Source organism: Syngnathus floridae, unplaced genomic scaffold (genome assembly GCF_059516105.1).
Source record: "Syngnathus floridae isolate MCC-2025c unplaced genomic scaffold, RoL_Sflo_1.0 HiC_scaffold_46, whole genome shotgun sequence".
Lineage (NCBI taxonomy): Eukaryota > Metazoa > Chordata > Actinopteri > Syngnathiformes > Syngnathidae > Syngnathus > Syngnathus floridae.
The window spans coordinates 167,290-238,016 of NW_028284075.1; the positions used below are offsets into that span (position 1 = coordinate 167,290).

Here is a 70,727-nt window from a genome sequence, read left to right on the forward strand (position 1 = left end):
ATATCCACGGCACATGACTGCGACGTAATACCCGCTTATCTGAAACGGCAGTTAAAAGTAGAGTTACATCAAGTTTTCTTGGAACCTAAACGAATGAAAGAAAACTATCATTTGGCCACAACCAACATTCACAGATACAACACAACGTGCGGGGTTGGGGTTAAAGATTGAGTGAAGGGCCCTCGTTTTAAACTACTGTTTTGAAAAGGAGTGGGAACAAGTAAGACGTATTTAATTTATTTAATGGGAAGTAGTAAGACTTATTAAATTTATTTAATCTACTTTTCTTCCCAGGCAAAATTTGATGTGCTGCAATTCCAAATTTCCAAAGTGAATGAAGGAATGAAGTCCTTTAAATTATGATTTTGTATAAATACTAGGCATTAACACAAAATCGACGGCACAAAATGGGCAGACTTTACTTGTTTGAAAAGGACTGGTTACAAGACAGACTTTTTTAATTTATTTAATGGGAAGAAGACTTATTTAGTTTAATTGATCTATTTTTGTTCCCTGCCAAAATTCGATTTGCTGCAATTCCAAATTTCCAAAGTGAATGAAGGAAAGAAGTCGTTTAAATTATGATTTTGTTTAAATACTAGGCATAGACACAAAATCTACAGCACAAAATGGGCAGACTTTACTTGTTTGAAGAGGACTGGTTACAAGACAGACTTTTCTGATTTATTTAATGGGAAGAGGACTTATTTAGTTTATTTAATCTATTTTTGTTCCCTGGCAAAATTGGATTTGCTGAAATTGTATTTTGCCAAATCTCGATTTGAGACCTGATAGGAAGTATTAAACGCTTAGTTAAATCAATACAAGTTGGTAATAAGAGCGAGTAATGTTGGTTGAACCGATGAATGAAGGTTGAAAGCAATTTAAATTATGACTTTGTATAAATACTAGATATTAACAGAACATCTACTGCGCAAAATGGGCAGAGTTTACTTGTTTGAGAAGGAGTGGCTTATTCAAAACTAAGATTTATGTAATCTGTTTGTTCCCAGGCAAAATTGGATGTGATGCAATTCCAAATTTCACCACATAATGGTGCCCAATTTTGACTTCATAGGACATATTAAACACTTAGCTTGTTATTATGTTCAAGGTAATCAGATTTGTTTATCATTCTAATGGCCTCTTCAAAACTATTCTGGATTACTACTTTGGATCTATTCTACATTACTTGGCAACAACATACTCTGTAACAGATTAGGCAGTATAATCACATATGTTAACTTGAGAGTGCCCACACTCAATCTACTTATCGTGATGTGTTAAATCAATTACTGTTAGACATTATTTGTCTGATAATCTACCAAATCTTTGAATTGAAGAATTTGTGATTTAATTAATAGCTTGTTCAGGGTAATCAGACTTGTATATAATTCTAATGGCCTTCTTTTGAAAACTATTCTGAATTACAACTTTGGATCTTATATTACTTTGCAACAATCTACTCGGTGACAGATTAGGCAGTATAATCACATATGTTAACTTCAGTGCCCACACTGTATTTATTTATGGTTATTTGTTAAATCAAGTACTGTTAGACATGAAATAGGAAGTGTTTAACATAAATGTTATGGCTACTCACCATTGTAGCTCGCTCCTGGTCAATGATACGAGCCTCTTCTTGCAGTGGAAAACTTGCAGCCAACAAACACCGTGGAACCTAAAGGAATGAAATTAAACATTAACATTTCGCCTCGACCAATTTTCACACGTACAACGCAACGCGGCTACACTTCTGCTATTACAAACGTAAATCTCCTTAAACACAATGAGTGTTACTTACCGTGTACGCTCTAGACGGTCCAGTTGCAAGCAGAAAATAAAGATATTTCTGTTGATAATCGTCGCTGCTCAGTGGCTCACGGCCATCGCGCCAACAGATTTGAATTTTGGCGGAGGTTCGGGCAATTACGTCATATCCGCGGCATTTGACTGCGACGTAATACCCGCTTATCTGAAACGGCAGTTAAAAGTAGAGTTACATCAAGTTTTCTTGGAACCTAAACGAATGAAAGAAAACTATCATCTGGCCACAACCAACATTCACAGATACAACACAACGTGCGGGGTTGAGGTTAAAGATTGAGTGAAGGGCCCTCGTTTTAAACTACTGTTTTGAAAAGGAGTGGGAACAAGTAAGACGTATTTAATTTATTTAATGGGAAGTAGTAAGACTTATTAAATTTATTTAATCTACTTTTCTTCCCAGGCAAAATTTGATGTGCTGCAATTCCAAATTTCCAAAGTGAATGAAGGAATGAAGTCCTTTAAATTATGATTTTGTATAAATACTAGGCATTAACACAAAATCGACGGCACAAAATGGGCAGACTTTACTTGTTTGAAAAGGACTGGTTACAAGACAGACTTTTTTAATTTATTTAATGGGAAGAAGACTTATTTAGTTTAATTGATCTATTTTTGTTCCCTGCCAAAATTCGATTTGCTGCAATTCCAAATTTCCAAAGTGAATGAAGGAAAGAAGTCGTTTAAATTATGATTTTGTTTAAATACTAGGCATAGACACAAAATCTACGGCACAAAATGGGCAGACTTTACTTGTTTGAAGAGGACTGGTTACAAGACAGACTTTTCTGATTTATTTAATGGGAAGAGGACTTATTTAGTTTATTTAATCTATTTTTGTTCCCTGGCAAAATTGGATTTGCTGAAATTGTATTTTGCCAAATCTCGATTTGAGACCTGATAGGAAGTATTAAACGCTTAGTTAAATCAATACAAGTTGGTAATAAGAGCGAGTAATGTTGGTTGAACCGATGAATGAAGGTTGAAAGCAATTTAAATTATGACTTTGTATAAATACTAGATATTAACAGAACATCTACTGCGCAAAATGGGCAGAGTTTACTTGTTTGAGAAGGAGTGGCTTATTCAAAACTAAGATTTATGTAATCTGTTTGTTCCCAGGCAAAATTGGATGTGATGCAATTCCAAATTTCACCACATAATGGTGCCCAATTTTGACTTCATAGGACATATTAAACACTTAGCTTGTTATTATGTTCAAGGTAATCAGATTTGTTTATCATTCTAATGGCCTCTTCAAAACTATTCTGGATTACTACTTTGGATCTATTCTACATTACTTGGCAACAACATACTCTGTAACAGATTAGGCAGTATAATCACATATGTTAACTTGAGAGTGCCCACACTCAATCTACTTATCGTGATGTGTTAAATCAATTACTGTTAGACATTATTTGTCTGATAATCTACCAAATCTTTGAATTGAAGAATTTGTGATTTAATTAATAGCTTGTTCAGGGTAATCAGACTTGTATATAATTCTAATGGCCTTCTTTTGAAAACTATTCTGAATTACAACTTTGGATCTTATATTACTTTGCAACAATCTACTCCGTGACAGATTAGGCAGTATAATCACATATGTTAACTTCAGTGCCCACACTGTATTTATTTATGGTTATTTGTTAAATCAAGTACTGTTAGACATGAAATAGGAAGTGTTTAACATAAATGTTATGGCTACTCACCATTGTAGCTCGCTCCTGGTCAATGATACGAGCCTCTTCTTGCAGTGGAAAACTTGCAGCCAACAAACACCGTGGAACCTAAAGGAATGAAATTAAACATTAACATTTCGCCTCGACCAATTTTCACACGTACAACGCAACGCGGCTACACTTCTGCTATTACAAACGTAAATCTCCTTAAACACAATGAGTGTTACTTACCGTGTACGCTCTAGACGGTCCAGTTGCAAGCAGAAAATAAAGATATTTCTGTTGATAATCGTCGCTGCTCAGTGGCTCACGGCCATCGCGCCAACAGATTTGAATTTTGGCGGAGGTTCGGGCAATTACGTCATATCCGCGGCATTTGACTGCGACGTAATACCCGCTTATCTGAAACGGCAGTTAAAAGTAGAGTTACATCAAGTTTTCTTGGAACCTAAACGAATGAAAGAAAACTATCATCTGGCCACAACCAACATTCACAGATACAACACAACGTGCGGGGTTGAGGTTAAAGATTGAGTGAAGGGCCCTCGTTTTAAACTACTGTTTTGAAAAGGAGTGGGAACAAGTAAGACGTATTTAATTTATTTAATGGGAAGTAGTAAGACTTATTAAATTTATTTAATCTACTTTTCTTCCCAGGCAAAATTTGATGTGCTGCAATTCCAAATTTCCAAAGTGAATGAAGGAATGAAGTCCTTTAAATTATGATTTTGTATAAATACTAGGCATTAACACAAAATCGACGGCACAAAATGGGCAGACTTTACTTGTTTGAAAAGGACTGGTTACAAGACAGACTTTTTTAATTTATTTAATGGGAAGAAGACTTATTTAGTTTAATTGATCTATTTTTGTTCCCTGCCAAAATTCGATTTGCTGCAATTCCAAATTTCCAAAGTGAATGAAGGAAAGAAGTCGTTTAAATTATGATTTTGTTTAAATACTAGGCATAGACACAAAATCTACGGCACAAAATGGGCAGACTTTACTTGTTTGAAGAGGACTGGTTACAAGACAGACTTTTCTGATTTATTTAATGGGAAGAGGACTTATTTAGTTTATTTAATCTATTTTTGTTCCCTGGCAAAATTGGATTTGCTGAAATTGTATTTTGCCAAATCTCGATTTGAGACCTGATAGGAAGTATTAAACGCTTAGTTAAATCAATACAAGTTGGTAATAAGAGCGAGTAATGTTGGTTGAACCGATGAATGAAGGTTGAAAGCAATTTAAATTATGACTTTGTATAAATACTAGATATTAACAGAACATCTACTGCGCAAAATGGGCAGAGTTTACTTGTTTGAGAAGGAGTGGCTTATTCAAAACTAAGATTTATGTAATCTGTTTGTTCCCAGGCAAAATTGGATGTGATGCAATTCCAAATTTCACCACATGATGGTGCCCAATTTTGACTTCATAGGACATATTAAACACTTAGCTTGTTATTATGTTCAAGGTAATCAGATTTGTTTATCATTCTAATGGCCTCTTCAAAACTATTCTGGATTACTACTTTGGATCTATTCTACATTACTTGGCAACAACATACTCTGTAACAGATTAGGCAGTATAATCACATATGTTAACTTGAGAGTGCCCACACTCAATCTACTTATCGTGATGTGTTAAATCAATTACTGTTAGACATTATTTGTCTGATAATCTACCAAATCTTTGAATTGAAGAATTTGTGATTTAATTAATAGCTTGTTCAGGGTAATCAGACTTGTATATAATTCTAATGGCCTTCTTTTGAAAACTATTCTGAATTACAACTTTGGATCTTATATTACTTTGCAACAATCTACTCGGTGACAGATTAGGCAGTATAATCACATATGTTAACTTCAGTGCCCACACTGTATTTATTTATGGTTATTTGTTAAATCAAGTACTGTTAGACATGAAATAGGAAGTGTTTAACATAAATGTTATGGCTACTCACCATTGTAGCTCGCTCCTGGTCAATGATATGAGCCTCTTCTTGCAGTGGAAAACTTGCAGCCAACAAACACCGTGGAACCTAAAGGAATGAAATTAAACATTAACATTTCGCCCGGACCAACATTCACACGTACAACGCAACGCGGCTACACTTCTGCTATTACAAACGTAAATCTCCTTAAACACAACGAGTGTTACTTACCGTGTACGCTCTAGGCAAAATTGGATGTGATGCAATTCCAAATCTATCTGAAACGGCAGTTAAAAGTAGAGTTACATCAAGTTTTCTTTTTTAATCAACACAATCATTTACAACCGTTGACCAGAAAGAATCGTCGAAATTCGACGTCCCCCACAAACGCCACGCTCACTCGCTTTTCAGGGCAACAAAAGTACTTCTTTTTAAAAACGATGAGTTGTACTTACCGTGTACGCTCTGGACGGTCCAGTTGCAAGCAGAAAATAAAAATATTTCTCTTGTTAGTCGTATGTTACCATCCGCTGTGTCTTTGTCAACATCGCCGCCATTTTCCTACTTCCTGCTGCGAGCCACGCCCACGGATTTAAATTTGGGCGGAAGCTCTTTCCATTGGCGTCGTTTTCGCGTATAGCAAATCCGATTGGTTGGGAAGGGGGCACGGTTATGCAGCCGAGGAGTCCTGTGATCGGTGGGATGTAAAGTAGGCGTCGACGTCACGTCCGCGTCACGTGACCACGACGTGGCAGACGTCAAATAGCAACCGCTGTTTTGTTTAGTAGACTTACAGTTGTTATGCATTGACATAATGGCGCACACACCAAATAGATTTAAATAAATTAAATAATTCTTCTGCCCACTCTCTTTTAAACAAGTTAACTCTCCCCGCGGATTTGAATTCCGGCGAAAGTTACGCCCATCGACGTCACGTATGTCACGTGACCACGACGTGGCAGATGTCATATAGCAACCGCTGTTTTGTTTAGTAGATTTACAGTTGTTATGCATTGGCATAATGGTGTGCACTCAAAATAGATTTAAATAAATTAAATATTTCTTCTGCCTACTCCCTTTTAAACAAGTTAACTCTGCCCACGTCCATTGACGTCTTGTCTGCGTCACGTGACCACGACGTAGCGACGTCATATAGTAACCGCTGTTTTGACCAGTAGACTTAGTTATTATGCGTTGACATAATGGCGCACTGGTTAGCATGGCCACCTCTTAAGCATGATGATGCGGGTTCGACGCCTGATCAATGTTAGCATGGAGTGAGCTGAAGTGCATGGCGCTGAAGATTTGAATCTTTGAAATGCGCTGAGGTCTGACATATCAGGCAGAATGGTTTGCCATCACGTTCAACAAAAAATAGAAACTTTCCCACTCTGATTAAAACGTCCTGTGTTCATCTACGTATTTTCGTTTTGCTGTGCATCTTTTCCCTGCCATTTCGAGAGCCCAATTGACACTCATAGTTTAAAGAAATGTGTTTGCCCATCCTACTTTGTGGAATTTCACCACATGCGCTTTTGACCAAAATACCAAATTGAACTCAAGTGAAGCCAACACGCACAACCCCCCCCCCCCCCCCCCCACACACACACACACACACACACACAAATGTTGATATGAACATAAAAGAGCCGCATGCGGTTCGGGAGTTGCGGCTTGGCCAAACCTGTACTATACAACTTTATTTGTATAAAATTTTCACAACAGCTGTCACACAAACAAAGCGGGAAAAACCGAAGACGTGCGTGTTCCGCCCACGCTGGATTTATTTGCACCTTTGAAAAGACACCGTATTGCCGCAGATGTGGCAAAGAGTACTTTTGGGCATCTGAGACGGAAGGATGTCCAAAGCATCACGTCACCTGCTCTGGTAGGCATGGTGGTGGGACGTTGAGGTCAACCGCTTTGGGGTTGGCTGACTCTTTGATCGCAGGATGCCACACACTTGAAGACAGAAGCAGAAAAGCAGAGCTAAATGCAAAATGTACTCACCGGTGACTCCAATTTTTTTCCCCCCTGAAGAAACAGCTGGACGGGTGGCCCCGGCTGGCCAGTGGGACTCTTGTTATTCTGACCCTTTTTAGTGCGCGTTTGGGGCAACAACCGTTTTTTGTGGCGCTCTCTTCTGGTTCAAAAGTGCCCTGCATGTGAATTTGCTTTTCCTGCCTTCTGATTGGATGAGCGCCGGTGTGACGCGGTGCCTCTGTCACCGTGGCGGGGGGTATACGTTGGCATCGGAGCGTCTGCCAACGTCTGAGACCGGCTGGCAGTGTATCGGAGGTGTCGAGTGCGGTGCCGCTGGAGCTCACTCACCAGCTGGTGTTAGGGCCACAGAATGAAGGCCAAGGAGAAGAATAGAAAGAGAAACAGAAACTTCTCCTCCAATTGTTTGATTTGTCTCTTCTGAGCTTCGATGAATTCTTTCAGCTCTTTGTTCCTCTAGGACGGACAAATGGAAAGTGGCATTCAAAAGCCAGTAAGCGTGCAAGTAAGTGCTGGGCTGGCTTTGGGCCCTTACCTGTTGCGCGCTGTGCAGCAGATCCATTCTCTCTTGGAGGATGCAAGCGTCGCGCTCCCTCAACTCGCACATCAGGGCTCGCTTCCATTGGTCCACGGCGCTCCTAAGCTCTTCTCTCTGATCCGCCGTCAGCACGTCATTCACGCCAGCGTGGCTGGCTTTTTCGCCGTCCGTGGCGGGGCAGTCCCGCTGCGGTAGCGCCTCGTACAACATGGCCTCCAGCTCCAGGATCCTCTGGGCCGCAATCCTCGTCCATCAGTGGTCCGGCGGGAGATTTGAGGGCGGCTTACCTTATGAGCCTGGTCCATGGAACACTTCCTGAAGTCCAACTCTTCATCCAGGTAGCCCTTCTGCTTGCAGAACATATCCTAGCACAGCTCAAGGTCAGAATTGTTGGGGCACATTGCCGGAGTTCCCCTTGGCTGATGTCGCGTGTCTGTCTACCTTCTCACTTTCAATGTCCAACATCTTCTGTTGAAGTGCTGACTTGGTCACTTTGATGTATTCTAACCACTGAGGAAAGGCTGCTGTCACATAAGCAGAATGCGAGAGCGTGCGTGGACGTGCGCGTTACCTTCTCGGCTAGGGTGAGAAGGGTCCTGGCGTGAATCACGACCACCTGCTCCTCGTTGGTGAGATTCTGCAAGAGCCCAAAGGCACAGCGTCAACAAGCTTCTTTCAGCGCAAAGCCTTCCAAAAGTCACATTTGAGCCGCCGAGTCTCGTGGAGTGCGAACATAAGGAGTTCGACATACACTTACGGCGTTATAGCCCAGGATGTCCAGCTTCTTCATCAGATCACTGATGACGATGTCCGGGGGAAAGGCGCAAGGAGCAATGTAAGGTGTTCTGGGACCTCGGGTTAAGGTTAGGGTTGCGAGGGACGCCTTACGTACGCTCACGCCCTCGGCCTCGCAGTAGATCTGCAAAGGGCTGAGGCCGTCTGGGAAACGGACTTGCAGAAACTTCAAGACGGGGGAGCGCCACTCCCTCTCCTGAAAGGCAGAGGCATGCATCCGTCCGTCCGTCCGTCCGTCCGTCCGTCACATCTCTGGCCTCAACACGCTTGTGCGAGTCTTCCCACCTCCAGCTCCAGGATGCGGAACTCAAGCAGTTCGTTTTGGTCTCGGATATCCTGGATGTGCTCTTTCAGACGCGCTTCTTCCGCCTCCATCCGCCTGACCTGAAAAGACAGTCAGACCTCATCTGCGGGGCTTCCCGACAGGTGTGACGCCAAGCGACTCCGCCCAGCGCCTTTCTTTCCGTCACCTTTTCGGCCAACTGCTGATTGCTCTGACGCAGCAGCTGCTTCTCCTCCACCCACTTGACATTCTAGAAGAGACAAACGCGTGGACAGCTTTGGAATGTTGTGTCATTTTCATCCACAAATTCTTTGGTTGACTGGAAAATGACATTTGCTTTTCTCCGCATTTTCCCAGCCACGTTCGGGAGGGGGGGGGGGGGGGGGGGGGGTTGGTCCAGTAATGCCAGACGGATGAGTGACTGAAGAATGTAGCTATTTTGTCTGAGAAAAAGGTGTGCTCATTGATGAGCTTACCTGTCCTTGTTGCTTCAGCGCTGACTCCAGATCTGCTACTCTGCTTTGATAGTGACCCATTTCTACCATCAGCTTTTCTCTGGTCTGAAAGGAGGAGGAGGGAGGCTCCTCCTCCTCCTTTCAGACCAGAGAACACCCGAGGCTGGGTGAGAACGGGGAGGCTGCGACCCGGCCGGGGGTTGCGGGAAGGGGCGCCACCTTGATCTCCTTCTCGGCGTCGTAGTCCCCTTTCGCTGGTCTGGGCTAGCAGAGCGTAGGCTCGTTGCAGCGCTTGATATTCTTGCGTCAGCTGGCGGTAGCGAAGCTCCGCCTCTTCATGCACACACCAATGCAACACAGCACTAGTACCAGAATCAGTCAGACCGGCGACAAAGCACCCGCGACGCAAAGACGAGTCCGATTCCAGGCTGAAGAGGAATGTTTGGTGCCAATACGCTGGCAGAAATGGCGGGCTACCTCTTCGGGTTCCGTGTCGGGGGTTCTGTCGGTGTGAAAAGACAAGGACGATCCGTCCGAGTCCACCAACACGTCTTCGTCGTAGCCGTAAAATGTTTCGATGACCTGCGGGCGCGGAAGCAAACATCTCTCTGAACAAACTGAAGCGACACCTCACGATGAATCGACGAGAGGAACGATAGCGAGAAAAAGGCCATTTCATCTTGCGCAACACCAAGCAGCCGCAAACAAACAGACTCACCTTGCAGGACCTCACGCTTTGTTCCTCCTCAGAGATTCTCGACGTCGGTATCGTAGCAGCAAATCTCTCTCCTGTCGACACAAATAATCCGCCTTTGAGATTCTTTGGATGCAAAGGGAACGAACGGCTCCGGCGCAGAAACAAACGCGACTCACAATGACATTTCTGACATGAGCTCCTGTCTCCAGAGCCTGAAAAACACGTCACCGGCGATGATTGGAGGGACGCTCGTCTTTTCCAAAAGTGACAACTACAGGGTGTGTCAGGGTTTTCCAGATTATCTTTATCGTATCATTGTGTTGCTTTGACTTTGACTGCGACCTGTAATAAATAATATTATTTATCCCTTATTTATCCCTATCGCTTATCCCTTCCTACACAAAGTCGTAAAACACCCCTTGCTATGTTTTGACTAGAGGTCAAGGGCTTCCTCTATTCAATCCACTCTTACACCCACCCTGTTTCTCTTAATTAAAATGCTCGTGCAGGAGCCGAGAGTCAGACTTCATTCGTACAACGGATGGACTCTCCACCTGCAGGTGTCCAAAAGAACTTACTTGTCTCCCGTGTGGTTCTTGCAAAATAAGTTGGAGCGAGCGCAACTCTAACAGGGTGCATTTTGCCACTAGCTGCCTACGGACAATGACGTCGCGCTCGCGGCTCATGGTTGACGGGCTGAGCAGCCGGGCAAGTCCGTCGTTTTCAGCGCACAGCGAGTGGCAAAGGCGCTGACAAAACGGGAGCTTTGAGCTGCTGAAAACGGCAAAACAAGTCTAAAGCGTGTTCAAACGCGTGCGCACAATGCTCCTGCTTGAAAGGTCGGAATTTAAGGGGCCAATTTTTTGGATGGCGGCCGCCGGCCAAGCTTTGGACGGAAAAGGTTTCCTGGCGACAGCGAGCGAGCGCGGCGCTGCCGTACGTGCACCGAGTCGCCTGCCTGAAGACCTTGGACAAGTCGTCGATGATGTGCCGCTGCTCCACAACTTGAAGGAACTCCATTTCACCGTCCTGCTGGCCGCAACCGCGGTCCAGGTCATTGAGCGAACTAGGCCTTCTCTGTGGAACACAAATGCAGTGGACTCTGTTGGCACGCCGCCGTTGTCCGCGTCGACTTACCAAGCTTGCCATCTCCTCGTTCTCCTGGGTGACAAAGCGCACTTTGTTTTCAAGGCGACACAGCACCAGCGAGAGTTCTTCATTCTTCCTGCTCAGGCGTTTGTTTTTGTACAGGAGTGGCAGAAACTGGCTTTCTGTTTCTCTCAGTCGCTTTAGCTGCAAGCATGAAGTGCGGGATGTGAAAGACGCACAACACGCGGGCCAGAACGTATCCATTCCTTTTGCATCGGTTTGAACGGAATCGTGGCTTTGGCTCCCAATAAAAGACATCTACCAGGCAACCGACTCGCCGCGCCGCTCAACTAATAAGCAAGCGCAATGGGTGCCTCGCTGGATGGCGCGCATCAAACGTAGCGCAAACCTTCAAGCGTGCCGTCAATAAATTACCAGTTCATTGCGCTCTTCAGAAAGCAGGGCGTTTCGATCCTCCAGTTTCCTGATGACTGCGCTGAGCTCAGCGATTTTCAGATGAAACCGTCGCGTGTCCCGATCCTCCTGAGACTGAAAACGCCCCGCAACACACACACACAAGCACTCGTTCAAAGTTCAAAACTGTTTTTGTGCTACCTTCCTCCAGCAACGAACTAAGTCATGCGTACTGCAAGTGTGTGATGAGGTGGCTTACGCAATGAAGAGGATTGCTAGTAGCGGCGTTGACCCCACTTCCAGGGTAGTTTAGGCCCGCCCTTTGGGAATCCCTCAGGGCAGCGATCTGCTGCTCGGCAGCCTGAGTCTGCAGCTGAAGGCGGTGGACGTGGCCGGCCCCAGGGCTTCATCCAAAACACTAACCGCTCTGTCTTTCAGCTTGATCTCATCCGTCTGGATGTACAAACGGGGAGCGCTCAGGCAGGCGGGCAAACTCATTTGCCAGAATTGTGACAAAAACAAAGAGAGCAACCGGCCAATTTTTTTCTTGAATCGACTAGAACACCTTTGCTGTGACAAAAGCGAAGCGAGCAACCGGACATTTTCTTCTTGTGAAATAGAATAGAATAGAATGCCTTAGGTGTCATTGCACTGCAGGTATACAACGAAATTGGGAACATAGCCACGCACCGCGCATCTGATCAGTCCTACCAGTCGGCGGATCTCCCTCTCGCAGTCTCTCTTGGTTCGGCTCAGCTCCTCCCGATGCTGGTGATGAGCCGATCGGAGCTCGGCCGCTCGGGACTGCCAGGCCTGCTGGGCCGCTGCCAGGGCTTCTTCCGCGCTCCTGGTGGAGGCGACACCGCTCGGTCTCCCGACACCGCCGCGTCTCCTCCACCTCCGCCAGCAAAGCGCCCCCCCTCCTCACCTGAGCAGACATTGCGCCACACCGGGCCGTTGAGACCGCAACGGAGCGCCGCGACGCTTACTGGGGACAAGCTACACAATACGGTAGCGGCCGCATCGAAGCCCGACGTGGCGTGCGGATAGTCAGACACGGATAGAGCGGATCACCTTGTCCATGGAGCCGTCCCTCGGGCTGAGGACCAAGGCATTCAGTCGCTGGATCTCTCCATCTTTGATTTTGATCACTCTCATCAGCTCCATTTCATGCTGCCGCAGTAATGTCTCCCTGGTAATGGCTAACTCTTTCTGCTTCTCCTCATGGAGTTTGCTTTTGAGTTCCGTCATGGCGGCGGTGGCACGGTGGTGCTCCGCCCGCAGGTCCTGACTTCTCTCTCTCTCCAGACAGCTGACCTGACATGACTTAGACTTAGACAAACTTTATTGTCATCTTGTCTGCACATGGTGCATACAAAACGAAATTCCGTTGCATACGTCTTACAACAAAGTAGTGATATTGCAGTTGAATAGAAGTAACATACCCTATGAAAATATATATATATACATATATACTATATATATATATATATATATATATATATATTAAAAATAAGTATAAAGTGCAGCAGTGATAATTATGCAATAGTGCAAGTAGGCAAAACAGTATTCAAGAGTGTGCAGAGGAATGCTAAACCATGTATTAAACTTCTATTTAAAGGGTTTATACAAGTTCAGTAAAGTTGGTAGTGCGAGATAGTGCAAGATAGAGGTCCGTAGTGTCATAAAGTACAGTTCTGTGAATGTGTGATGCAGAGTTCAGTTTAGAGCTCAACAGTTCTAGTGTTCAACAGTCTGATGACAGCAGGGAAAAAGCTGTTGCAGAACCTGGTGGACCTGCAGCGGATGCTGCAAACCTCTTCCCAGAGGGCAGCAGGGAGAACAGTCCATGGTGGGGGTGTGATGGGTCATTGATGATGTTACGGGCACGGGACATGCAGCGCTGAGATGAAATGTCCTGAATGGAGGGAAGAGGAGCCCCTATGATCCTCTCTGCTGTCCTCACCACTCTCCTCACGTTCTTCCAATCGGAGGCGGTGCAGCCTCCACACCACACAGAGAGACAGCTTGTCAGAATGCTCTCTATGGTGCTCCTGTAGAACGTCCTCATGATGGGTGGGGGCAGGTGGGCTCTCCTCATCCTCCGCAGGAAGTACAAGCGCTTCTGTGCCCTCTTGACCAGTGCCGTAGTGTTCATAGTCCAGGTGAGGTCTTCTGTGATGTGGACCCCCAGGAATTTGGTGGTGCTGACCACCTCCACAGCTGAGCTGTTGATGATCAGTGGAGCGTGGTGAGGCTGTTTTTTCCTGAAGTCGACGATGATCTCCTTCATCTTCTCCTCATTCAGGATCAGGCTGTTTTCTCTGCACCAGCCCACCAGCTGCTCCACCTCCTCTCTGTAGTCCAGGTCGTTGTTGTCTCTGATGAGCCCCACCACCGTTGTGTCGTCTGCTGACTTCACGATGTGATTGGTGGTGAACCTGAGGACGCAGTCGTGTGTCATCAGGGTGCACAGCAGGGGGCTCAGGACGCAGCCCTGAAGGGAGCCTGTGCTGAGGGTGATGACATCAGAGGTGTTCTGTCCGACCCGGACTGACTGAGGTCTGTTGGTGAGGAAGTCTAGCAGCCAGTTGCGAAGGGGGGTGTTGAAGCCCAGGTGTTCCAATTTTCCTACCAGATGCTGTGGGATGATGGTGTTAAACGCTGAGCTGAAGTCCAGGAACAGCCTCCGCACATGGGTGTTCTTCTCCTCCAGGTGAGCCAGGCTCAGGTGAAGAACGGAGGAGATGGCGTCCTGAGTGGAGCGGTTTTGCCGGTCGGCAAACTGGAACGGGTCAAATAATAGGGGGAGTCTGGAAACGATGTGACCTTTAAGCAGCCTTTCGAAGCACTTCATCATAACCGGAGTCAGTGCAACAGGCCGGTAATCATTAAATGAGGTGATTTGAGGTTTCTTCGGCACCGGAATGATGGAGGCAGTCTTAAAGCACGCCGGCACTGTGGCTTGGCCCAGCGAGGTGTTAAAAATGTCTGTGATGACCCCAGCCAGATGACTTGCACATTCCCTGAACACACGCCCAGGAATGTTGTCGGGGCCAGGGGCCTTACAGGGGTTGACTCTCCTCAGGGTCTTCAACACATCGGCGGAGTCAAGGCAGAGTACCTCCTCTTCCTGATGGGGGACAGTTTTAACTGCTGGAGTGCCGTTTAGTGCCTCGAACCTCCCAAAGAAGTTATTTAGACCATTTAGAAAGTCAGCATCAACTACACCCACCGGGGGGGGGGGAGGGTGAGTTGTAGTCTGTAATCGCCCGTATGCCTTGCCACATACTCCTGATGTTTTTGACGTCGTGGAAACGATCCTGAAATTTTCGACTGCGGTCTCGCTTCGCTATCCTGATGGCACGGTTCAAGTTGGCTCTCGCTGTCCTCAGTGTCTCCTTGTCGCCAGACTTGAAGGCAGAGTTCCGCGCTCGTAGCGTTTGACGTACCTCCTCAGTCATCCAGGGTCGTTGGTTGCCCCGGGTGATGATATTCTTAGTGGTGCTGACGTCCTCGGTGCATTTGTTGATGTAGGCTGACACAGTCATGGCACACGCATGTCTAATCTACATCGGGAAAACTGGGAGGGAGGGAGGGAGGCAGGCAGGGAGGCAGGCAGGGAGGCAGGCAGGGAGGCAGGCAGTGTCTGTCTGTTGAGGTTTTCACCTTGTTCTTCTCCTGCTGAAGTTCTAACTGGACGTCCATCAGTTTGGTTCTCAGCTCGTCATTGGCGGCCTGAAGGGCGTCCGTTCGCTCCGCCTTGGCCCGCCCTGCCGGAGCTCGTTTGGACATCTCTTACTCGAGTCTCGCCCGGTCGTCAGTCAGAGATCACAACATTTGTACCTGGAGAGCACAAACGCAGCGCTGTTTTCCACTGGCTTCGAACTCAACTTCAATCGGTACCGTAACTTACAACATCATAAACATAGAACTAGCTTGACTTAGTCATTGAATAAATGCATTTGGTTCTTCAAAACTGCATCACGCAACATAGCGTGACCGAGACGGCCGTTATCCACCTGCGTGAAGTTATTTGGTGAAATGAATGAGATGTTTAAGACACCATCGTTCTGTCTCTATGTAGATGAAGGTAAATAATCGATTGCTGAAGGTCCAAAGGTGTTGTGATAAACAAATAAACATATTAGTGATTAGTGACATATTTGTGATAAACATATTAGGCAGGATAATCACATATGTTAACGTGACTGCCCACACTGTATTTATTTATGGTTATTTGTTAAATCGAGTACTGTTAGACATGAAATAGGAAGTGTTTAACATAAATGGAAGACGAAAGGGGTACTCACCATTGTAGCTCCTGCTGGTCAATGATACGAGCCTCTTCTTGCAGTGGAAAACATACAGCCAACAAACACCGTGGAACCTAAAGGAATGAAATTAAACATTAACATTTAGCCTCAACCAACATTCACAGATACAACGCAACGCAAACTACACAAACGTAAATCTTTTTAAACACAATGAGTTGTACTTACCGTGTACGCTCTAGACGGTCCACTTGCAAGCGGAAAATAAAGATATTTCTGTTGATAATCGTCGTGTTTGTATCCGGTGTCTCGCTCAAGGCCATTGCGCCCACAGATTTGAATTTTGGCGAGAGTTCAGCCTATTGACGTCATTTCCGCGGTGTAATACCCGCATATCTGAAACGGCAAAGTTAAGAGTAGAGTTAAATAAAGTTTTTAGTCAACGCAATAATTTACAACCGTTGACCAGTCGAAATAATCGTCGAAATTTGGCGTCTGTGGCTGGAAGCAGACGCCGAGTTCGACATTCCTCCCAAACGCCACACTCCCTCGCTTTTCAGGGCTAAAAAAAAACAGTTGTAATTACCTTGTACGCTCTAGACGGTCAAGTTGCAAGCTGAAAACAAAAATATTTGCCTTGTTAGTCATCGTGTTACTAACAGCTGTGTCTTGTTTGCCAGAACTGCCGCTTTCCTACTTCCTGTTGCAAGCCACGCCCACGGATTATAATTTTGCCGTGAGTTCCGCCTATTGACGTCATGTCCGCGTCACATGACTGCGACGTAATATTATCTAAAACTGTTTGTGCGGTATTGTGTTGTTCTGTGCGGTATTGTGTTATTCTGTGCGGCGTCGTGTTGTTCTGTGCGGCGTCGTGTTGTTCAGTGCGACGTCGTGTTGTTCAGTGCGGCATGGTGTTGTTCAGTGCGGCATGGTGTTGTTCAGTGCGGCATGGTGTTGTTCAGTGCGGCATAATGTTGTTCAGTGCGGCATGGTGTTGTTCAGTGCGGCATGGTGTTGTTCAGTGCGGCATGGTGTTGTTCAGTGCGGCATAATGTTGTTCAGTGCGCCATAATGTTGTTCAGTGCGGCATGGTGTTGTTCAGTGCGGGATGGTGTTGTTCAGTGCAGGATGGTGTTGTTCAGTGCGGCATGGTGTTGTTCAATGCGGCATGGTGTTGTTCAGTGCGGGATGGTGTTGTTCAGTGCGGCATGGTGTTGTTCAATGCGGCATGGTGTTGTTCAGTGCGGGATGGTGTTGTTCAGTGCAGGATGGTGTTGTTCAGTGCGGCATGGTGTTGTTCAGTGCGGAATGGTGTTGTTCAGTGCGGCATGGTGTTGTTCAGTGCGGCATGGTGTTGTTCAGTGCAGGATGGTGTTGTTCAATGCGGGATCGTGTTGTTCAGTGCGGCATGGTGTTGTTCAGTGCGGCATGGTGTTGTTCAGTGCGGCATAATGTTGTTCAGTGCGGCATGGTGTTGTTCAGTGCGGCAGGGTGTTGTTCAGTGCGGCATGGTGTTGTTCAGTGCGGCATGGTGTTGTTCAGTGCGGCATAATGTTGTCCAGTGCGCCATAATGTTGTTCAGTGCGGCATGGTGTTGTTTAGTGCGGGATGGTGTTGTTCAGTGCAGGATGGTGTTGTTCAGTGCGGCATGGTGTTGTTCAATGCGGCATGGTGTTGTTCAGTGCGGGATGGTGTTGTTCAGTGCGGCATGGTGTTGTTCAGTGCGGCATAATGTTGTTCAGTGCGGCATGGTGTTGTTCAGTGCGGCATGGTGTTGTTCAGTGCGGCATGGTGTTGTTCAGTGAGGCATGGTGTTGTTCAGTGCGGAATGGTGTTGTTCAGTGCGGCATGGTGTTGTTCAGTGCGGGATGGTGTTGTTCAATGCGGGATCGTGTTGTTCAGTGCGGGGTGGTGTTGTTCAGTGCAGGATGGTGTTGTTCAGTGCAGGATGGTGTTGTTCAGTGCGGCATGGTGTTGTTCAATGCAGGATCGTGTTGTTCAGTGCAGCATAATGTTGTTCAGTGCAGCATGGTGTTGTTCAGTGCGGCATGGTGTTGTTCAATGCGGCATGGTGTTGTTCAGTGCGGGATGGTGTTGTTCAGTGCGGCATGGTGTTTTTCAGTGCGGCATAATGTTGTTCAGTGCGGCATGGTGTTGTTCAGTGCGGCATGGTGTTGTTCAGTGCAGGATGGTGTTGTTCAGTGCGGCATGGTGTTGTTCAATGCAGGATCGTGTTGTTCAGTGCAGCATAATGTTGTTCAGTGCAGCATGGTGTTGTTCAGTGCGGCATGGTGTTGTTCAATGCGGCATGGTGTTGTTCACTGCGGGATGGTGTTGTTCAATGCGGGATCGTGTTGTTCAGTGCGGCATAATGTTGTTCAGTGCAGCATGGTGTTGTTCAGTGCGGCATGGTGTTGTTCAGTGCGACATAATGTTGTTTAGTGCGGCATAATGTTGTTCAGTGCGGCATAATGTTGTTCAGTGCGGCATGGTGTTGTTCAGTGCGGCATGGTGTTGTTCAGTGCGGCATGGTGTTGTTCAGTGCAGGATGGTGTTGTTCAGTGCGGCATGGTGTTGTTTAATGCGGCATGGTGTTGTTCAGTGCGGGATGGTGTTGTTCAGTGCAGGATGGTGTCGTTCAGTGCGGCATGGTGTTGTTCAGTGCGGAATGGTGTTGTTCAGTGCGGCATGGTGTTGTTCAGTGCGGCATGGTGTTGTTCAGTGCAGGATGGTGTTGTTCAATGCGGGATCGTGTTGTTCAGTGCGGCATGGTGTTGTTCAGTGCGGCATGGTGTTGTTCAGTGCGGCATAATGTTGTTCAGTGCGGCATGGTGTTGTTCAGTGCGGCATGGTGTTGTTCAGTGCGGCATGGTGTTGTTCAGTGCGGCATGGTGTTGTTCAGTGCGGCATAATGTTGTCCAGTGCGCCATAATGTTGTTCAGTGCGGCATGGTGTTGTTTAGTGCGGGATGGTGTTGTTCAGTGCAGGATGGTGTTGTTCAGTGCGGCATGGTGTTGTTCAATGCGGCATGGTGTTGTTCAGTGCGGGATGGTGTTGTTCAGTGCGGCATGGTGTTGTTCAGTGCGGCATAATGTTGTTCAGTGCGGCATGGTGTTGTTCAGTGCGGCATGGTGTTGTTCAGTGCGGCATGGTGTTGTTCAGTGCGGCATGGTGTTGTTCAGTGCGGAATGGTGTTGTTCAGTGCGGCATGGTGTTGTTCAGTGCGGGATGGTGTTCAATGCGGGATCGTGTTGTTCAGTGCGGGGTGGTGTTGTTCAGTGCAGGATGGTGTTGTTCAGTGCAGGATGGTGTTGTTCAGTGCGGCATGGTGTTGTTCAATGCAGGATCGTGTTGTTCAGTGCAGCATAATGTTGTTCAGTGCAGCATGGTGTTGTTCAGTGCGGCATGGTGTTGTTCAATGCGGCATGGTGTTGTTCAGTGCGGGATGGTGTTGTTCAGTGCGGCATGGTGTTTTTCAGTGCGGCATAATGTTGTTCAGTGCGGCATGGTGTTGTTCAGTGCGGCATGGTGTTGTTCAGTGCGACATAATGTTGTTCAGTGCGGCATAATGTTGTTCAGTGCGGCATGGTGTTGTTCAGTGCGGCATGGTGTTGTTCAGTGCGGCATGGTGTTGTTCAGTGCGGCATGGTGTTGTTCAGTGCAGGATGGTGTTGTTCAGTGCAGGATGGTGTTGTTCAATGCGGCATGGTGTTGTTCAGTGCGGGATGGTGTTGTTCAGTGCAGGATGGTGTTGTTCAGTGCGGCATGGTGTTGTTCAGTGCGGAATGGTGTTGTTCAGTGCGGCATGGTGTTGTTCAGTGCGGCATGGTGTTGTTCAGTGCAGGATGGTGTTATTCAATGCGGGATGGTGTTGTTCAGTGCGGGATGGTGTTGTTCAGTGCAGGATGGTGTTGTTCAGTGCGGCATGGTGTTGTTCAATGCGGCATGGTGTTGTTCAGTGCAGGATGGTGTTGTTCAGTGCGGCATGGTGTTGTTCAATGCGGCATGGTGTTGTTCAATGCGGCATGGTGTTGTTCAGTGCGGCATGGTGTTGTTCAGTGCGGCATGGTGTTGTTCAGTGCAGCGTAATGTTGTTCAGTGCGGCATGGTGTTGTTCAGTGCGGAATGGTGTTGTTCAGTGCAGGATGGTGTTGTTCAGTGCGGCATGGTGTTGTTCAGTGCGGCATAATGTTGTCCAGTGCGCCATAATGTTGTTCAGTGCGGCATAATGTTGTTCAGTGCGGCATGGTGTTGTTCAGTGCGGCATGGTGTTGTTCAGTGCGGCATGGTGTTGTTCAGTGCGGCATGGTGTTGTTCAGTGCGGCATAATGTTGTCCAGTGCGCCATAATGTTGTTCAGTGCGGCATGGTGTTGTTTAGTGCGGGATGGTGTTGTTCAGTGCAGGATGGTGTTGTTCAGTGCGGCATGGTGTTGTTCAATGCGGCATGGTGTTGTTCAGTGCGGGATGGTGTTGTTCAGTGCGGCATGGTGTTGTTCAGTGCGGCATAATGTTGTTCAGTGCGGCATGGTGTTGTTCAGTGCGGCATGGTGTTGTTCAGTGCGGCATGGTGTTGTTCAGTGCGGCATGGTGTTGTTCAGTGCGGAATGGTGTTGTTCAGTGCGGCATGGTGTTGTTCAGTGCGGGATGGTGTTCAATGCGGGATCGTGTTGTTCAGTGCGGGGTGGTGTTGTTCAGTGCAGGATGGTGTTGTTCAGTGCAGGATGGTGTTGTTCAGTGCGGCATGGTGTTGTTCAATGCAGGATCGTGTTGTTCAGTGCAGCATAATGTTGTTCAGTGCAGCATGGTGTTGTTCAGTGCGGCATGGTGTTGTTCAATGCGGCATGGTGTTGTTCAGTGCGGGATGGTGTTGTTCAGTGCGGCATGGTGTTTTTCAGTGCGGCATAATGTTGTTCAGTGCGGCATGGTGTTGTTCAGTGCGGCATGGTGTTGTTCAGTGCGACATAATGTTGTTCAGTGCGGCATAATGTTGTTCAGTGCGGCATGGTGTTGTTCAGTGCGGCATGGTGTTGTTCAGTGCGGCATGGTGTTGTTCAGTGCGGCATGGTGTTGTTCAGTGCAGGATGGTGTTGTTCAGTGCAGGATGGTGTTGTTCAATGCGGCATGGTGTTGTTCAGTGCGGGATGGTGTTGTTCAGTGCAGGATGGTGTTGTTCAGTGCGGCATGGTGTTGTTCAGTGCGGAATGGTGTTGTTCAGTGCGGCATGGTGTTGTTCAGTGCGGCATGGTGTTGTTCAGTGCAGGATGGTGTTGTTCAATGCGGGATGGTGTTGTTCAGTGCGGGATGGTGTTGTTCAGTGCAGGATGGTGTTGTTCAGTGCGGCATGGTGTTGTTCAATGCGGCATGGTGTTGTTCAGTGCAGGATGGTGTTGTTCAGTGCGGCATGGTGTTGTTCAATGCGGCATGGTGTTGTTCAATGCGGCATGGTGTTGTTCAGTGCGGCATGGTGTTGTTCAGTGCGGCATGGTGTTGTTCAGTGCAGCGTAATGTTGTTCAGTGCGGCATGGTGTTGTTCAGTGCGGAATGGTGTTGTTCAGTGCGGCATGGTGTTGTTCAGTGCAGGATGGTGTTGTTCAGTGCGGCATGGTGTTGCTCAGTGCGGCATGGTGTTGTTCAGTGCGGGATGGTGTTGTTCATTGCGGCATGGTGTTGTTCAGTGCGGCATGGTGTTGTTCAGTGCGGCATGGTGTTGTTCAGTGCGGCATAATGTTGTTCAGTGCGCCATAATGTTGTTCAGTGCGGCATGGTGTTGTTCAGTGCGGGATGGTGTTGTTCAGTGCAGGATGGTGTTGTTCAGTGCGGCATGGTGTTGTTCAGTGCGGCATAATGTTGTTTAGTGCGGCATAATGTTGTTCAGTGCGGCATAATGTTGTTCAGTGCGGGATGGTGTTGTTCATTGCGGCATGGTGTTGTTCAGTGCGGCATGGTGTTGTTCAGTGCGGCATGGTGTTGTTCAGTGCGGGATGGTGTTGTTCAGTGCAGGATGGTGTTGTTCAGTGCGGCATGGTGTTGTTCAGTGCGGCATGGTGTTGTTCATTTCGGCATAATGTTGTTCAGTGCGGCATAATGTTGTTTAGTGCGGCATGGTGTTGTTCAGTGCGGGATGGCGTTGTTCAGTGCGTTATAATGTTGTTCAGTGCGGCATGGTGTTGTTCAGTGCGGCATGGTGTTGTTCAGTGCGGCATGGTGTTGTTCAGTGCGGCATAATGTTGTTCAGTGCGGCATAATGTTGTTCAGTGCGGCATGGTGTTGTTCAGTGCGGGATGGTGTTGTTCAGTGCGGGATGGTGTTGTTCAGTGCGGCATGGTGTTGTTCAGTGCGGCATGGTGTTCAATGCGGAATGGTGTTGTTCAGTGCAGGATGGTGTTGTTCAGTGCGGCATGGTGTTGTTCAGTGCGGCATAATGTTGTTCAGTGCGGCATGGTGTTGTTCAGTGCGGCATGGTGTTGTTCAGTGCGGCATGGTGTTGTTCAGTGCGGCATAATGTTGTTCAGTGCGGCATGGTGTTGTTCAGTGCGGCATGGTGTTGTTCAATGCGGCATAATGTTCAGTGCGGCATAATGTTGTTCAGTGCGGCATGGTGTTGTTCAGTGCGGGATGGTGTTGTTCAGTGCAGGATGGTGTTGTTCAGTGCGGCATGGTGTTCAGTGCGGGATGGTGTCTTTCAGTGCGGCATGGTGTCGTTCAGTGCGGCATGGTGTCTTTCAGTGCGGCATGGTGTCGTTCAGTGAGGCATGGTGTTGTTCAGTGCGGCATGGTGTTGTTTAGTGCGGCATGGTGTTGTTCAGTGCGGGATGGTGTTGTTCAGTGTGGCATGGTGTTCAGTGCGGCATGGTGTTGTTCAGTGCGGTATCGTGCTGTTCAGTGCGGTATCGTGTTTCTCAGTGCGGTATCGTGTTGTTCAGTGCAGTATCGTTGTGTTGTTCGTATTGTGTTTAACACTTAGCCTCTAACACTTAGCCTCTAACACTTAGCCTCTAGCATCTAGAAGGTAAATAAATAGGAAGGAAGGACTCACCGGTGACGTCTTCGCCCACGTCCAAGCGTTGTACTTTGTATTTTCATCCTTCTGACAGTGGAAAACATAGCCAACAAACACCGTGGAACCTAAACGAATGAAAGAAAACTATCATTTGGCCACAACCAACATTCACAGATACAACACAATGTGACGTGCGGGGTTGAGGTTAAAGGTTGAGTGAAGGGCCCTCGTTTTAAACTACTTTTTTGAAAAGGATTGGGAACAAGTAAGACGTATTTAATTTATTTAATGGGAAGTAGTAAGAGCTATTGAATTTAATCTATGTATTATATTCTATTGTATTGTATTCTGTTGTATTCTTTTGGATTGTATTCACACTAACCCCACTAAAACTTCAGCCCACAAAAACTCGCCTCTGGCGCCTAGCCTCTGGCACTTAGCCTCTAACACTTAGCCTTTAACACTTAGCCTTTAACACTTAGCCTTTAACACTTAGCCTAGAAGGTGAATAAATAGGGTTAAAGGTTGAGTGAAGGGACCTCGTTTTAAACTACTTTTTTGTAAAGGAGTGGGAACAAGTAAGACGTATTTAATTTATTTAATGGGAAGTAGTAAGACTTATTAAATTTATTTAATCTACTTTTCTTCCCAGGCAAAATTTGATGTGCTGCAATTCCAAATTTCCAAAGTGAATGAAGGAATGAAGTCCTTTAAATTATGATTTTGTATAAATACTAGGCATTAACACAAAATCGACGGCACAAAATGGGCAGACTTTACTTGTTTGAAAAGGACTGGTTACAAGACAGACTTTTTTAATTTATTTAATGGGAAGAAGACTTATTTAGTTTAATTGATCTATTTTTGTTCCCTGGCAAAATTCGATTTGCTGCAATTCCAAATTTCCAAAGTGAATGAAGGAAAGAAGTCGTTTAAATTATGATTTTGTTTAAATACTAGGCATAGACACAAAATCTACGGCACAAAATGGGCAGACTTTACTTGTTTGAAGAGGACTGGTTACAAGACAGACTTTTCTGATTTATTTAATGGGAAGAAGACTTATTTAGTTTATTTAATCTATTTTTGTTCCCTGGCAAAATTGGATTTGCTGAAATTGTATTTTGCCAAATCTTGCCTTGAGACCTGATAGGAAGTATTAAACGCTTAGTTAAATCAATACAAGTTGGTAATAAGAGCGAGTAATGTTGGTTGAACCGATGAATGAAGGTTGAAAGCAATTTAAATTATGACTTTGTATAAATACTAGATATTAACAGAACATCTACTGTGCGAAATGGGCAGAGTTTACTTGTTTGAGAAGGAGTGGCTTATTCAAAACTAAGATTTATTTAATCTGTTTGTTCCCAGGCAAAATTGGATGTGATGCAATTCCAAATTTCACCACATGATGGTGCCCAATTTTGACTTCATAGGACATATTAAACACTTAGCTTGTTATTATGTTCAAGGTAATCAGATTTGTTTATTATTCTAATGGCCTCTTCAAAACTATTCTGGATTACTACTTTGGATCTATTCTACATTACTTGGCAACAACATACTCTGTAACAGATTAGGCAGTATAATCATATCTGTTAACTTGAGAGTGCCCACACTCAATCTACTTATCGTGATGTGTTAAATCAATTACTGTTAGACATTATTTGTCTGATAATCTACCAAATCTTTGAATTGAAGAATTTGTGATTTAATTAATAGCTTGTTGTTATGTTAAGGGTAATCAGACTTGTATATAATTCTAATGGCCTTCTTTTGAAAACTATTCTGAATTACAACTTTGGATCTTATATTACTTTGCAACAATCTACTCCGTGACAGATTAGGCAGTATAATCACATATGTTAACTTCAGTGCCCACACTGTATTTATTTATGGTTATTTGTTAAATCAAGTACTGTTAGACATGAAATAGGAAGTGTTTAACATAAATGTTATGGCTACTCACCATTGTAGCTCGCTCCTGGTCAATGATACGAGCCTCTTCTTGCAGTGGAAAACTTGCAGCCAACAAACACCGTGGAACCTAAAGGAATGAAATTAAACATTAACATTTCGCCTCGACCAATTTTCACACGTACAACGCAACGCGGCTACACTTCTGCTATTACAAACGTAAATCTCCTTAACCACAATGAGTGTTACTTACCGTGTACGCTCTAGACGGTCCAGTTGCAAGCAGAAAATAAAGATATTTCTGTTGATAATCGTCGCTGCTCAGTGGCTCACGGCCATCGCGCCAACAGATTTGAATTTTGGCGGAGGTTCGGGCAATTACGTCATATCCACGGCACATGACTGCGACGTAATACCCGCTTATCTGAAACGGCAGTTAAAAGTAGAGTTACATCAAGTTTTCTTGGAACCTAAACGAATGAAAGAAAACTATCATTTGGCCACAACCAACATTCACAGATACAACACAACGTGCGGGGTTGGGGTTAAAGATTGAGTGAAGGGCCCTCGTTTTAAACTACTGTTTTGAAAAGGAGTGGGAACAAGTAAGACGTATTTAATTTATTTAATGGGAAGTAGTAAGACTTATTAAATTTATTTAATCTACTTTTCTTCCCAGGCAAAATTTGATGTGCTGCAATTCCAAATTTCCAAAGTGAATGAAGGAATGAAGTCCTTTAAATTATGATTTTGTATAAATACTAGGCATTAACACAAAATCGACGGCACAAAATGGGCAGACTTTACTTGTTTGAAAAGGACTGGTTACAAGACAGACTTTTTTAATTTATTTAATGGGAAGAAGACTTATTTAGTTTAATTGATCTATTTTTGTTCCCTGCCAAAATTCGATTTGCTGCAATTCCAAATTTCCAAAGTGAATGAAGGAAAGAAGTCGTTTAAATTATGATTTTGTTTAAATACTAGGCATAGACACAAAATCTACAGCACAAAATGGGCAGACTTTACTTGTTTGAAGAGGACTGGTTACAAGACAGACTTTTCTGATTTATTTAATGGGAAGAGGACTTATTTAGTTTATTTAATCTATTTTTGTTCCCTGGCAAAATTGGATTTGCTGAAATTGTATTTTGCCAAATCTCGATTTGAGACCTGATAGGAAGTATTAAACGCTTAGTTAAATCAATACAAGTTGGTAATAAGAGCGAGTAATGTTGGTTGAACCGATGAATGAAGGTTGAAAGCAATTTAAATTATGACTTTGTATAAATACTAGATATTAACAGAACATCTACTGCGCAAAATGGGCAGAGTTTACTTGTTTGAGAAGGAGTGGCTTATTCAAAACTAAGATTTATGTAATCTGTTTGTTCCCAGGCAAAATTGGATGTGATGCAATTCCAAATTTCACCACATAATGGTGCCCAATTTTGACTTCATAGGACATATTAAACACTTAGCTTGTTATTATGTTCAAGGTAATCAGATTTGTTTATCATTCTAATGGCCTCTTCAAAACTATTCTGGATTACTACTTTGGATCTATTCTACATTACTTGGCAACAACATACTCTGTAACAGATTAGGCAGTATAATCACATATGTTAACTTGAGAGTGCCCACACTCAATCTACTTATCGTGATGTGTTAAATCAATTACTGTTAGACATTATTTGTCTGATAATCTACCAAATCTTTGAATTGAAGAATTTGTGATTTAATTAATAGCTTGTTCAGGGTAATCAGACTTGTATATAATTCTAATGGCCTTCTTTTGAAAACTATTCTGAATTACAACTTTGGATCTTATATTACTTTGCAACAATCTACTCCGTGACAGATTAGGCAGTATAATCACATATGTTAACTTCAGTGCCCACACTGTATTTATTTATGGTTATTTGTTAAATCAAGTACTGTTAGACATGAAATAGGAAGTGTTTAACATAAATGTTATGGCTACTCACCATTGTAGCTCGCTCCTGGTCAATGATACGAGCCTCTTCTTGCAGTGGAAAACTTGCAGCCAACAAACACCGTGGAACCTAAAGGAATGAAATTAAACATTAACATTTCGCCTCGACCAATTTTCACACGTACAACGCAACGCGGCTACACTTCTGCTATTACAAACGTAAATCTCCTTAAACACAATGAGTGTTACTTACCGTGTACGCTCTAGACGGTCCAGTTGCAAGCAGAAAATAAAGATATTTCTGTTGATAATCGTCGCTGCTCAGTGGCTCACGGCCATCGCGCCAACAGATTTGAATTTTGGCGGAGGTTCGGGCAATTACGTCATATCCGCGGCATTTGACTGCGACGTAATACCCGCTTATCTGAAACGGCAGTTAAAAGTAGAGTTACATCAAGTTTTCTTGGAACCTAAACGAATGAAAGAAAACTATCATCTGGCCACAACCAACATTCACAGATACAACACAACGTGCGGGGTTGAGGTTAAAGATTGAGTGAAGGGCCCTCGTTTTAAACTACTGTTTTGAAAAGGAGTGGGAACAAGTAAGACGTATTTAATTTATTTAATGGGAAGTAGTAAGACTTATTAAATTTATTTAATCTACTTTTCTTCCCAGGCAAAATTTGATGTGCTGCAATTCCAAATTTCCAAAGTGAATGAAGGAATGAAGTCCTTTAAATTATGATTTTGTATAAATACTAGGCATTAACACAAAATCGACGGCACAAAATGGGCAGACTTTACTTGTTTGAAAAGGACTGGTTACAAGACAGACTTTTTTAATTTATTTAATGGGAAGAAGACTTATTTAGTTTAATTGATCTATTTTTGTTCCCTGCCAAAATTCGATTTGCTGCAATTCCAAATTTCCAAAGTGAATGAAGGAAAGAAGTCGTTTAAATTATGATTTTGTTTAAATACTAGGCATAGACACAAAATCTACGGCACAAAATGGGCAGACTTTACTTGTTTGAAGAGGACTGGTTACAAGACAGACTTTTCTGATTTATTTAATGGGAAGAGGACTTATTTAGTTTATTTAATCTATTTTTGTTCCCTGGCAAAATTGGATTTGCTGAAATTGTATTTTGCCAAATCTCGATTTGAGACCTGATAGGAAGTATTAAACGCTTAGTTAAATCAATACAAGTTGGTAATAAGAGCGAGTAATGTTGGTTGAACCGATGAATGAAGGTTGAAAGCAATTTAAATTATGACTTTGTATAAATACTAGATATTAACAGAACATCTACTGCGCAAAATGGGCAGAGTTTACTTGTTTGAGAAGGAGTGGCTTATTCAAAACTAAGATTTATGTAATCTGTTTGTTCCCAGGCAAAATTGGATGTGATGCAATTCCAAATTTCACCACATGATGGTGCCCAATTTTGACTTCATAGGACATATTAAACACTTAGCTTGTTATTATGTTCAAGGTAATCAGATTTGTTTATCATTCTAATGGCCTCTTCAAAACTATTCTGGATTACTACTTTGGATCTATTCTACATTACTTGGCAACAACATACTCTGTAACAGATTAGGCAGTATAATCACATATGTTAACTTGAGAGTGCCCACACTCAATCTACTTATCGTGATGTGTTAAATCAATTACTGTTAGACATTATTTGTCTGATAATCTACCAAATCTTTGAATTGAAGAATTTGTGATTTAATTAATAGCTTGTTCAGGGTAATCAGACTTGTATATAATTCTAATGGCCTTCTTTTGAAAACTATTCTGAATTACAACTTTGGATCTTATATTACTTTGCAACAATCTACTCGGTGACAGATTAGGCAGTATAATCACATATGTTAACTTCAGTGCCCACACTGTATTTATTTATGGTTATTTGTTAAATCAAGTACTGTTAGACATGAAATAGGAAGTGTTTAACATAAATGTTATGGCTACTCACCATTGTAGCTCGCTCCTGGTCAATGATATGAGCCTCTTCTTGCAGTGGAAAACTTGCAGCCAACAAACACCGTGGAACCTAAAGGAATGAAATTAAACATTAACATTTCGCCCGGACCAACATTCACACGTACAACGCAACGCGGCTACACTTCTGCTATTACAAACGTAAATCTCCTTAAACACAACGAGTGTTACTTACCGTGTACGCTCTAGGCAAAATTGGATGTGATGCAATTCCAAATCTATCTGAAACGGCAGTTAAAAGTAGAGTTACATCAAGTTTTCTTTTTTAATCAACACAATCATTTACAACCGTTGACCAGAAAGAATCGTCGAAATTCGACGTCCCCCACAAACGCCACGCTCACTCGCTTTTCAGGGCAACAAAAGTACTTCTTTTTAAAAACGATGAGTTGTACTTACCGTGTACGCTCTGGACGGTCCAGTTGCAAGCAGAAAATAAAAATATTTCTCTTGTTAGTCGTATGTTACCATCCGCTGTGTCTTTGTCAACATCGCCGCCATTTTCCTACTTCCTGCTGCGAGCCACGCCCACGGATTTAAATTTGGGCGGAAGCTCTTTCCATTGGCGTCGTTTTCGCGTATAGCAAATCCGATTGGTTGGGAAGGGGGCACGGTTATGCAGCCGAGGAGTCCTGTGATCGGTGGGATGTAAAGTAGGCGTCGACGTCACGTCCGCGTCACGTGACCACGACGTGGCAGACGTCAAATAGCAACCGCTGTTTTGTTTAGTAGACTTACAGTTGTTATGCATTGACATAATGGCGCACACACCAAATAGATTTAAATAAATTAAATAATTCTTCTGCCCACTCTCTTTTAAACAAGTTAACTCTCCCCGCGGATTTGAATTCCGGCGAAAGTTACGCCCATCGACGTCACGTATGTCACGTGACCACGACGTGGCAGATGTCATATAGCAACCGCTGTTTTGTTTAGTAGATTTACAGTTGTTATGCATTGGCATAATGGTGTGCACTCAAAATAGATTTAAATAAATTAAATATTTCTTCTGCCTACTCCCTTTTAAACAAGTTAACTCTGCCCACGTCCATTGACGTCTTGTCTGCGTCACGTGACCACGACGTAGCGACGTCATATAGTAACCGCTGTTTTGACCAGTAGACTTAGTTATTATGCGTTGACATAATGGCGCACTGGTTAGCATGGCCACCTCTTAAGCATGATGATGCGGGTTCGACGCCTGATCAATGTTAGCATGGAGTGAGCTGAAGTGCATGGCGCTGAAGATTTGAATCTTTGAAATGCGCTGAGGTCTGACATATCAGGCAGAATGGTTTGCCATCACGTTCAACAAAAAATAGAAACTTTCCCACTCTGATTAAAACGTCCTGTGTTCATCTACGTATTTTCGTTTTGCTGTGCATCTTTTCCCTGCCATTTCGAGAGCCCAATTGACACTCATAGTTTAAAGAAATGTGTTTGCCCATCCTACTTTGTGGAATTTCACCACATGCGCTTTTGACCAAAATACCAAATTGAACTCAAGTGAAGCCAACACGCACAACACCCCCCCCCCCCCCCACACACACACACAAATGTTGATATGAACATAAAAGAGCCGCATGCGGTTCGGGAGTTGCGGCTTGGCCAAACCTGTACTATACAACTTTATTTGTATAAAATTTTCACAACAGCTGTCACACAAACAAAGCGGGAAAAACCGAAGACGTGCGTGTTCCGCCCACGCTGGATTTATTTGCACCTTTGAAAAGACACCGTATTGCCGCAGATGTGGCAAAGAGTACTTTTGGGCATCTGAGACGGAAGGATGTCCAAAGCATCACGTCACCTGCTCTGGTAGGCATGGTGGTGGGACGTTGAGGTCAACCGCTTTGGGGTTGGCTGACTCTTTGATCGCAGGATGCCACACACTTGAAGACAGAAGCAGAAAAGCAGAGCTAAATGCAAAATGTACTCACCGGTGACTCCAATTTTTTTCCCCCCTGAAGAAACAGCTGGACGGGTGGCCCCGGCTGGCCAGTGGGACTCTTGTTATTCTGACCCTTTTTAGTGCGCGTTTGGGGCAACAACCGTTTTTTGTGGCGCTCTCTTCTGGTTCAAAAGTGCCCTGCATGTGAATTTGCTTTTCCTGCCTTCTGATTGGATGAGCGCCGGTGTGACGCGGTGCCTCTGTCACCGTGGCGGGGGGTATACGTTGGCATCGGAGCGTCTGCCAACGTCTGAGACCGGCTGGCAGTGTATCGGAGGTGTCGAGTGCGGTGCCGCTGGAGCTCACTCACCAGCTGGTGTTAGGGCCACAGAATGAAGGCCAAGGAGAAGAATAGAAAGAGAAACAGAAACTTCTCCTCCAATTGTTTGATTTGTCTCTTCTGAGCTTCGATGAATTCTTTCAGCTCTTTGTTCCTCTAGGACGGACAAATGGAAAGTGGCATTCAAAAGCCAGTAAGCGTGCAAGTAAGTGCAGGGCTGGCTTTGGGCCCTTACCTGTTGCGCGCTGTGCAGCAGATCCATTCTCTCTTGGAGGATGCAAGCGTCGCGCTCCCTCAACTCGCACATCAGGGCTCGCTTCCATTGGTCCACGGCGCTCCTAAGCTCTTCTCTCTGATCCGCCGTCAGCACGTCATTCACGCCAGCGTGGCTGGCTTTTTCGCCGTCCGTGGCGGGGCAGTCCCGCTGCGGTAGCGCCTCGTACAACATGGCCTCCAGCTCCAGGATCCTCTGGGCCGCAATCCTCGTCCATCAGTGGTCCGGCGGGAGATTTGAGGGCGGCTTACCTTATGAGCCTGGTCCATGGAACACTTCCTGAAGTCCAACTCTTCATCCAGGTAGCCCTTCTGCTTGCAGAACATATCCTAGCACAGCTCAAGGTCAGAATTGTTGGGGCACATTGCCGGAGTTCCCCTTGGCTGATGTCGCGTGTCTGTCTACCTTCTCACTTTCAATGTCCAACATCTTCTGTTGAAGTGCTGACTTGGTCACTTTGATGTATTCTAACCACTGAGGAAAGGCTGCTGTCACATAAGCAGAATGCGAGAGCGTGCGTGGACGTGCGCGTTACCTTCTCGGCTAGGGTGAGAAGGGTCCTGGCGTGAATCACGACCACCTGCTCCTCGTTGGTGAGATTCTGCAAGAGCCCAAAGGCACAGCGTCAACAAGCTTCTTTCAGCGCAAAGCCTTCCAAAAGTCACATTTGAGCCGCCGAGTCTCGTGGAGTGCGAACATAAGGAGTTCGACATACACTTACGGCGTTATAGCCCAGGATGTCCAGCTTCTTCATCAGATCACTGATGACGATGTCCGGGGGAAAGGCGCAAGGAGCAATGTAAGGTGTTCTGGGACCTCGGGTTAAGGTTAGGGTTGCGAGGGACGCCTTACGTACGCTCACGCCCTCGGCCTCGCAGTAGATCTGCAAAGGGCTGAGGCCGTCTGGGAAACGGACTTGCAGAAACTTCAAGACGGGGGAGCGCCACTCCCTCTCCTGAAAGGCAGAGGCATGCATCCGTCCGTCCGTCCGTCCGTCCGTCCGTCACATCTCTGGCCTCAACACGCTTGTGCGAGTCTTCCCACCTCCAGCTCCAGGATGCGGAACTCAAGCAGTTCGTTTTGGTCTCGGATATCCTGGATGTGCTCTTTCAGACGCGCTTCTTCCGCCTCCATCCGCCTGACCTGAAAAGACAGTCAGACCTCATCTGCGGGGCTTCCCGACAGGTGTGACGCCAAGCGACTCCGCCCAGCGCCTTTCTTTCCGTCACCTTTTCGGCCAACTGCTGATTGCTCTGACGCAGCAGCTGCTTCTCCTCCACCCACTTGACATTCTAGAAGAGACAAACGCGTGGACAGCTTTGGAATGTTGTGTCATTTTCATCCACAAATTCTTTGGTTGACTGGAAAATGACATTTGCTTTTCTCCGCATTTTCCCAGCCACGTTCGGGGGGGGGGGGGGTTGGTCCAGTAATGCCAGACGGATGAGTGACTGAAGAATGTAGCTATTTTGTCTGAGAAAAAGGTGTGCTCATTGATGAGCTTACCTGTCCTTGTTGCTTCAGCGCTGACTCCAGATCTGCTACTCTGCTTTGATAGTGACCCATTTCTACCATCAGCTTTTCTCTGGTCTGAAAGGAGGAGGAGGGAGGCTCCTCCTCCTCCTTTCAGACCAGAGAACACCCGAGGCTGGGTGAGAACGGGGAGGCTGCGACCCGGCCGGGGGTTGCGGGAAGGGGCGCCACCTTGATCTCCTTCTCGGCGTCGTAGTCCCCTTTCGCTGGTCTGGGCTAGCAGAGCGTAGGCTCGTTGCAGCGCTTGATATTCTTGCGTCAGCTGGCGGTAGCGAAGCTCCGCCTCTTCATGCACACACCAATGCAACACAGCACTAGTACCAGAATCAGTCAGACCGGCGACAAAGCACCCGCGACGCAAAGACGAGTCCGATTCCAGGCTGAAGAGGAATGTTTGGTGCCAATACGCTGGCAGAAATGGCGGGCTACCTCTTCGGGTTCCGTGTCGGGGGTTCTGTCGGTGTGAAAAGACAAGGACGATCCGTCCGAGTCCACCAACACGTCTTCGTCGTAGCCGTAAAATGTTTCGATGACCTGCGGGCGCGGAAGCAAACATCTCTCTGAACAAACTGAAGCGACACCTCACGATGAATCGACGAGAGGAACGATAGCGAGAAAAAGGCCATTTCATCTTGCGCAACACCAAGCAGCCGCAAACAAACAGACTCACCTTGCAGGACCTCACGCTTTGTTCCTCCTCAGAGATTCTCGACGTCGGTATCGTAGCATCAAATCTCTCTCCTGTCGACACAAATAATCCGCCTTTGAGATTCTTTGGATGCAAAGGGAACGAACGGCTCCGGCGCAGAAACAAACGCGACTCACAATGACATTTCTGACATGAGCTCCTGTCTCCAGAGCCTGAAAAACACGTCACCGGCGATGATTGGAGGGACGCTCGTCTTTTCCAAAAGTGACAACTACAGGGTGTGTCAGGGTTTTCCAGATTATCTTTATCGTATCATTGTGTTGCTTTGACTTTGACTGCGACCTGTAATAAATAATATTATTTATCCCTTATTTATCCCTATCGCTTATCCCTTCCTACACAAAGTCGTAAAACACCCCTTGCTATGTTTTGACTAGAGGTCAAGGGCTTCCTCTATTCAATCCACTCTTACACCCACCCTGTTTCTCTTAATTAAAATGCTCGTGCAGGAGCCGAGAGTCAGACTTCATTCGTACAACGGATGGACTCTCCACCTGCAGGTGTCCAAAAGAACTTACTTGTCTCCCGTGTGGTTCTTGCAAAATAAGTTGGAGCGAGCGCAACTCTAACAGGGTGCGTTTTGCCACTAGCTGCCTACGGACAATGACGTCGCGCTCGCGGCTCATGGTTGACGGGCTGAGCAGCCGGGCAAGTCCGTCGTTTTCAGCGCACAGCGAGTGGCAAAGGCGCTGACAAAACGGGAGCTTTGAGCTGCTGAAAACGGCAAAACAAGTCTAAAGCGTGTTCAAACGCGTGCGCACAATGCTCCTGCTTGAAAGGTCGGAATTTAAGGGGCCAATTTTTTGGATGGCGGCCGCCGGCCAAGCTTTGGACGGAAAAGGTTTCCTGGCGACAGCGAGCGAGCGCGGCGCTGCCGTACGTGCACCGAGTCGCCTGCCTGAAGACCTTGGACAAGTCGTCGATGATGTGCCGCTGCTCCACAACTTGAAGGAACTCCATTTCACCGTCCTGCTGGCCGCAACCGCGGTCCAGGTCATTGAGCGAACTAGGCCTTCTCTGTGGAACACAAATGCAGTGGACTCTGTTGGCACGCCGCCGTTGTCCGCGTCGACTTACCAAGCTTGCCATCTCCTCGTTCTCCTGGGTGACAAAGCGCACTTTGTTTTCAAGGCGACACAGCACCAGCGAGAGTTCTTCATTCTTCCTGCTCAGGCGTTTGTTTTTGTACAGGAGTGGCAGAAACTGGCTTTCTGTTTCTCTCAGTCGCTTTAGCTGCAAGCATGAAGTGCGGGATGTGAAAGACGCACAACACGCGGGCCAGAACGTATCCATTCCTTTTGCATCGGTTTGAACGGAATCGTGGCTTTGGCTCCCAATAAAAGACATCTACCAGGCAACCGACTCGCCGCGCCGCTCAACTAATAAGCAAGCGCAATGGGTGCCTCGCTGGATGGCGCGCATCAAACGTAGCGCAAACCTTCAAGCGTGCCGTCAATAAATTACCAGTTCATTGCGCTCTTCAGAAAGCAGGGCGTTTCGATCCTCCAGTTTCCTGATGACTGCGCTGAGCTCAGCGATTTTCAGATGAAACCGTCGCGTGTCCCGATCCTCCTGAGACTGAAAACGCCCCGCAACACACACACACAAGCACTCGTTCAAAGTTCAAAACTGTTTTTGTGCTACCTTCCTCCAGCAACGAACTAAGTCATGCGTACTGCAAGTGTGTGATGAGGTGGCTTACGCAATGAAGAGGATTGCTAGTAGCGGCGTTGACCCCACTTCCAGGGTAGTTTAGGCCCGCCCTTTGGGAATCCCTCAGGGCAGCGATCTGCTGCTCGGCAGCCTGAGTCTGCAGCTGAAGGCGGTGGACGTGGCCGGCCCCAGGGCTTCATCCAAAACACTAACCGCTCTGTCTTTCAGCTTGATCTCATCCGTCTGGATGTACAAACGGGGAGCGCTCAGGCAGGCGGGCAAACTCATTTGCCAGAATTGTGACAAAAACAAAGAGAGCAACCGGCCAATTTTTTTCTTGAATCGACTAGAACACCTTTGCTGTGACAAAAGCGAAGCGAGCAACCGGACATTTTCTTCTTGTGAAATAGAATAGAATAGAATGCCTTAGGTGTCATTGCACTGCAGGTATACAACGAAATTGGGAACATAGCCACGCACCGCGCATCTGATCAGTCCTACCAGTCGGCGGATCTCCCTCTCGCAGTCTCTCTTGGTTCGGCTCAGCTCCTCCCGATGCTGGTGATGAGCCGATCGGAGCTCGGCCGCTCGGGACTGCCAGGCCTGCTGGGCCGCTGCCAGGGCTTCTTCCGCGCTCCTGGTGGAGGCGACACCGCTCGGTCTCCCGACACCGCCGCGTCTCCTCCACCTCCGCCAGCAAAGCGCCCCCCCTCCTCACCTGAGCAGACATTGCGCCACACCGGGCCGTTGAGACCGCAACGGAGCGCCGCGACGCTTACTGGGGACAAGCTACACAATACGGTAGCGGCCGCATCGAAGCCCGACGTGGCGTGCGGATAGTCAGACACGGATAGAGCGGATCACCTTGTCCATGGAGCCGTCCCTCGGGCTGAGGACCAAGGCATTCAGTCGCTGGATCTCTCCATCTTTGATTTTGATCACTCTCATCAGCTCCATTTCATGCTGCCGCAGTAATGTCTCCCTGGTAATGGCTAACTCTTTCTGCTTCTCCTCATGGAGTTTGCTTTTGAGTTCCGTCATGGCGGCGGTGGCACGGTGGTGCTCCGCCCGCAGGTCCTGACTTCTCTCTCTCTCCAGACAGCTGACCTGACATGACTTAGACTTAGACAAACTTTATTGTCATCTTGTCTGCACATGGTGCATACAAAACGAAATTCCGTTGCATACGTCTTACAACAAAGTAGTGATATTGCAGTTGAATAGAAGTAACATACCCTATGAAAATATATATATATACATATATACTATATATATATATATATATATATATATATATATTAAAAATAAGTATAAAGTGCAGCAGTGATAATTATGCAATAGTGCAAGTAGGCAAAACAGTATTCAAGAGTGTGCAGAGGAATGCTAAACCATGTATTAAACTTCTATTTAAAGGGTTTATACAAGTTCAGTAAAGTTGGTAGTGCGAGATAGTGCAAGATAGAGGTCCGTAGTGTCATAAAGTACAGTTCTGTGAATGTGTGATGCAGAGTTCAGTTTAGAGCTCAACAGTTCTAGTGTTCAACAGTCTGATGACAGCAGGGAAAAAGCTGTTGCAGAACCTGGTGGACCTGCAGCGGATGCTGCAAACCTCTTCCCAGAGGGCAGCAGGGAGAACAGTCCATGGTGGGGGTGTGATGGGTCATTGATGATGTTACGGGCACGGGACATGCAGCGCTGAGATGAAATGTCCTGAATGGAGGGAAGAGGAGCCCCTATGATCCTCTCTGCTGTCCTCACCACTCTCCTCACGTTCTTCCAATCGGAGGCGGTGCAGCCTCCACACCACACAGAGAGACAGCTTGTCAGAATGCTCTCTATGGTGCTCCTGTAGAACGTCCTCATGATGGGTGGGGGCAGGTGGGCTCTCCTCATCCTCCGCAGGAAGTACAAGCGCTTCTGTGCCCTCTTGACCAGTGCCGTAGTGTTCATAGTCCAGGTGAGGTCTTCTGTGATGTGGACCCCCAGGAATTTGGTGGTGCTGACCACCTCCACAGCTGAGCTGTTGATGATCAGTGGAGCGTGGTGAGGCTGTTTTTTCCTGAAGTCGACGATGATCTCCTTCATCTTCTCCTCATTCAGGATCAGGCTGTTTTCTCTGCACCAGCCCACCAGCTGCTCCACCTCCTCTCTGTAGTCCAGGTCGTTGTTGTCTCTGATGAGCCCCACCACCGTTGTGTCGTCTGCTGACTTCACGATGTGATTGGTGGTGAACCTGAGGACGCAGTCGTGTGTCATCAGGGTGCACAGCAGGGGGCTCAGGACGCAGCCCTGAAGGGAGCCTGTGCTGAGGGTGATGACATCAGAGGTGTTCTGTCCGACCCGGACTGACTGAGGTCTGTTGGTGAGGAAGTCTAGCAGCCAGTTGCGAAGGGGGGTGTTGAAGCCCAGGTGTTCCAATTTTCCTACCAGATGCTGTGGGATGATGGTGTTAAACGCTGAGCTGAAGTCCAGGAACAGCCTCCGCACATGGGTGTTCTTCTCCTCCAGGTGAGCCAGGCTCAGGTGAAGAACGGAGGAGATGGCGTCCTGAGTGGAGCGGTTTTGCCGGTCGGCAAACTGGAACGGGTCAAATAATAGGGGGAGTCTGGAAACGATGTGACCTTTAAGCAGCCTTTCGAAGCACTTCATCATAACCGGAGTCAGTGCAACAGGCCGGTAATCATTAAATGAGGTGATTTGAGGTTTCTTCGGCACCGGAATGATGGAGGCAGTCTTAAAGCACGCCGGCACTGTGGCTTGGCCCAGCGAGGTGTTAAAAATGTCTGTGATGACCCCAGCCAGATGACTTGCACATTCCCTGAACACACGCCCAGGAATGTTGTCGGGGCCAGGGGCCTTACAGGGGTTGACTCTCCTCAGGGTCTTCAACACATCGGCGGAGTCAAGGCAGAGTACCTCCTCTTCCTGATGGGGGACAGTTTTAACTGCTGGAGTGCCGTTTAGTGCCTCGAACCTCCCAAAGAAGTTATTTAGACCATTTAGAAAGTCAGCATCAACTACACCCACCGGGGGGGGGGGAGGGTGAGTTGTAGTCTGTAATCGCCCGTATGCCTTGCCACATACTCCTGATGTTTTTGACGTCGTGGAAACGATCCTGAAATTTTCGACTGCGGTCTCGCTTCGCTATCCTGATGGCACGGTTCAAGTTGGCTCTCGCTGTCCTCAGTGTCTCCTTGTCGCCAGACTTGAAGGCAGAGTTCCGCGCTCGTAGCGTTTGACGTACCTCCTCAGTCATCCAGGGTCGTTGGTTGCCCCGGGTGATGATATTCTTAGTGGTGCTGACGTCCTCGGTGCATTTGTTGATGTAGGCTGACACAGTCATGGCACACGCATGTCTAATCTACATCGGGAAAACTGGGAGGGAGGGAGGGAGGCAGGCAGGGAGGCAGGCAGGGAGGCAGGCAGGGAGGCAGGCAGTGTCTGTCTGTTGAGGTTTTCACCTTGTTCTTCTCCTGCTGAAGTTCTAACTGGACGTCCATCAGTTTGGTTCTCAGCTCGTCATTGGCGGCCTGAAGGGCGTCCGTTCGCTCCGCCTTGGCCCGCCCTGCCGGAGCTCGTTTGGACATCTCTTACTCGAGTCTCGCCCGGTCGTCAGTCAGAGATCACAACATTTGTACCTGGAGAGCACAAACGCAGCGCTGTTTTCCACTGGCTTCGAACTCAACTTCAATCGGTACCGTAACTTACAACATCATAAACATAGAACTAGCTTGACTTAGTCATTGAATAAATGCATTTGGTTCTTCAAAACTGCATCACGCAACATAGCGTGACCGAGACGGCCGTTATCCACCTGCGTGAAGTTATTTGGTGAAATGAATGAGATGTTTAAGACACCATCGTTCTGTCTCTATGTAGATGAAGGTAAATAATCGATTGCTGAAGGTCCAAAGGTGTTGTGATAAACAAATAAACATATTAGTGATTAGTGACATATTTGTGATAAACATATTAGGCAGGATAATCACATATGTTAACGTGACTGCCCACACTGTATTTATTTATGGTTATTTGTTAAATCGAGTACTGTTAGACATGAAATAGGAAGTGTTTAACATAAATGGAAGACGAAAGGGGTACTCACCATTGTAGCTCCTGCTGGTCAATGATACGAGCCTCTTCTTGCAGTGGAAAACATACAGCCAACAAACACCGTGGAACCTAAAGGAATGAAATTAAACATTAACATTTAGCCTCAACCAACATTCACAGATACAACGCAACGCAAACTACACAAACGTAAATCTTTTTAAACACAATGAGTTGTACTTACCGTGTACGCTCTAGACGGTCCACTTGCAAGCGGAAAATAAAGATATTTCTGTTGATAATCGTCGTGTTTGTATCCGGTGTCTCGCTCAAGGCCATTGCGCCCACAGATTTGAATTTTGGCGAGAGTTCAGCCTATTGACGTCATTTCCGCGGTGTAATACCCGCATATCTGAAACGGCAAAGTTAAGAGTAGAGTTAAATAAAGTTTTTAGTCAACGCAATAATTTACAACCGTTGACCAGTCGAAATAATCGTCGAAATTTGGCGTCTGTGGCTGGAAGCAGACGCCGAGTTCGACATTCCTCCCAAACGCCACACTCCCTCGCTTTTCAGGGCTAAAAAAAAACAGTTGTAATTACCTTGTACGCTCTAGACGGTCAAGTTGCAAGCTGAAAACAAAAATATTTGCCTTGTTAGTCATCGTGTTACTAACAGCTGTGTCTTGTTTGCCAGAACTGCCGCTTTCCTACTTCCTGTTGCAAGCCACGCCCACGGATTATAATTTTGCCGTGAGTTCCGCCTATTGACGTCATGTCCGCGTCACATGACTGCGACGTAATATTATCTAAAACTGTTTGTGCGGTATTGTGTTGTTCTGTGCGGTATTGTGTTATTCTGTGCGGCGTCGTGTTGTTCTGTGCGGCGTCGTGTTGTTCAGTGCGACGTCGTGTTGTTCAGTGCGGCATGGTGTTGTTCAGTGCGGCATGGTGTTGTTCAGTGCGGCATGGTGTTGTTCAGTGCGGCATAATGTTGTTCAGTGCGGCATGGTGTTGTTCAGTGCGGCATGGTGTTGTTCAGTGCGGCATGGTGTTGTTCAGTGCGGCATAATGTTGTTCAGTGCGCCATAATGTTGTTCAGTGCGGCATGGTGTTGTTCAGTGCGGGATGGTGTTGTTCAGTGCAGGATGGTGTTGTTCAGTGCGGCATGGTGTTGTTCAATGCGGCATGGTGTTGTTCAGTGCGGGATGGTGTTGTTCAGTGCGGCATGGTGTTGTTCAATGCGGCATGGTGTTGTTCAGTGCGGGATGGTGTTGTTCAGTGCAGGATGGTGTTGTTCAGTGCGGCATGGTGTTGTTCAGTGCGGAATGGTGTTGTTCAGTGCGGCATGGTGTTGTTCAGTGCGGCATGGTGTTGTTCAGTGCAGGATGGTGTTGTTCAATGCGGGATCGTGTTGTTCAGTGCGGCATGGTGTTGTTCAGTGCGGCATGGTGTTGTTCAGTGCGGCATAATGTTGTTCAGTGCGGCATGGTGTTGTTCAGTGCGGCAGGGTGTTGTTCAGTGCGGCATGGTGTTGTTCAGTGCGGCATGGTGTTGTTCAGTGCGGCATAATGTTGTCCAGTGCGCCATAATGTTGTTCAGTGCGGCATGGTGTTGTTTAGTGCGGGATGGTGTTGTTCAGTGCAGGATGGTGTTGTTCAGTGCGGCATGGTGTTGTTCAATGCGGCATGGTGTTGTTCAGTGCGGGATGGTGTTGTTCAGTGCGGCATGGTGTTGTTCAGTGCGGCATAATGTTGTTCAGTGCGGCATGGTGTTGTTCAGTGCGGCATGGTGTTGTTCAGTGCGGCATGGTGTTGTTCAGTGAGGCATGGTGTTGTTCAGTGCGGAATGGTGTTGTTCAGTGCGGCATGGTGTTGTTCAGTGCGGGATGGTGTTGTTCAATGCGGGATCGTGTTGTTCAGTGCGGGGTGGTGTTGTTCAGTGCAGGATGGTGTTGTTCAGTGCAGGATGGTGTTGTTCAGTGCGGCATGGTGTTGTTCAATGCAGGATCGTGTTGTTCAGTGCAGCATAATGTTGTTCAGTGCAGCATGGTGTTGTTCAGTGCGGCATGGTGTTGTTCAATGCGGCATGGTGTTGTTCAGTGCGGGATGGTGTTGTTCAGTGCGGCATGGTGTTTTTCAGTGCGGCATAATGTTGTTCAGTGCGGCATGGTGTTGTTCAGTGCGGCATGGTGTTGTTCAGTGCAGGATGGTGTTGTTCAGTGCGGCATGGTGTTGTTCAATGCAGGATGGTGTTGTTCAGTGCGGCATGGTGTTTTTCAGTGCGGCATAATGTTGTTCAGTGCGGCATGGTGTTGTTCAGTGCGGCATGGTGTTGTTCAGTGCAGGATGGTGTTGTTCAGTGCGGCATGGTGTTGTTCAATGCAGGATCGTGTTGTTCAGTGCAGCATAATGTTGTTCAGTGCAGCATGGTGTTGTTCAGTGCGGCATGGTGTTGTTCAATGCGGCATGGTGTTGTTCACTGCGGGATGGTGTTGTTCAATGCGGGATCGTGTTGTTCAGTGCGGCATAATGTTGTTCAGTGCAGCATGGTGTTGTTCAGTGCGGCATGGTGTTGTTCAGTGCGACATAATGTTGTTTAGTGCGGCATAATGTTGTTCAGTGCGGCATAATGTTGTTCAGTGCGGCATGGTGTTGTTCAGTGCGGCATGGTGTTGTTCAGTGCGGCATGGTGTTGTTCAGTGCAGGATGGTGTTGTTCAGTGCGGCATGGTGTTGTTTAATGCGGCATGGTGTTGTTCAGTGCGGGATGGTGTTGTTCAGTGCAGGATGGTGTCGTTCAGTGCGGCATGGTGTTGTTCAGTGCGGAATGGTGTTGTTCAGTGCGGCATGGTGTTGTTCAGTGCGGCATGGTGTTGTTCAGTGCAGGATGGTGTTGTTCAATGCGGGATCGTGTTGTTCAGTGCGGCATGGTGTTGTTCAGTGCGGCATGGTGTTGTTCAGTGCGGCATAATGTTGTTCAGTGCGGCATGGTGTTGTTCAGTGCGGCATGGTGTTGTTCAGTGCGGCATGGTGTTGTTCAGTGCGGCATGGTGTTGTTCAGTGCGGCATAATGTTGTCCAGTGCGCCATAATGTTGTTCAGTGCGGCATGGTGTTGTTTAGTGCGGGATGGTGTTGTTCAGTGCAGGATGGTGTTGTTCAGTGCGGCATGGTGTTGTTCAATGCGGCATGGTGTTGTTCAGTGCGGGATGGTGTTGTTCAGTGCGGCATGGTGTTGTTCAGTGCGGCATAATGTTGTTCAGTGCGGCATGGTGTTGTTCAGTGCGGCATGGTGTTGTTCAGTGCGGCATGGTGTTGTTCAGTGCGGCATGGTGTTGTTCAGTGCGGAATGGTGTTGTTCAGTGCGGCATGGTGTTGTTCAGTGCGGGATGGTGTTCAATGCGGGATCGTGTTGTTCAGTGCGGGGTGGTGTTGTTCAGTGCAGGATGGTGTTGTTCAGTGCAGGATGGTGTTGTTCAGTGCGGCATGGTGTTGTTCAATGCAGGATCGTGTTGTTCAGTGCAGCATAATGTTGTTCAGTGCAGCATGGTGTTGTTCAGTGCGGCATGGTGTTGTTCAATGCGGCATGGTGTTGTTCAGTGCGGGATGGTGTTGTTCAGTGCGGCATGGTGTTTTTCAGTGCGGCATAATGTTGTTCAGTGCGGCATGGTGTTGTTCAGTGCGGCATGGTGTTGTTCAGTGCGACATAATGTTGTTCAGTGCGGCATAATGTTGTTCAGTGCGGCATGGTGTTGTTCAGTGCGGCATGGTGTTGTTCAGTGCGGCATGGTGTTGTTCAGTGCGGCATGGTGTTGTTCAGTGCAGGATGGTGTTGTTCAGTGCAGGATGGTGTTGTTCAATGCGGCATGGTGTTGTTCAGTGCGGGATGGTGTTGTTCAGTGCAGGATGGTGTTGTTCAGTGCGGCATGGTGTTGTTCAGTGCGGAATGGTGTTGTTCAGTGCGGCATGGTGTTGTTCAGTGCGGCATGGTGTTGTTCAGTGCAGGATGGTGTTATTCAATGCGGGATGGTGTTGTTCAGTGCGGGATGGTGTTGTTCAGTGCAGGATGGTGTTGTTCAGTGCGGCATGGTGTTGTTCAATGCGGCATGGTGTTGTTCAGTGCAGGATGGTGTTGTTCAGTGCGGCATGGTGTTGTTCAATGCGGCATGGTGTTGTTCAATGCGGCATGGTGTTGTTCAGTGCGGCATGGTGTTGTTCAGTGCGGCATGGTGTTGTTCAGTGCAGCGTAATGTTGTTCAGTGCGGCATGGTGTTGTTCAGTGCGGAATGGTGTTGTTCAGTGCAGGATGGTGTTGTTCAGTGCGGCATGGTGTTGTTCAGTGCGGCATAATGTTGTCCAGTGCGCCATAATGTTGTTCAGTGCGGCATAATGTTGTTCAGTGCGGCATGGTGTTGTTCAGTGCGGCATGGTGTTGTTCAGTGCGGCATGGTGTTGTTCAGTGCGGCATGGTGTTGTTCAGTGCGGCATAATGTTGTCCAGTGCGCCATAATGTTGTTCAGTGCGGCATGGTGTTGTTTAGTGCGGGATGGTGTTGTTCAGTGCAGGATGGTGTTGTTCAGTGCGGCATGGTGTTGTTCAATGCGGCATGGTGTTGTTCAGTGCGGGATGGTGTTGTTCAGTGCGGCATGGTGTTGTTCAGTGCGGCATAATGTTGTTCAGTGCGGCATGGTGTTGTTCAGTGCGGCATGGTGTTGTTCAGTGCGGCATGGTGTTGTTCAGTGCGGCATGGTGTTGTTCAGTGCGGAATGGTGTTGTTCAGTGCGGCATGGTGTTGTTCAGTGCGGGATGGTGTTCAATGCGGGATCGTGTTGTTCAGTGCGGGGTGGTGTTGTTCAGTGCAGGATGGTGTTGTTCAGTGCAGGATGGTGTTGTTCAGTGCGGCATGGTGTTGTTCAATGCAGGATCGTGTTGTTCAGTGCAGCATAATGTTGTTCAGTGCAGCATGGTGTTGTTCAGTGCGGCATGGTGTTGTTCAATGCGGCATGGTGTTGTTCAGTGCGGGATGGTGTTGTTCAGTGCGGCATGGTGTTTTTCAGTGCGGCATAATGTTGTTCAGTGCGGCATGGTGTTGTTCAGTGCGGCATGGTGTTGTTCAGTGCGACATAATGTTGTTCAGTGCGGCATAATGTTGTTCAGTGCGGCATGGTGTTGTTCAGTGCGGCATGGTGTTGTTCAGTGCGGCATGGTGTTGTTCAGTGCGGCATGGTGTTGTTCAGTGCAGGATGGTGTTGTTCAGTGCAGGATGGTGTTGTTCAATGCGGCATGGTGTTGTTCAGTGCGGGATGGTGTTGTTCAGTGCAGGATGGTGTTGTTCAGTGCGGCATGGTGTTGTTCAGTGCGGAATGGTGTTGTTCAGTGCGGCATGGTGTTGTTCAGTGCGGCATGGTGTTGTTCAGTGCAGGATGGTGTTGTTCAATGCGGGATGGTGTTGTTCAGTGCGGGATGGTGTTGTTCAGTGCAGGATGGTGTTGTTCAGTGCGGCATGGTGTTGTTCAATGCGGCATGGTGTTGTTCAGTGCAGGATGGTGTTGTTCAGTGCGGCATGGTGTTGTTCAATGCGGCATGGTGTTGTTCAATGCGGCATGGTGTTGTTCAGTGCGGCATGGTGTTGTTCAGTGCGGCATGGTGTTGTTCAGTGCAGCGTAATGTTGTTCAGTGCGGCATGGTGTTGTTCAGTGCGGAATGGTGTTGTTCAGTGCGGCATGGTGTTGTTCAGTGCAGGATGGTGTTGTTCAGTGCGGCATGGTGTTGCTCAGTGCGGCATGGTGTTGTTCAGTGCGGGATGGTGTTGTTCATTGCGGCATGGTGTTGTTCAGTGCGGCATGGTGTTGTTCAGTGCGGCATGGTGTTGTTCAGTGCGGCATAATGTTGTTCAGTGCGCCATAATGTTGTTCAGTGCGGCATGGTGTTGTTCAGTGCGGGATGGTGTTGTTCAGTGCAGGATGGTGTTGTTCAGTGCGGCATGGTGTTGTTCAGTGCGGCATAATGTTGTTTAGTGCGGCATAATGTTGTTCAGTGCGGCATAATGTTGTTCAGTGCGGGATGGTGTTGTTCATTGCGGCATGGTGTTGTTCAGTGCGGCATGGTGTTGTTCAGTGCGGCATGGTGTTGTTCAGTGCGGGATGGTGTTGTTCAGTGCAGGATGGTGTTGTTCAGTGCGGCATGGTGTTGTTCAGTGCGGCATGGTGTTGTTCATTTCGGCATAATGTTGTTCAGTGCGGCATAATGTTGTTTAGTGCGGCATGGTGTTGTTCAGTGCGGGATGGCGTTGTTCAGTGCGTTATAATGTTGTTCAGTGCGGCATGGTGTTGTTCAGTGCGGCATGGTGTTGTTCAGTGCGGCATGGTGTTGTTCAGTGCGGCATAATGTTGTTCAGTGCGGCATAATGTTGTTCAGTGCGGCATGGTGTTGTTCAGTGCGGGATGGTGTTGTTCAGTGCGGGATGGTGTTGTTCAGTGCGGCATGGTGTTGTTCAGTGCGGCATGGTGTTCAATGCGGAATGGTGTTGTTCAGTGCAGGATGGTGTTGTTCAGTGCGGCATGGTGTTGTTCAGTGCGGCATAATGTTGTTCAGTGCGGCATGGTGTTGTTCAGTGCGGCATGGTGTTGTTCAGTGCGGCATGGTGTTGTTCAGTGCGGCATAATGTTGTTCAGTGCGGCATGGTGTTGTTCAGTGCGGCATGGTGTTGTTCAATGCGGCATAATGTTCAGTGCGGCATAATGTTGTTCAGTGCGGCATGGTGTTGTTCAGTGCGGGATGGTGTTGTTCAGTGCAGGATGGTGTTGTTCAGTGCGGCATGGTGTTCAGTGCGGGATGGTGTCTTTCAGTGCGGCATGGTGTCGTTCAGTGCGGCATGGTGTCTTTCAGTGCGGCATGGTGTCGTTCAGTGAGGCATGGTGTTGTTCAGTGCGGCATGGTGTTGTTTAGTGCGGCATGGTGTTGTTCAGTGCGGGATGGTGTTGTTCAGTGTGGCATGGTGTTCAGTGCGGCATGGTGTTGTTCAGTGCGGTATCGTGCTGTTCAGTGCGGTATCGTGTTTCTCAGTGCGGTATCGTGTTGTTCAGTGCAGTATCGTTGTGTTGTTCGTATTGTGTTTAACACTTAGCCTCTAACACTTAGCCTCTAACACTTAGCCTCTAGCATCTAGAAGGTAAATAAATAGGAAGGAAGGACTCACCGGTGACGTCTTCGCCCACGTCCAAGCGTTGTACTTTGTATTTTCATCCTTCTGACAGTGGAAAACATAGCCAACAAACACCGTGGAACCTAAACGAATGAAAGAAAACTATCATTTGGCCACAACCAACATTCACAGATACAACACAATGTGACGTGCGGGGTTGAGGTTAAAGGTTGAGTGAAGGGCCCTCGTTTTAAACTACTTTTTTGAAAAGGATTGGGAACAAGTAAGACGTATTTAATTTATTTAATGGGAAGTAGTAAGAGCTATTGAATTTAATCTATGTATTATATTCTATTGTATTGTATTCTGTTGTATTCTTTTGGATTGTATTCACACTAACCCCACTAAAACTTCAGCCCACAAAAACTCGCCTCTGGCGCCTAGCCTCTGGCACTTAGCCTCTAACACTTAGCCTTTAACACTTAGCCTTTAACACTTAGCCTTTAACACTTAGCCTAGAAGGTGAATAAATAGGGTTAAAGGTTGAGTGAAGGGACCTCGTTTTAAACTACTTTTTTGTAAAGGAGTGGGAACAAGTAAGACGTATTTAATTTATTTAATGGGAAGTAGTAAGACTTATTAAATTTATTTAATCTACTTTTCTTCCCAGGCAAAATTTGATGTGCTGCAATTCCAAATTTCCAAAGTGAATGAAGGAATGAAGTCCTTTAAATTATGATTTTGTATAAATACTAGGCATTAACACAAAATCGACGGCACAAAATGGGCAGACTTTACTTGTTTGAAAAGGACTGGTTACAAGACAGACTTTTTTAATTTATTTAATGGGAAGAAGACTTATTTAGTTTAATTGATCTATTTTTGTTCCCTGGCAAAATTCGATTTGCTGCAATTCCAAATTTCCAAAGTGAATGAAGGAAAGAAGTCGTTTAAATTATGATTTTGTTTAAATACTAGGCATAGACACAAAATCTACGGCACAAAATGGGCAGACTTTACTTGTTTGAAGAGGACTGGTTACAAGACAGACTTTTCTGATTTATTTAATGGGAAGAAGACTTATTTAGTTTATTTAATCTATTTTTGTTCCCTGGCAAAATTGGATTTGCTGAAATTGTATTTTGCCAAATCTTGCCTTGAGACCTGATAGGAAGTATTAAACGCTTAGTTAAATCAATACAAGTTGGTAATAAGAGCGAGTAATGTTGGTTGAACCGATGAATGAAGGTTGAAAGCAATTTAAATTATGACTTTGTATAAATACTAGATATTAACAGAACATCTACTGCGCGAAATGGGCAGAGTTTACTTGTTTGAGAAGGAGTGGCTTATTCAAAACTAAGATTTATTTAATCTGTTTGTTCCCAGGCAAAATTGGATGTGATGCAATTCCAAATTTCACCACATGATGGTGCCCAATTTTGACTTCATAGGACATATTAAACACTTAGCTTGTTATTATGTTCAAGGTAATCAGATTTGTTTATTATTCTAATGGCCTCTTCAAAACTATTCTGGATTACTACTTTGGATCTATTCTACATTACTTGGCAACAACATACTCTGTAACAGATTAGGCAGTATAATCATATCTGTTAACTTGAGAGTGCCCACACTCAATCTACTTATCGTGATGTGTTAAATCAATTACTGTTAGACATTATTTGTCTGATAATCTACCAAATCTTTGAATTGAAGAATTTGTGATTTAATTAATAGCTTGTTGTTATGTTAAGGGTAATCAGACTTGTATATAATTCTAATGGCCTTCTTTTGAAAACTATTCTGAATTACAACTTTGGATCTTATATTACTTTGCAACAATCTACTCCGTGACAGATTAGGCAGTATAATCACATATGTTAACTTCAGTGCCCACACTGTATTTATTTATGGTTATTTGTTAAATCAAGTACTGTTAGACATGAAATAGGAAGTGTTTAACATAAATGTTATGGCTACTCACCATTGTAGCTCGCTCCTGGTCAATGATACGAGCCTCTTCTTGCAGTGGAAAACTTGCAGCCAACAAACACCGTGGAACCTAAAGGAATGAAATTAAACATTAACATTTCGCCTCGACCAATTTTCACACGTACAACGCAACGCGGCTACACTTCTGCTATTACAAACGTAAATCTCCTTAACCACAATGAGTGTTACTTACCGTGTACGCTCTAGACGGTCCAGTTGCAAGCAGAAAATAAAGATATTTCTGTTGATAATCGTCGCTGCTCAGTGGCTCACGGCCATCGCGCCAACAGATTTGAATTTTGGCGGAGGTTCGGGCAATTACGTCATATCCACGGCACATGACTGCGACGTAATACCCGCTTATCTGAAACGGCAGTTAAAAGTAGAGTTACATCAAGTTTTCTTGGAACCTAAACGAATGAAAGAAAACTATCATTTGGCCACAACCAACATTCACAGATACAACACAACGTGCGGGGTTGGGGTTAAAGATTGAGTGAAGGGCCCTCGTTTTAAACTACTGTTTTGAAAAGGAGTGGGAACAAGTAAGACGTATTTAATTTATTTAATGGGAAGTAGTAAGACTTATTAAATTTATTTAATCTACTTTTCTTCCCAGGCAAAATTTGATGTGCTGCAATTCCAAATTTCCAAAGTGAATGAAGGAATGAAGTCCTTTAAATTATGATTTTGTATAAATACTAGGCATTAACACAAAATCGACGGCACAAAATGGGCAGACTTTACTTGTTTGAAAAGGACTGGTTACAAGACAGACTTTTTTAATTTATTTAATGGGAAGAAGACTTATTTAGTTTAATTGATCTATTTTTGTTCCCTGCCAAAATTCGATTTGCTGCAATTCCAAATTTCCAAAGTGAATGAAGGAAAGAAGTCGTTTAAATTATGATTTTGTTTAAATACTAGGCATAGACACAAAATCTACAGCACAAAATGGGCAGACTTTACTTGTTTGAAGAGGACTGGTTACAAGACAGACTTTTCTGATTTATTTAATGGGAAGAGGACTTATTTAGTTTATTTAATCTATTTTTGTTCCCTGGCAAAATTGGATTTGCTGAAATTGTATTTTGCCAAATCTCGATTTGAGACCTGATAGGAAGTATTAAACGCTTAGTTAAATCAATACAAGTTGGTAATAAGAGCGAGTAATGTTGGTTGAACCGATGAATGAAGGTTGAAAGCAATTTAAATTATGACTTTGTATAAATACTAGATATTAACAGAACATCTACTGCGCAAAATGGGCAGAGTTTACTTGTTTGAGAAGGAGTGGCTTATTCAAAACTAAGATTTATGTAATCTGTTTGTTCCCAGGCAAAATTGGATGTGATGCAATTCCAAATTTCACCACATAATGGTGCCCAATTTTGACTTCATAGGACATATTAAACACTTAGCTTGTTATTATGTTCAAGGTAATCAGATTTGTTTATCATTCTAATGGCCTCTTCAAAACTATTCTGGATTACTACTTTGGATCTATTCTACATTACTTGGCAACAACATACTCTGTAACAGATTAGGCAGTATAATCACATATGTTAACTTGAGAGTGCCCACACTCAATCTACTTATCGTGATGTGTTAAATCAATTACTGTTAGACATTATTTGTCTGATAATCTACCAAATCTTTGAATTGAAGAATTTGTGATTTAATTAATAGCTTGTTCAGGGTAATCAGACTTGTATATAATTCTAATGGCCTTCTTTTGAAAACTATTCTGAATTACAACTTTGGATCTTATATTACTTTGCAACAATCTACTCCGTGACAGATTAGGCAGTATAATCACATATGTTAACTTCAGTGCCCACACTGTATTTATTTATGGTTATTTGTTAAATCAAGTACTGTTAGACATGAAATAGGAAGTGTTTAACATAAATGTTATGGCTACTCACCATTGTAGCTCGCTCCTGGTCAATGATACGAGCCTCTTCTTGCAGTGGAAAACTTGCAGCCAACAAACACCGTGGAACCTAAAGGAATGAAATTAAACATTAACATTTCGCCTCGACCAATTTTCACACGTACAACGCAACGCGGCTACACTTCTGCTATTACAAACGTAAATCTCCTTAAACACAATGAGTGTTACTTACCGTGTACGCTCTAGACGGTCCAGTTGCAAGCAGAAAATAAAGATATTTCTGTTGATAATCGTCGCTGCTCAGTGGCTCACGGCCATCGCGCCAACAGATTTGAATTTTGGCGGAGGTTCGGGCAATTACGTCATATCCGCGGCATTTGACTGCGACGTAATACCCGCTTATCTGAAACGGCAGTTAAAAGTAGAGTTACATCAAGTTTTCTTGGAACCTAAACGAATGAAAGAAAACTATCATCTGGCCACAACCAACATTCACAGATACAACACAACGTGCGGGGTTGAGGTTAAAGATTGAGTGAAGGGCCCTCGTTTTAAACTACTGTTTTGAAAAGGAGTGGGAACAAGTAAGACGTATTTAATTTATTTAATGGGAAGTAGTAAGACTTATTAAATTTATTTAATCTACTTTTCTTCCCAGGCAAAATTTGATGTGCTGCAATTCCAAATTTCCAAAGTGAATGAAGGAATGAAGTCCTTTAAATTATGATTTTGTATAAATACTAGGCATTAACACAAAATCGACGGCACAAAATGGGCAGACTTTACTTGTTTGAAAAGGACTGGTTACAAGACAGACTTTTTTAATTTATTTAATGGGAAGAAGACTTATTTAGTTTAATTGATCTATTTTTGTTCCCTGCCAAAATTCGATTTGCTGCAATTCCAAATTTCCAAAGTGAATGAAGGAAAGAAGTCGTTTAAATTATGATTTTGTTTAAATACTAGGCATAGACACAAAATCTACGGCACAAAATGGGCAGACTTTACTTGTTTGAAGAGGACTGGTTACAAGACAGACTTTTCTGATTTATTTAATGGGAAGAGGACTTATTTAGTTTATTTAATCTATTTTTGTTCCCTGGCAAAATTGGATTTGCTGAAATTGTATTTTGCCAAATCTCGATTTGAGACCTGATAGGAAGTATTAAACGCTTAGTTAAATCAATACAAGTTGGTAATAAGAGCGAGTAATGTTGGTTGAACCGATGAATGAAGGTTGAAAGCAATTTAAATTATGACTTTGTATAAATACTAGATATTAACAGAACATCTACTGCGCAAAATGGGCAGAGTTTACTTGTTTGAGAAGGAGTGGCTTATTCAAAACTAAGATTTATGTAATCTGTTTGTTCCCAGGCAAAATTGGATGTGATGCAATTCCAAATTTCACCACATAATGGTGCCCAATTTTGACTTCATAGGACATATTAAACACTTAGCTTGTTATTATGTTCAAGGTAATCAGATTTGTTTATCATTCTAATGGCCTCTTCAAAACTATTCTGGATTACTACTTTGGATCTATTCTACATTACTTGGCAACAACATACTCTGTAACAGATTAGGCAGTATAATCACATATGTTAACTTGAGAGTGCCCACACTCAATCTACTTATCGTGATGTGTTAAATCAATTACTGTTAGACATTATTTGTCTGATAATCTACCAAATCTTTGAATTGAAGAATTTGTGATTTAATTAATAGCTTGTTCAGGGTAATCAGACTTGTATATAATTCTAATGGCCTTCTTTTGAAAACTATTCTGAATTACAACTTTGGATCTTATATTACTTTGCAACAATCTACTCCGTGACAGATTAGGCAGTATAATCACATATGTTAACTTCAGTGCCCACACTGTATTTATTTATGGTTATTTGTTAAATCAAGTACTGTTAGACATGAAATAGGAAGTGTTTAACATAAATGTTATGGCTACTCACCATTGTAGCTCGCTCCTGGTCAATGATACGAGCCTCTTCTTGCAGTGGAAAACTTGCAGCCAACAAACACCGTGGAACCTAAAGGAATGAAATTAAACATTAACATTTCGCCTCGACCAATTTTCACACGTACAACGCAACGCGGCTACACTTCTGCTATTACAAACGTAAATCTCCTTAAACACAATGAGTGTTACTTACCGTGTACGCTCTAGACGGTCCAGTTGCAAGCAGAAAATAAAGATATTTCTGTTGATAATCGTCGCTGCTCAGTGGCTCACGGCCATCGCGCCAACAGATTTGAATTTTGGCGGAGGTTCGGGCAATTACGTCATATCCGCGGCATTTGACTGCGACGTAATACCCGCTTATCTGAAACGGCAGTTAAAAGTAGAGTTACATCAAGTTTTCTTGGAACCTAAACGAATGAAAGAAAACTATCATCTGGCCACAACCAACATTCACAGATACAACACAACGTGCGGGGTTGAGGTTAAAGATTGAGTGAAGGGCCCTCGTTTTAAACTACTGTTTTGAAAAGGAGTGGGAACAAGTAAGACGTATTTAATTTATTTAATGGGAAGTAGTAAGACTTATTAAATTTATTTAATCTACTTTTCTTCCCAGGCAAAATTTGATGTGCTGCAATTCCAAATTTCCAAAGTGAATGAAGGAATGAAGTCCTTTAAATTATGATTTTGTATAAATACTAGGCATTAACACAAAATCGACGGCACAAAATGGGCAGACTTTACTTGTTTGAAAAGGACTGGTTACAAGACAGACTTTTTTAATTTATTTAATGGGAAGAAGACTTATTTAGTTTAATTGATCTATTTTTGTTCCCTGCCAAAATTCGATTTGCTGCAATTCCAAATTTCCAAAGTGAATGAAGGAAAGAAGTCGTTTAAATTATGATTTTGTTTAAATACTAGGCATAGACACAAAATCTACGGCACAAAATGGGCAGACTTTACTTGTTTGAAGAGGACTGGTTACAAGACAGACTTTTCTGATTTATTTAATGGGAAGAGGACTTATTTAGTTTATTTAATCTATTTTTGTTCCCTGGCAAAATTGGATTTGCTGAAATTGTATTTTGCCAAATCTCGATTTGAGACCTGATAGGAAGTATTAAACGCTTAGTTAAATCAATACAAGTTGGTAATAAGAGCGAGTAATGTTGGTTGAACCGATGAATGAAGGTTGAAAGCAATTTAAATTATGACTTTGTATAAATACTAGATATTAACAGAACATCTACTGCGCAAAATGGGCAGAGTTTACTTGTTTGAGAAGGAGTGGCTTATTCAAAACTAAGATTTATGTAATCTGTTTGTTCCCAGGCAAAATTGGATGTGATGCAATTCCAAATTTCACCACATGATGGTGCCCAATTTTGACTTCATAGGACATATTAAACACTTAGCTTGTTATTATGTTCAAGGTAATCAGATTTGTTTATCATTCTAATGGCCTCTTCAAAACTATTCTGGATTACTACTTTGGATCTATTCTACATTACTTGGCAACAACATACTCTGTAACAGATTAGGCAGTATAATCACATATGTTAACTTGAGAGTGCCCACACTCAATCTACTTATCGTGATGTGTTAAATCAATTACTGTTAGACATTATTTGTCTGATAATCTACCAAATCTTTGAATTGAAGAATTTGTGATTTAATTAATAGCTTGTTCAGGGTAATCAGACTTGTATATAATTCTAATGGCCTTCTTTTGAAAACTATTCTGAATTACAACTTTGGATCTTATATTACTTTGCAACAATCTACTCGGTGACAGATTAGGCAGTATAATCACATATGTTAACTTCAGTGCCCACACTGTATTTATTTATGGTTATTTGTTAAATCAAGTACTGTTAGACATGAAATAGGAAGTGTTTAACATAAATGTTATGGCTACTCACCATTGTAGCTCGCTCCTGGTCAATGATATGAGCCTCTTCTTGCAGTGGAAAACTTGCAGCCAACAAACACCGTGGAACCTAAAGGAATGAAATTAAACATTAACATTTCGCCCGGACCAACATTCACACGTACAACGCAACGCGGCTACACTTCTGCTATTACAAACGTAAATCTCCTTAAACACAACGAGTGTTACTTACCGTGTACGCTCTAGGCAAAATTGGATGTGATGCAATTCCAAATCTATCTGAAACGGCAGTTAAAAGTAGAGTTACATCAAGTTTTCTTTTTTAATCAACACAATCATTTACAACCGTTGACCAGAAAGAATCGTCGAAATTCGACGTCCCCCACAAACGCCACGCTCACTCGCTTTTCAGGGCAACAAAAGTACTTCTTTTTAAAAACGATGAGTTGTACTTACCGTGTACGCTCTGGACGGTCCAGTTGCAAGCAGAAAATAAAAATATTTCTCTTGTTAGTCGTATGTTACCATCCGCTGTGTCTTTGTCAACATCGCCGCCATTTTCCTACTTCCTGCTGCGAGCCACGCCCACGGATTTAAATTTGGGCGGAAGCTCTTTCCATTGGCGTCGTTTTCGCGTATAGCAAATCCGATTGGTTGGGAAGGGGGCACGGTTATGCAGCCGAGGAGTCCTGTGATCGGTGGGATGTAAAGTAGGCGTCGACGTCACGTCCGCGTCACGTGACCACGACGTGGCAGACGTCAAATAGCAACCGCTGTTTTGTTTAGTAGACTTACAGTTGTTATGCATTGACATAATGGCGCACACACCAAATAGATTTAAATAAATTAAATAATTCTTCTGCCCACTCTCTTTTAAACAAGTTAACTCTCCCCGCGGATTTGAATTCCGGCGAAAGTTACGCCCATCGACGTCACGTATGTCACGTGACCACGACGTGGCAGATGTCATATAGCAACCGCTGTTTTGTTTAGTAGATTTACAGTTGTTATGCATTGGCATAATGGTGTGCACTCAAAATAGATTTAAATAAATTAAATATTTCTTCTGCCTACTCCCTTTTAAACAAGTTAACTCTGCCCACGTCCATTGACGTCTTGTCTGCGTCACGTGACCACGACGTAGCGACGTCATATAGTAACCGCTGTTTTGACCAGTAGACTTAGTTATTATGCGTTGACATAATGGCGCACTGGTTAGCATGGCCACCTCTTAAGCATGATGATGCGGGTTCGACGCCTGATCAATGTTAGCATGGAGTGAGCTGAAGTGCATGGCGCTGAAGATTTGAATCTTTGAAATGCGCTGAGGTCTGACATATCAGGCAGAATGGTTTGCCATCACGTTCAACAAAAAATAGAAACTTTCCCACTCTGATTAAAACGTCCTGTGTTCATCTACGTATTTTCGTTTTGCTGTGCATCTTTTCCCTGCCATTTCGAGAGCCCAATTGACACTCATAGTTTAAAGAAATGTGTTTGCCCATCCTACTTTGTGGAATTTCACCACATGCGCTTTTGACCAAAATACCAAATTGAACTCAAGTGAAGCCAACACGCACAACCCCCCCCCCCCCCCCCCCCCCCCACACACACACACACACACAAATGTTGATATGAACATAAAAGAGCCGCATGCGGTTCGGGAGTTGCGGCTTGGCCAAACCTGTACTATACAACTTTATTTGTATAAAATTTTCACAACAGCTGTCACACAAACAAAGCGGGAAAAACCGAAGACGTGCGTGTTCCGCCCACGCTGGATTTATTTGCACCTTTGAAAAGACACCGTATTGCCGCAGATGTGGCAAAGAGTACTTTTGGGCATCTGAGACGGAAGGATGTCCAAAGCATCACGTCACCTGCTCTGGTAGGCATGGTGGTGGGACGTTGAGGTCAACCGCTTTGGGGTTGGCTGACTCTTTGATCGCAGGATGCCACACACTTGAAGACAGAAGCAGAAAAGCAGAGCTAAATGCAAAATGTACTCACCGGTGACTCCAATTTTTTTCCCCCCTGAAGAAACAGCTGGACGGGTGGCCCCGGCTGGCCAGTGGGACTCTTGTTATTCTGACCCTTTTTAGTGCGCGTTTGGGGCAACAACCGTTTTTTGTGGCGCTCTCTTCTGGTTCAAAAGTGCCCTGCATGTGAATTTGCTTTTCCTGCCTTCTGATTGGATGAGCGCCGGTGTGACGCGGTGCCTCTGTCACCGTGGCGGGGGGTATACGTTGGCATCGGAGCGTCTGCCAACGTCTGAGACCGGCTGGCAGTGTATCGGAGGTGTCGAGTGCGGTGCCGCTGGAGCTCACTCACCAGCTGGTGTTAGGGCCACAGAATGAAGGCCAAGGAGAAGAATAGAAAGAGAAACAGAAACTTCTCCTCCAATTGTTTGATTTGTCTCTTCTGAGCTTCGATGAATTCTTTCAGCTCTTTGTTCCTCTAGGACGGACAAATGGAAAGTGGCATTCAAAAGCCAGTAAGCGTGCAAGTAAGTGCTGGGCTGGCTTTGGGCCCTTACCTGTTGCGCGCTGTGCAGCAGATCCATTCTCTCTTGGAGGATGCAAGCGTCGCGCTCCCTCAACTCGCACATCAGGGCTCGCTTCCATTGGTCCACGGCGCTCCTAAGCTCTTCTCTCTGATCCGCCGTCAGCACGTCATTCACGCCAGCGTGGCTGGCTTTTTCGCCGTCCGTGGCGGGGCAGTCCCGCTGCGGTAGCGCCTCGTACAACATGGCCTCCAGCTCCAGGATCCTCTGGGCCGCAATCCTCGTCCATCAGTGGTCCGGCGGGAGATTTGAGGGCGGCTTACCTTATGAGCCTGGTCCATGGAACACTTCCTGAAGTCCAACTCTTCATCCAGGTAGCCCTTCTGCTTGCAGAACATATCCTAGCACAGCTCAAGGTCAGAATTGTTGGGGCACATTGCCGGAGTTCCCCTTGGCTGATGTCGCGTGTCTGTCTACCTTCTCACTTTCAATGTCCAACATCTTCTGTTGAAGTGCTGACTTGGTCACTTTGATGTATTCTAACCACTGAGGAAAGGCTGCTGTCACATAAGCAGAATGCGAGAGCGTGCGTGGACGTGCGCGTTACCTTCTCGGCTAGGGTGAGAAGGGTCCTGGCGTGAATCACGACCACCTGCTCCTCGTTGGTGAGATTCTGCAAGAGCCCAAAGGCACAGCGTCAACAAGCTTCTTTCAGCGCAAAGCCTTCCAAAAGTCACATTTGAGCCGCCGAGTCTCGTGGAGTGCGAACATAAGGAGTTCGACATACACTTACGGCGTTATAGCCCAGGATGTCCAGCTTCTTCATCAGATCACTGATGACGATGTCCGGGGGAAAGGCGCAAGGAGCAATGTAAGGTGTTCTGGGACCTCGGGTTAAGGTTAGGGTTGCGAGGGACGCCTTACGTACGCTCACGCCCTCGGCCTCGCAGTAGATCTGCAAAGGGCTGAGGCCGTCTGGGAAACGGACTTGCAGAAACTTCAAGACGGGGGAGCGCCACTCCCTCTCCTGAAAGGCAGAGGCATGCATCCGTCCGTCCGTCCGTCCGTCCGTCCGTCACATCTCTGGCCTCAACACGCTTGTGCGAGTCTTCCCACCTCCAGCTCCAGGATGCGGAACTCAAGCAGTTCGTTTTGGTCTCGGATATCCTGGATGTGCTCTTTCAGACGCGCTTCTTCCGCCTCCATCCGCCTGACCTGAAAAGACAGTCAGACCTCATCTGCGGGGCTTCCCGACAGGTGTGACGCCAAGCGACTCCGCCCAGCGCCTTTCTTTCCGTCACCTTTTCGGCCAACTGCTGATTGCTCTGACGCAGCAGCTGCTTCTCCTCCACCCACTTGACATTCTAGAAGAGACAAACGCGTGGACAGCTTTGGAATGTTGTGTCATTTTCATCCACAAATTCTTTGGTTGACTGGAAAATGACATTTGCTTTTCTCCGCATTTTCCCAGCCACGTTCGGGAGGGGGGGGGGGGGGGGGGGGGTTGGTCCAGTAATGCCAGACGGATGAGTGACTGAAGAATGTAGCTATTTTGTCTGAGAAAAAGGTGTGCTCATTGATGAGCTTACCTGTCCTTGTTGCTTCAGCGCTGACTCCAGATCTGCTACTCTGCTTTGATAGTGACCCATTTCTACCATCAGCTTTTCTCTGGTCTGAAAGGAGGAGGAGGGAGGCTCCTCCTCCTCCTTTCAGACCAGAGAACACCCGAGGCTGGGTGAGAACGGGGAGGCTGCGACCCGGCCGGGGGTTGCGGGAAGGGGCGCCACCTTGATCTCCTTCTCGGCGTCGTAGTCCCCTTTCGCTGGTCTGGGCTAGCAGAGCGTAGGCTCGTTGCAGCGCTTGATATTCTTGCGTCAGCTGGCGGTAGCGAAGCTCCGCCTCTTCATGCACACACCAATGCAACACAGCACTAGTACCAGAATCAGTCAGACCGGCGACAAAGCACCCGCGACGCAAAGACGAGTCCGATTCCAGGCTGAAGAGGAATGTTTGGTGCCAATACGCAGAAATGGCGGGCTACCTCTTCGGGTTCCGTGTCGGGGGTTCTGTCGGTGTGAAAAGACAAGGACGATCCGTCCGAGTCCACCAACACGTCTTCGTCGTAGCCGTAAAATGTTTCGATGACCTGCGGGCGCGGAAGCAAACATCTCTCTGAACAAACTGAAGCGACACCTCACGATGAATCGACGAGAGGAACGATAGCGAGAAAAAGGCCATTTCATCTTGCGCAACACCAAGCAGCCGCAAACAAACAGACTCACCTTGCAGGACCTCACGCTTTGTTCCTCCTCAGAGATTCTCGACGTCGGTATCGTAGCAGCAAATCTCTCTCCTGTCGACACAAATAATCCGCCTTTGAGATTCTTTGGATGCAAAGGGAACGAACGGCTCCGGCGCAGAAACAAACGCGACTCACAATGACATTTCTGACATGAGCTCCTGTCTCCAGAGCCTGAAAAACACGTCACCGGCGATGATTGGAGGGACGCTCGTCTTTTCCAAAAGTGACAACTACAGGGTGTGTCAGGGTTTTCCAGATTATCTTTATCGTATCATTGTGTTGCTTTGACTTTGACTGCGACCTGTAATAAATAATATTATTTATCCCTTATTTATCCCTATCGCTTATCCCTTCCTACACAAAGTCGTAAAACACCCCTTGCTATGTTTTGACTAGAGGTCAAGGGCTTCCTCTATTCAATCCACTCTTACACCCACCCTGTTTCTCTTAATTAAAATGCTCGTGCAGGAGCCGAGAGTCAGACTTCATTCGTACAACGGATGGACTCTCCACCTGCAGGTGTCCAAAAGAACTTACTTGTCTCCCGTGTGGTTCTTGCAAAATAAGTTGGAGCGAGCGCAACTCTAACAGGGTGCATTTTGCCACTAGCTGCCTACGGACAATGACGTCGCGCTCGCGGCTCATGGTTGACGGGCTGAGCAGCCGGGCAAGTCCGTCGTTTTCAGCGCACAGCGAGTGGCAAAGGCGCTGACAAAACGGGAGCTTTGAGCTGCTGAAAACGGCAAAACAAGTCTAAAGCGTGTTCAAACGCGTGCGCACAATGCTCCTGCTTGAAAGGTCGGAATTTAAGGGGCCAATTTTTTGGATGGCGGCCGCCGGCCAAGCTTTGGACGGAAAAGGTTTCCTGGCGACAGCGAGCGAGCGCGGCGCTGCCGTACGTGCACCGAGTCGCCTGCCTGAAGACCTTGGACAAGTCGTCGATGATGTGCCGCTGCTCCACAACTTGAAGGAACTCCATTTCACCGTCCTGCTGGCCGCAACCGCGGTCCAGGTCATTGAGCGAACTAGGCCTTCTCTGTGGAACACAAATGCAGTGGACTCTGTTGGCACGCCGCCGTTGTCCGCGTCGACTTACCAAGCTTGCCATCTCCTCGTTCTCCTGGGTGACAAAGCGCACTTTGTTTTCAAGGCGACACAGCACCAGCGAGAGTTCTTCATTCTTCCTGCTCAGGCGTTTGTTTTTGTACAGGAGTGGCAGAAACTGGCTTTCTGTTTCTCTCAGTCGCTTTAGCTGCAAGCATGAAGTGCGGGATGTGAAAGACGCACAACACGCGGGCCAGAACGTATCCATTCCTTTTGCATCGGTTTGAACGGAATCGTGGCTTTGGCTCCCAATAAAAGACATCTACCAGGCAACCGACTCGCCGCGCCGCTCAACTAATAAGCAAGCGCAATGGGTGCCTCGCTGGATGGCGCGCATCAAACGTAGCGCAAACCTTCAAGCGTGCCGTCAATAAATTACCAGTTCATTGCGCTCTTCAGAAAGCAGGGCGTTTCGATCCTCCAGTTTCCTGATGACTGCGCTGAGCTCAGCGATTTTCAGATGAAACCGTCGCGTGTCCCGATCCTCCTGAGACTGAAAACGCCCCGCAACACACACACACAAGCACTCGTTCAAAGTTCAAAACTGTTTTTGTGCTACCTTCCTCCAGCAACGAACTAAGTCATGCGTACTGCAAGTGTGTGATGAGGTGGCTTACGCAATGAAGAGGATTGCTAGTAGCGGCGTTGACCCCACTTCCAGGGTAGTTTAGGCCCGCCCTTTGGGAATCCCTCAGGGCAGCGATCTGCTGCTCGGCAGCCTGAGTCTGCAGCTGAAGGCGGTGGACGTGGCCGGCCCCAGGGCTTCATCCAAAACACTAACCGCTCTGTCTTTCAGCTTGATCTCATCCGTCTGGATGTACAAACGGGGAGCGCTCAGGCAGGCGGGCAAACTCATTTGCCAGAATTGTGACAAAAACAAAGAGAGCAACCGGCCAATTTTTTTCTTGAATCGACTAGAACACCTTTGCTGTGACAAAAGCGAAGCGAGCAACCGGACATTTTCTTCTTGTGAAATAGAATAGAATAGAATGCCTTAGGTGTCATTGCACTGCAGGTATACAACGAAATTGGGAACATAGCCACGCACCGCGCATCTGATCAGTCCTACCAGTCGGCGGATCTCCCTCTCGCAGTCTCTCTTGGTTCGGCTCAGCTCCTCCCGATGCTGGTGATGAGCCGATCGGAGCTCGGCCGCTCGGGACTGCCAGGCCTGCTGGGCCGCTGCCAGGGCTTCTTCCGCGCTCCTGGTGGAGGCGACACCGCTCGGTCTCCCGACACCGCCGCGTCTCCTCCACCTCCGCCAGCAAAGCGCCCCCCCTCCTCACCTGAGCAGACATTGCGCCACACCGGGCCGTTGAGACCGCAACGGAGCGCCGCGACGCTTACTGGGGACAAGCTACACAATACGGTAGCGGCCGCATCGAAGCCCGACGTGGCGTGCGGATAGTCAGACACGGATAGAGCGGATCACCTTGTCCATGGAGCCGTCCCTCAGGCTGAGGACCAAGGCATTCAGTCGCTGGATCTCTCCATCTTTGATTTTGATCACTCTCATCAGCTCCATTTCATGCTGCCGCAGTAATGTCTCCCTGGTAATGGCTAACTCTTTCTGCTTCTCCTCATGGAGTTTGCTTTTGAGTTCCGTCATGGCGGCGGTGGCACGGTGGTGCTCCGCCCGCAGGTCCTGACTTCTCTCTCTCTCCAGACAGCTGACCTGATATGACTTAGACTTAGACTTAGACAAACTTTATTGTCATCTTGTCTGCACATGGTGCATACAAAACGAAATTCCGTTGCATACGTCTTACAACAAAGTAGTGATATTGCAGTTGAATAGAAGTAACATACCCTATGAAAATATATATATATACATATATACTATATATATATATATATATATATATATATATATATTAAAAATAAGTATAAAGTGCAGCAGTGATAATTATGCAATAGTGCAAGTAGGCAAAACAGTATTCAAGAGTGTGCAGAGGAATGCTAAACCATGTATTAAACTTCTATTTAAAGGGTTTATACAAGTTCAGTAAAGTTGGTAGTGCGAGATAGTGCAAGATAGAGGTCCGTAGTGTCATAAAGTACAGTTCTGTGAATGTGTGATGCAGAGTTCAGTTTAGAGCTCAACAGTTCTAGTGTTCAACAGTCTGATGACAGCAGGGAAAAAGCTGTTGCAGAACCTGGTGGACCTGCAGCGGATGCTGCAAACCTCTTCCCAGAGGGCAGCAGGGAGAACAGTCCATGGTGGGGGTGTGATGGGTCATTGATGATGTTACGGGCACGGGACATGCAGCGCTGAGATGAAATGTCCTGAATGGAGGGAAGAGGAGCCCCTATGATCCTCTCTGCTGTCCTCACCACTCTCCTCACGTTCTTCCAATCGGAGGCAGTGCAGCCTCCACACCACACAGAGAGACAGCTTGTCAGAATGCTCTCTATGGTGCTCCTGTAGAACGTCCTCATGATGGGTGGGGGCAGGTGGGCTCTCCTCATCCTCCGCAGGAAGTACAAGCGCTTCTGTGCCCTCTTGACCAGTGCCGTAGTGTTCATAGTCCAGGTGAGGTCTTCTGTGATGTGGACCCCCAGGAATTTGGTGGTGCTGACCACCTCCACAGCTGAGCTGTTGATGATCAGTGGAGCGTGGTGAGGCTGTTTTTTCCTGAAGTCGACGATGATCTCCTTCATCTTCTCCTCATTCAGGATCAGGCTGTTTTCTCTGCACCAGCCCACCAGCTGCTCCACCTCCTCTCTGTAGTCCAGGTCGTTGTTGTCTCTGATGAGCCCCACCACCGTTGTGTCGTCTGCTGACTTCACGATGTGATTGGTGGTGAACCTGAGGACGCAGTCGTGTGTCATCAGGGTGCACAGCAGGGGGCTCAGGACGCAGCCCTGAAGGGAGCCTGTGCTGAGGGTGATGACATCAGAGGTGTTCTGTCCGACCCGGACTGACTGAGGTCTGTTGGTGAGGAAGTCTAGCAGCCAGTTGCGAAGGGGGGTGTTGAAGCCCAGGTGTTCCAATTTTCCTACCAGATGCTGTGGGATGATGGTGTTAAACGCTGAGCTGAAGTCCAGGAACAGCCTCCGCACATGGGTGTTCTTCTCCTCCAGGTGAGCCAGGCTCAGGTGAAGAACGGAGGAGATGGCGTCCTGAGTGGAGCGGTTTTGCCGGTCGGCAAACTGGAACGGGTCAAATAATAGGGGGAGTCTGGAAACGATGTGACCTTTAAGCAGCCTTTCGAAGCACTTCATCATAACCGGAGTCAGTGCAACAGGCCGGTAATCATTAAATGAGGTGATTTGAGGTTTCTTCGGCACCGGAATGATGGAGGCAGTCTTAAAGCACGCCGGCACTGTGGCTTGGCCCAGCGAGGTGTTAAAAATGTCTGTGATGACCCCAGCCAGATGACTTGCACATTCCCTGAACACACGCCCAGGAATGTTGTCGGGGCCAGGGGCCTTACAGGGGTTGACTCTCCTCAGGGTCTTCAACACATCGGCGGAGTCAAGGCAGAGTACCGCCTCTTCCTGATGGGGGACAGTTTTAACTGCTGGAGTGCCGTTTAGTGCCTCGAACCTCCCAAAGAAGTTATTTAGACCATTTAGAAAGTCAGCATCAACTACACCCACCGGGGGGGGGGGGAGGGTGAGTTGTAGTCTGTAATCGCCCGTATGCCTTGCCACATACTCCTGATGTTTTTGACGTCGTGGAAACGATCCTGAAATTTTCGACTGCGGTCTCGCTTCGCTATCCTGATGGCACGGTTCAAGTTGGCTCTCGCTGTCCTCAGTGTCTCCTTGTCGCCAGACTTGAAGGCAGAGTTCCGCGCTCGTAGCGTTTGACGTACCTCCTCAGTCATCCAGGGTCGTTGGTTGCCCCGGGTGATGATATTCTTAGTGGTGCTGACGTCCTCGGTGCATTTGTTGATGTAGGCTGACACAGTCATGGCACACGCATGTCTAATCTACATCGGGAAAACTGGGAGGGAGGGAGGCAGGCAGGGAGGCAGGCAGGGAGGCAGGCAGGGAGGCAGGCAGTGTCTGTCTGTTGAGGTTTTCACCTTGTTCTTCTCCTGCTGAAGTTCTAACTGGACGTCCATCAGTTTGGTTCTCAGCTCGTCATTGGCGGCCTGAAGGGCGTCCGTTCGCTCCGCCTTGGCCCGCCCTGCCGGAGCTCGTTTGGACATCTCTTACTCGAGTCTCGCCCGGTCGTCAGTCAGAGATCACAACATTTGTACCTGGAGAGCACAAACGCAGCGCTGTTTTCCACTGGCTTCGAACTCAACTTCAATCGGTACCGTAACTTACAACATCATAAACATAGAACTAGCTTGACTTAGTCATTGAATAAATGCATTTGGTTCTTCAAAACTGCATCACGCAACATAGCGTGACCGAGACGGCCGTTATCCACCTGCGTGAAGTTATTTGGTGAAATGAATGAGATGTTTAAGACACCATCGTTCTGTCTCTATGTAGATGAAGGTAAATAATCGATTGCTGAAGGTCCAAAGGTGTTGTGATAAACAAATAAACATATTAGTGATTAGTGACATATTTGTGATAAACATATTAGGCAGGATAATCACATATGTTAACGTGACTGCCCACACTGTATTTATTTATGGTTATTTGTTAAATCGAGTACTGTTAGACATGAAATAGGAAGTGTTTAACATAAATGGAAGACGAAAGGGGTACTCACCATTGTAGCTCCTGCTGGTCAATGATACGAGCCTCTTCTTGCAGTGGAAAACATACAGCCAACAAACACCGTGGAACCTAAAGGAATGAAATTAAACATTAACATTTAGCCTCAACCAACATTCACAGATACAACGCAACGCAAACTACACAAACGTAAATCTTTTTAAACACAATGAGTTGTACTTACCGTGTACGCTCTAGACGGTCCACTTGCAAGCGGAAAATAAAGATATTTCTGTTGATAATCGTCGTGTTTGTATCCGGTGTCTCGCTCAAGGCCATTGCGCCCACAGATTTGAATTTTGGCGAGAGTTCAGCCTATTGACGTCATTTCCGCGGTGTAATACCCGCATATCTGAAACGGCAAAGTTAAGAGTAGAGTTAAATAAAGTTTTTAGTCAACGCAATAATTTACAACCGTTGACCAGTCGAAATAATCGTCGAAATTTGGCGTCTGTGGCTGGAAGCAGACGCCGAGTTCGACATTCCTCCCAAACGCCACACTCCCTCGCTTTTCAGGGCTAAAAAAAAACAGTTGTAATTACCTTGTACGCTCTAGACGGTCAAGTTGCAAGCTGAAAACAAAAATATTTGCCTTGTTAGTCATCGTGTTACTAACAGCTGTGTCTTGTTTGCCAGAACTGCCGCTTTCCTACTTCCTGTTGCAAGCCACGCCCACGGATTATAATTTTGCCGTGAGTTCCGCCTATTGACGTCATGTCCGCGTCACATGACTGCGACGTAATATTATCTAAAACTGTTTGTGCGGTATTGTGTTGTTCTGTGCGGTATTGTGTTATTCTGTGCGGCGTCGTGTTGTTCTGTGCGGCGTCGTGTTGTTCAGTGCGACGTCGTGTTGTTCAGTGCGGCATGGTGTTGTTCAGTGCGGCATGGTGTTGTTCAGTGCGGCATGGTGTTGTTCAGTGCGGCATAATGTTGTTCAGTGCGGCATGGTGTTGTTCAGTGCGGCATGGTGTTGTTCAGTGCGGCATGGTGTTGTTCAGTGCGGCATAATGTTGTTCAGTGCGCCATAATGTTGTTCAGTGCGGCATGGTGTTGTTCAGTGCGGGATGGTGTTGTTCAGTGCAGGATGGTGTTGTTCAGTGCGGCATGGTGTTGTTCAATGCGGCATGGTGTTGTTCAGTGCGGGATGGTGTTGTTCAGTGCGGCATGGTGTTGTTCAATGCGGCATGGTGTTGTTCAGTGCGGGATGGTGTTGTTCAGTGCAGGATGGTGTTGTTCAGTGCGGCATGGTGTTGTTCAGTGCGGAATGGTGTTGTTCAGTGCGGCATGGTGTTGTTCAGTGCGGCATGGTGTTGTTCAGTGCAGGATGGTGTTGTTCAATGCGGGATCGTGTTGTTCAGTGCGGCATGGTGTTGTTCAGTGCGGCATGGTGTTGTTCAGTGCGGCATAATGTTGTTCAGTGCGGCATGGTGTTGTTCAGTGCGGCAGGGTGTTGTTCAGTGCGGCATGGTGTTGTTCAGTGCGGCATGGTGTTGTTCAGTGCGGCATAATGTTGTCCAGTGCGCCATAATGTTGTTCAGTGCGGCATGGTGTTGTTTAGTGCGGGATGGTGTTGTTCAGTGCAGGATGGTGTTGTTCAGTGCGGCATGGTGTTGTTCAATGCGGCATGGTGTTGTTCAGTGCGGGATGGTGTTGTTCAGTGCGGCATGGTGTTGTTCAGTGCGGCATAATGTTGTTCAGTGCGGCATGGTGTTGTTCAGTGCGGCATGGTGTTGTTCAGTGCGGCATGGTGTTGTTCAGTGCGGCATGGTGTTGTTCAGTGCGGAATGGTGTTGTTCAGTGCGGCATGGTGTTGTTCAGTGCGGGATGGTGTTGTTCAATGCGGGATCGTGTTGTTCAGTGCGGGGTGGTGTTGTTCAGTGCAGGATGGTGTTGTTCAGTGCAGGATGGTGTTGTTCAGTGCGGCATGGTGTTGTTCAATGCAGGATCGTGTTGTTCAGTGCAGCATAATGTTGTTCAGTGCAGCATGGTGTTGTTCAGTGCGGCATGGTGTTGTTCAATGCGGCATGGTGTTGTTCAGTGCGGGATGGTGTTGTTCAGTGCGGCATGGTGTTTTTCAGTGCGGCATAATGTTGTTCAGTGCGGCATGGTGTTGTTCAGTGCGGCATGGTGTTGTTCAGTGCAGGATGGTGTTGTTCAGTGCGGCATGGTGTTGTTCAATGCAGGATCGTGTTGTTCAGTGCAGCATAATGTTGTTCAGTGCAGCATGGTGTTGTTCAGTGCGGCATGGTGTTGTTCAATGCGGCATGGTGTTGTTCACTGCGGGATGGTGTTGTTCAATGCGGGATCGTGTTGTTCAGTGCGGCATAATGTTGTTCAGTGCAGCATGGTGTTGTTCAGTGCGGCATGGTGTTGTTCAGTGCGACATAATGTTGTTTAGTGCGGCATAATGTTGTTCAGTGCGGCATAATGTTGTTCAGTGCGGCATGGTGTTGTTCAGTGCGGCATGGTGTTGTTCAGTGCGGCATGGTGTTGTTCAGTGCAGGATGGTGTTGTTCAGTGCGGCATGGTGTTGTTTAATGCGGCATGGTGTTGTTCAGTGCGGGATGGTGTTGTTCAGTGCAGGATGGTGTCGTTCAGTGCGGCATGGTGTTGTTCAGTGCGGAATGGTGTTGTTCAGTGCGGCATGGTGTTGTTCAGTGCGGCATGGTGTTGTTCAGTGCAGGATGGTGTTGTTCAATGCGGGATCGTGTTGTTCAGTGCGGCATGGTGTTGTTCAGTGCGGCATGGTGTTGTTCAGTGCGGCATAATGTTGTTCAGTGCGGCATGGTGTTGTTCAGTGCGGCATGGTGTTGTTCAGTGCGGCATGGTGTTGTTCAGTGCGGCATGGTGTTGTTCAGTGCGGCATAATGTTGTCCAGTGCGCCATAATGTTGTTCAGTGCGGCATGGTGTTGTTTAGTGCGGGATGGTGTTGTTCAGTGCAGGATGGTGTTGTTCAGTGCGGCATGGTGTTGTTCAATGCGGCATGGTGTTGTTCAGTGCGGGATGGTGTTGTTCAGTGCGGCATGGTGTTGTTCAGTGCGGCATAATGTTGTTCAGTGCGGCATGGTGTTGTTCAGTGCGGCATGGTGTTGTTCAGTGCGGCATGGTGTTGTTCAGTGCGGCATGGTGTTGTTCAGTGCGGAATGGTGTTGTTCAGTGCGGCATGGTGTTGTTCAGTGCGGGATGGTGTTCAATGCGGGATCGTGTTGTTCAGTGCGGGGTGGTGTTGTTCAGTGCAGGATGGTGTTGTTCAGTGCAGGATGGTGTTGTTCAGTGCGGCATGGTGTTGTTCAATGCAGGATCGTGTTGTTCAGTGCAGCATAATGTTGTTCAGTGCAGCATGGTGTTGTTCAGTGCGGCATGGTGTTGTTCAATGCGGCATGGTGTTGTTCAGTGCGGGATGGTGTTGTTCAGTGCGGCATGGTGTTTTTCAGTGCGGCATAATGTTGTTCAGTGCGGCATGGTGTTGTTCAGTGCGGCATGGTGTTGTTCAGTGCGACATAATGTTGTTCAGTGCGGCATAATGTTGTTCAGTAAGGCATGGTGTTGTTCAGTGCGGCATGGTGTTGTTCAGTGCGGCATGGTGTTGTTCAGTGCGGCATGGTGTTGTTCAGTGCAGGATGGTGTTGTTCAGTGCAGGATGGTGTTGTTCAATGCGGCATGGTGTTGTTCAGTGCGGGATGGTGTTGTTCAGTGCAGGATGGTGTTGTTCAGTGCGGCATGGTGTTGTTCAGTGCGGAATGGTGTTGTTCAGTGCGGCATGGTGTTGTTCAGTGCGGCATGGTGTTGTTCAGTGCAGGATGGTGTTGTTCAATGCGGGATGGTGTTGTTCAGTGCGGGATGGTGTTGTTCAGTGCAGGATGGTGTTGTTCAGTGCGGCATGGTGTTGTTCAATGCGGCATGGTGTTGTTCAGTGCAGGATGGTGTTGTTCAGTGCGGCATGGTGTTGTTCAATGCGGCATGGTGTTGTTCAATGCGGCATGGTGTTGTTCAGTGCGGCATGGTGTTGTTCAGTGCGGCATGGTGTTGTTCAGTGCAGCGTAATGTTGTTCAGTGCGGCATGGTGTTGTTCAGTGCGGAATGGTGTTGTTCAGTGCGGCATGGTGTTGTTCAGTGCAGGATGGTGTTGTTCAGTGCGGCATGGTGTTGCTCAGTGCGGCATGGTGTTGTTCAGTGCGGGATGGTGTTGTTCATTGCGGCATGGTGTTGTTCAGTGCGGCATGGTGTTGTTCAGTGCGGCATGGTGTTGTTCAGTGCGGCATAATGTTGTTCAGTGCGCCATAATGTTGTTCAGTGCGGCATGGTGTTGTTCAGTGCGGGATGGTGTTGTTCAGTGCAGGATGGTGTTGTTCAGTGCGGCATGGTGTTGTTCAGTGCGGCATAATGTTTAGTGCGGCATAATGTTGTTCAGTGCGGCATAATGTTGTTCAGTGCGGGATGGTGTTGTTCATTGCGGCATGGTGTTGTTCAGTGCGGCATGGTGTTGTTCAGTGCGGCATGGTGTTGTTCAGTGCGGGATGGTGTTGTTCAGTGCAGGATGGTGTTGTTCAGTGCGGCATGGTGTTGTTCAGTGCGGCATGGTGTTGTTCATTTCGGCATAATGTTGTTCAGTGCGGCATAATGTTGTTTAGTGCGGCATGGTGTTGTTCAGTGCGGGATGGTGTTGTTCAGTGCGTTATAATGTTGTTCAGTGCGGCATGGTGTTGTTCAGTGCGGCATGGTGTTGTTCAGTGCGGCATGGTGTTGTTCAGTGCGGCATAATGTTGTTCAGTGCGGCATAATGTTGTTCAGTGCGGCATGGTGTTGTTCAGTGCGGGATGGTGTTGTTCAGTGCGGGATGGTGTTGTTCAGTGCGGCATGGTGTTCAATGCGGAATGGTGTTGTTCAGTGCAGGATGGTGTTGTTCAGTGCGGCATGGTGTTGTTCAGTGCGGCATAATGTTGTTCAGTGCGGCATGGTGTTGTTCAGTGCGGCATGGTGTTGTTCAGTGCGGCATGGTGTTGTTCAGTGCGGCATAATGTTGTTCAGTGCGGCATGGTGTTGTTCAGTGCGGCATGGTGTTGTTCAGTGCGGCATAATGTTCAGTGCGGCATAATGTTGTTCAGTGCGGCATGGTGTTGTTCAGTGCGGGATGGTGTTGTTCAGTGCAGGATGGTGTTGTTCAGTGCGGCATGGTGTTCAGTGCGGGATGGTGTCTTTCAGTGCGGCATGGTGTCGTTCAGTGCGGCATGGTGTCTTTCAGTGCGGCATGGTGTCGTTCAGTGAGGCATGGTGTTGTTCAGTGCGGCATGGTGTTGTTTAGTGCGGCATGGTGTTGTTCAGTGCGGGATGGTGTTGTTCAGTGTGGCATGGTGTTCAGTGCGGCATGGTGTTGTTCAGTGCGGTATCGTGTTGTTCAGTGCGGTATCGTGTTTCTCAGTGCGGTATCGTGTTGTTCAGTGCAGTATCGTTGTGTTGTTCGTATTGTGTTTAACACTTAGCCTCTAACACTTAGCCTCTAACACTTAGCCTCTAGCATCTAGAAGGTAAATAAATAGGAAGGAAGGACTCACCGGTGACGTCTTCGCCCACGTCCAAGCGTTGTACTTTGTGTTTTCATCCTTCTGACAGTGGAAAACATAGCCAACAAACACCGTGGAACCTAAACGAATGAAAGAAAACTATCATTTGGCCACAACCAACATTCACAGATACAACACAATGTGACGTGCGGGGTTGAGGTTAAAGGTTGAGTGAAGGGCCCTCGTTTTAAACTACTTTTTTGAAAAGGATTGGGAACAAGTAAGACGTATTTAATTTATTTAATGGGAAGTAGTAAGAGCTATTGAATTTAATCTATGTATTATATTCTATTGTATTGTATTCTGTTGTATTCTTTTGGATTGTATTCACACTAACCCCACTAAAACTTCA

The 70,727-nt window shown here is 46.5% G+C and overlaps 1 protein-coding gene and 5 long non-coding RNA genes across 7 annotated transcripts; all 6 read right to left on the bottom strand.

Annotated features, from left to right (window-relative positions):
* Nucleotides 1–3,719: 3,719 nt before the first annotated feature.
* Nucleotides 3,720–6,336, bottom strand: LOC148378414 (uncharacterized). The gene is made up of 3 exons (XR_015855893.1): nt 5,901–6,336; nt 5,476–5,719; nt 3,720–3,911 (listed from the first exon to the last, which is right to left on the bottom strand). It is a non-coding gene; the product is annotated as an uncharacterized LOC148378414 (long non-coding RNA).
* Nucleotides 6,337–16,223: 9,887 nt separating this feature from the next.
* Nucleotides 16,224–25,043, bottom strand: LOC148378415 (uncharacterized). Its single transcript, XR_015855908.1, has 4 exons — nt 24,965–25,043; nt 23,032–23,120; nt 16,578–16,607; nt 16,224–16,387 (listed from the first exon to the last, which is right to left on the bottom strand). It is a non-coding gene; the product is annotated as an uncharacterized LOC148378415 (long non-coding RNA).
* A 2,118-nt stretch (nt 25,044–27,161) lies between these two features.
* Nucleotides 27,162–29,696, bottom strand: LOC148378416 (uncharacterized). The gene is made up of 3 exons (XR_015855891.1): nt 29,262–29,696; nt 28,837–29,080; nt 27,162–27,272 (listed from the first exon to the last, which is right to left on the bottom strand). It is a non-coding gene; the product is annotated as an uncharacterized LOC148378416 (long non-coding RNA).
* Nucleotides 29,697–39,560: 9,864 nt separating this feature from the next.
* On the bottom strand, nt 39,561–48,520 carry LOC148378417 (uncharacterized). Of its 2 annotated transcripts, XR_015855905.1 has the most exons (4): nt 48,442–48,520; nt 46,509–46,597; nt 39,915–39,944; nt 39,561–39,724 (listed from the first exon to the last, which is right to left on the bottom strand). It is a non-coding gene; the product is annotated as an uncharacterized LOC148378417 (long non-coding RNA). The 2 variants fall into 2 exon arrangements; XR_015855906.1 differs by lacking the exon at nt 39,915–39,944.
* Nucleotides 48,521–52,479: 3,959 nt separating this feature from the next.
* LOC148378418 (uncharacterized) lies at nt 52,480–55,110 on the bottom strand. The gene is made up of 3 exons (XR_015855886.1): nt 54,675–55,110; nt 54,250–54,493; nt 52,480–52,685 (listed from the first exon to the last, which is right to left on the bottom strand). It is a non-coding gene; the product is annotated as an uncharacterized LOC148378418 (long non-coding RNA).
* A 903-nt stretch (nt 55,111–56,013) lies between these two features.
* Nucleotides 56,014–57,384, bottom strand: LOC148378419 (janus kinase and microtubule-interacting protein 3-like). The gene is made up of 4 exons (XM_088367925.1): nt 57,329–57,384; nt 57,199–57,267; nt 56,755–57,122; nt 56,014–56,675 (listed from the first exon to the last, which is right to left on the bottom strand). The coding sequence occupies exons 3-4, from the start codon at nt 56,965–56,967 to the stop codon at nt 56,559–56,561; spliced, it is 330 nt and encodes a 109-aa protein (XP_088224051.1). The 5' UTR covers nt 56,968–57,122; nt 57,199–57,267; nt 57,329–57,384; the 3' UTR covers nt 56,014–56,558.
* Nucleotides 57,385–70,727: the final 13,343 nt, after the last annotated feature.

Excerpts from the sequence above, each read along its gene's own strand:
- LOC148378419 (XM_088367925.1), bottom strand. The coding sequence starts at position 56,967 with ATGTTGTACGAGGCGCTACCGCAGCGGGACTGCCCCGCCACGGACGGC. Across the intron at positions 56,676-56,754 it reads TGCTGCACAGCGCGCAACAG|AGGAACAAAGAGCTGAAAGA; the intron begins GTAAGGGCCCAA and ends TGTCCGTCCTAG.